This window comes from Dendrobates tinctorius, unplaced genomic scaffold (assembly GCF_039654945.1).
Source record: "Dendrobates tinctorius isolate UK_male_01 unplaced genomic scaffold, ASM3965494v1 ptg000119l, whole genome shotgun sequence".
NCBI classification, from domain to species: Eukaryota; Metazoa; Chordata; class Amphibia; order Anura; family Dendrobatidae; genus Dendrobates; species Dendrobates tinctorius.
In genome coordinates this window covers 3,296,857-3,368,945 of record NW_027361787.1, presented here as the reverse complement: position 1 = coordinate 3,368,945, position 72,089 = coordinate 3,296,857, and the positions used below count along the sequence as shown (strand labels likewise).

At 45.7% G+C, this 72,089-nt stretch overlaps 1 protein-coding gene across 1 annotated transcript; it reads right to left on the bottom strand.

Annotated features, from left to right (window-relative positions):
• Window positions 1-32,240: 32,240 nt before the first annotated feature.
• LOC141101557 (uncharacterized) lies at window positions 32,241-60,657 on the bottom strand. The gene is made up of 8 exons (XM_073590678.1): window positions 60,525-60,657; window positions 60,344-60,441; window positions 45,102-45,251; window positions 44,798-44,977; window positions 44,592-44,715; window positions 44,411-44,508; window positions 44,122-44,212; window positions 32,241-33,888 (listed from the first exon to the last, which is right to left on the bottom strand). Exons 1-8 carry the CDS (start codon window positions 60,655-60,657, stop codon window positions 32,363-32,365), a joined length of 2,400 nt encoding a protein of 799 aa, XP_073446779.1. The 3' UTR covers window positions 32,241-32,362.
• Window positions 60,658-72,089: the final 11,432 nt, after the last annotated feature.

Below are 72,089 nucleotides of genomic sequence, written 5' to 3'. Positions count from 1 at the left end.
TCAAAATATATGTCTATACATCAGGAGGCAGGCTCAAACGGTGTCAGGCACAGTATGGATTTGACGGCCCAGACTACACAGCGGAGGAGCAGGGAGAGGTAAAGATTGCAAATGCTGGGGCCCTGCCCAAGCAAGGGGGGCCCACTCGTGGGCGTCGGTACTGGCACTGGGCCCCTCATAGTACGGCGGTGTGTCTGACGGCGGGTGTGCACCACCACCGTCAGAGACACTTGATTGCACTATGAGGGACCCTGTGCCAGTGCCCGCGCCCAAGAGTCGGCCTACCCACCTGTCCAGGGCAACGGCACTCGCACGGTGTCGTGCGCTAGGTGGTGACCCCGGCCATGGGGGGGGGGGCAGCACAGTTAGGGAGTTTTAGAAAGTGGCATATGTTGATGTTGGACATTCAGCTGATGCAAAAGGTGAAATAGGTCAAGTCCCAGGAAGAGGTGGACCAAAGCAAGCCATTTTTCTGTCACCCTATGTGTCATCAGGGGAAGGTGGGACAAAATCCTTGGAAACCCATGCGTGGTTCATTTTAATGAAGGTTAGATCATCCACATTTTGGGTTGACAGACGGGTCCTTTTTTCTGTCAGGATTGATCCAGCTGCACTGAAGACTCTTTCCGATAGCACACTTACTGGGCAAGCGAGCTCCTGTAAGGCATATTGTGCCAATTCAGGCCAGGTGTCCAGTTTAGCGGCCCAATAGTCAAAGGGGAATGACCTGTGTGGGAGAACATCGATATGGGAGGAAAAGTAGTTTGTAACCATAGTTGACAACTGCTGTCTCCTGTCACTTTCCATCGATGCATTATTACCAGTTGTGTGAGCGGTACTTGAAAAATCAGTCCACAACATTGTCATGAAACCCGTCTCCAACGCCACTTCTGCTGTGTGCACCACGAACACCTCTGCCAAGCTGACCCCGGCCCGTACGGCTCGTGTGAGAACCATCACTGCTGCTGTGTGCTGGGAATGCCTCAAGCAACTGATTTACCAGAGTTGCTTGTTTATTAGCCAATATTAGGTCAAGGTTCTCCTGTGGCATGATGTTTTGTAATTTGCCTTTATAGCGTGGGTCCAGGATGCTGGCCAACCAGTAGTCGACATCGTTCATCATTTTGGCAATGCGGGGGTCCCTTTTTAGGATCTGCAAGGCATAATCTGACATGTGGGCCAATGTTCCCGGTGTCAATGATGCACTGCGAGTGCTGGGTGGAGGAGCACTTTCTGGCAAATCCACATCCCTCCAGTCACGCACAAACCCTGTACCAGACCTTGCCACGCCAACATTTTCACTTGCCCCACGAGATGCATCCTCCTCCCCTAAGTAATCATCCCCATCATCCTCCTCCACCTCGTCCAGGAGAGGTCCCTGAGCAGACAATGGCTGAATGTCATCAAGGATTCCCTCCTCCTCTTCCTCCTCATCAACATTGGCTGCAGAAGCCTGCTCCTTAAGGTGTGTCAAAGTTTGCATGAGCAGACGCATTAGTGGGATGCTCATGCTTAGGATGGCGTCGTCTGCACTTACCAGCCGTGTGCATTCCTCAAAACACTGAAGGACTTTACAGAGGTCTTTCAGCTTCGACCACTGCACACCTGTCAACTCCATGTCTGCTCTCAAAGTGCCTGGCCGTGTATCCTCCCACAAATGCATTATGGCCTGCCTCTGCTCGCACAGCCGCTCCACCATGTGCAGGGTGGAGTTCCACCTTGTTGCAATGTCAATAATGAGGCGGTGGTTGGGAAGGTGGAGCAATCGCTGCAGCTTCTGCATACGAACGGAGTGTACAGGCGACCGGCGGATGTGCGCGCACAGTCTTCGCACCTTCTGGAGCAGGGCTGTTAACTCCGGATAATTTTTGAGGAAGCACTGCACCACCAGGTTCAAGGTGTGAGCCAAGCAAGGTATGTGGCTGAGTTTTGAAAGGGCTATGGCTGCCACAAAATTACGGCCGTTATCACTAACTACCTTGCCTGCCTCAAGATGTACACTGCCCAGCCATGACTCAGTTTGTCGCTTCAAGTACTCGGCCAGCACCTCGGCGGTGTGTCTGTCGCCCAAACACATCATCTGCAACACAGCCTGCTTACGCTTTCCACTAGCTGCTCGATAGGGGGACACCTCGTGTGCAACAGTGGCAGCTGCAGATGGAGTGCTCATACGACTGCGCTCTGTGGACGAGCTTTCGCTTCTGGAGGAGGAGGAGGAGGGTCGAACGCCTACAGCCAACTGTTTCCTATACCGTGGGCTAGGCAGCACTGTCCCACCACCGCTGTCCCCTGTGGACCCTGCATCCACCACATTAACCCAGTGCGCAGTGATGGACACGTAACGGCCCTGGCCATGCCGACTGGACCATGCATCAGTTGTGAGGTGCACCTTTCCGCTCACTGACTGCTTGAGTGCATGGACAATGCGGTCTTTCACATGATGGTGGAGGGCTGGGATGGCTTTGCGAGAGAAGAAGTGGCGACTGGGTAGGTCATAGCGTGGTACTGCATAGGCCATGAGTTCGCGGAAAGCTGCGCTTTCCACCAAGCGAAAGGGCATCATCTCAAACGAGATTAGTTTGGCAATGTGGGCATTCAAACCCAGTGTACGCGGATGAGAGACTGAGTACTTTCTTGACCTACTCATAGTGTCTGGGAGGGTGAGCTGGACTTGAGAGCTGCATATGGTGGAAGTAGCGGTGGACAGGGCAGACTGAGAGAGGGTTGATGATGGTGATGGAGTTGGTGTTCTTTTTGATGGCCTAGAATCAGTCTTTCGTTGATATAACAGTGGGATTCCCTGACTGCTGTGGCCTTGCAACGACACCTCAACATTTGCTGCTGTGCTAACCGGTGGGCTTACAGTGGGGGAAACAATGTAGCGTTGCTGACTACCTTCGTTGTGATCAGTTGCACATGTGGCACTTGAGGTTTGGTGTTGTGTCCACGCTTGCAAGTGCATGCTGGTTAAATGTCTAAGCATGCAACTGGTATTCAAATTTTTCAGATTTTTCCCTCGGCTAAAGGTCTTTGCGCACTTCTTACAGATAACCTTGGCCTGATCATGAGGATTTTGTTCAAAAAAGTGCCACACTGCACTCTTCCTACTTTGGCAGACATTTTGCGGCCTAGCACGCTGTGATGTTTTGACCCTCTGGACAAGCTGTCCAGCAACTCTTTTGATTTTTGGAACCTGTCTTTGGAGTGCTCCGGGCCTGCCAGATAACAGCTGTTGCGATGTCGATGTCTGCTGTGGATGCTCCTCATCTGAGCTATTGGAAGCAGCACCCTCTTCCCCCAATGGATGCCAATCTGGGTCAACAACTGGGTCATCCATCACCTCCTCTTCAATGTCATGTGCACCTTCCTCTGTGTCACCGTGTATGGTGGTATAGTGTGCGGGAAGGGGCACCTGAGTCTCATCAGGGTCAGAATCTGGCTCTGCACACTGCGAGGACAATGTAGTGCTCTGAGTGAATGTACCAGCAGAATCATCCATCAGCGGCTGTGCATCAGTGCACTCCATGTCAGATTCATCTTGGCCTGGGTAATTCACCATTTGACTTGATAATCCAGGCATGGTATGTGAAAACAGCTCCATGGAGTAATCAGTAGTATGGCCTGCGTCATCCTTCAATCTTGGTTGGGGTGAAGGACACAAGGAAAGGTGTGGTTCATGAACATGAGCCTCCAATGACGACTCAGTGCTTTTACTTTTTACAACTGAAGAAGAGGAGGCGATAGAGCTGGAGGCTGAGTCAGCAATGTAAGACAAAACTTTTTCCTGATGCTCTGGCTTTAATAGCGGTTTGCCAACTCCTAGAAAACTAAGCCTTCGAAGCCTTATGGAGCCAGATGATGACGCAGGATCAACACCTCCTGCATTCGGTCCTATTTTGCTCTTGCCACTACCATCAGATCCACCACCAACACCATCATTACCAGCTGCCAACCCCCGCCCAATTCCACGGCCTCTTCCACCAGCCTTCCTCATTTTTGGTAGAAATGTAGACAAAATCCAACAAACTATATAGTAATGTAAAACAAGGTACAAGGTGTCTATAGGACAGGGGAGATTTTGAATTTCTGCTCACACTAGTGGACACAGGACACTTTTGGATTGTGTGAGGCCCACTGAATATCTGAGCGCTATGTCACAGGCTCGATGGCACAGCTGTGACCAAAGTGACTAGAGGATAAGTGAGATTTTGAATTTCTGCAGACACTGGACACTTTTGGATTGTGTGAGGCCCACTGAATATCTGAGCGCTATGTCACAGGCTCGATGGCACAGCTGTGACCAAAGTGACTAGAGGATAAGTGAGATTTTGAATTTCTGCAGACACTTGTGGACACTGGACACTTTTGGATTGTGTGAGGCCCACTGAATATCTGAGCGCTATGTCACAGGCTCGATGGCACAGCTGTGACCAAAGTGACTAGAGGATAAGTGAGATTTTGAATTTCTGCTCACACTAGTGGACACTGGACACTTTTGGATTGTGTGAGGCCCACTGAATATCTGAGCGCTATGTCACAGGCTCGATGGCACAGCTGTGACCAAAGTGACTAGAGGATAAGTGAGATTTTGAATTTCTGCAGACACTGGACACTTTTGGATTGTGTGAGGCCCACTGAATATCTGAGCGCTATGTCACAGGCTCGATGGCACAGCTGTGACCAAAGTGACTAGAGGATAAGTGAGATTTTGAATTTCTGCAGACACTGGACACTTTTGGATTGTGTGAGGCCCACTGAATATCTGAGCGCTATGTCACAGGCTCGATGGCACAGCTGTGACCAAAGTGACTAGAGGATAAGTGAGATTTTGAATTTCTGCAGACACTTGTGGACACTGGACACTTTTGGATTGTGTGAGGCCCACTGAATATCTGAGCGCTATGTCACAGGCTCGATGGCACAGCTGTGACCAAAGTGACTAGAGGATAAGTGAGATTTTGAATTTCTGCTCACACTAGTGGACACTGGACACTTTTGGATTGTGTGAGGCCCACTGAATATCTGAGCGCTATGTCACAGGCTCGATGGCACAGCTGTGACCAAAGTGACTAGAGGATAAGGGAGATTTTGAATTTCTGCAGACACCTGTGGACACTGGACACTTTTGGATTGTGTGAGGCCCACTGAATATCTGAGCGCTATGTCACAGGCTCGATGGCACAGCTGTGACCAAAGTGACTAGAGGATAAGTGAGATTTTGAATTTCTGCAGACACTGGACAATTTTGGATTGTGTGAGGCACACTGAATATCTGAGCGCTATGTCACAGGCTCGATGGCACAGCTGTGACCAAAGTGACTAGAGGATAAGTGAGATTTTGAATTTCTGCAGACACTGGACACTTTTGGATTGTGTGAGGCCCACTGAATATCTGAGCGCTATGTCACAGGCTCGATGGCACAGCTGTGACCAAAGTGACTAGAGGATAAGTGAGATTTTGAATTTCTGCAGACACTTGTGGACACTGGACACTTTTGGATTGTGTGAGGCCCACTGAATATCTGAGCGCTATGTCACAGGCTCGATGGCACAGCTGTGACCAAAGTGACTAGAGGATAAGGGAGATTTTGAATTTCTGCAGACACTTGTGGACACTGGAGACTTTTGGATTGTGTGAGGCCCACTGAATATCTGAGCGCTATGTCACAGGCTTGATGGCACAGCTGTGACCAAAGTGACTAGAGGATAAATGAGATTTTGAAATTCTGCAGACACTGGACACTTTTGGATTGTGTGAGGCCCACTGAATATCTGAGCGCTATGTCACAGGCTCGATGGCACAGCTGTGACCAAAGTGACTAGAGGATAAGTGAGATTTTGAATTTCTGCTCACACTAGTGGACACTGGACACTTTTGGATTGTGTGAGGCCCACTGAATATCTGAGCGCTATGTCACAGGCTCGAAGGCACAGCTGTGACCAAAGTGACTAGAGGATAAGTGAGATTTTGAATTTCTGCAGACACTTGTGGACACTGGACACTTTTGGATTGTGTGAGGCCCACTGAATATCTGAGCGCTATGTCACAGGCTCGATGGCACAGCTGTGACCAAAGTGACTAGAGGATAAGGGAGATTTTGAATTTCTGCAGACACTTGTGGACACTGGACACTTTTGGATTGTGTGAGGCCCACTGAATATCTGAGCGCTATGTCACAGGCTCGATGGCACAGCTGTGACCAAAGTGACTAGAGGATAAATGAGATTTTGAAATTCTGCAGACACTGGACACTTTTGGATTGTGTGAGGCCCACTGAATATCTGAGCGCTATGTCACAGGCTCGATGGCACAGCTGTGACCAAAGTGACTAGAGGATAAGGGAGATTTTGCATTTCTGCAGACACTTGTGGACACTGGACACTTTTGGATTGTGTGAGGCCCACTGAATATCACAGCACTATGTCACAGGCAGAAATTGGCTAGTGTATCACAAACTACAAGGTGTATGTAGAATTGGGCAGAGTAGGAATCTCCCTAGAGTGCAGGTCTGTAAGAACGGAACATGTCCTCGACTTATTCTCACAGAGTGACACAGATAGCTTCACTGTGGCTGTGATAACAGCCGTTACACGGTACTGTGTGAGGAGCGTACACCGCTGTATGAAAAAACCAGGGGAAGAGTCTTGAGGAGATCATTTGCATATTCCCAGTGCCTTCTGGGATAAGTGAAGAGTCTCCGCGAGCTCAACGATCACTGGGTTTTGGCCGTTGCAGCTGAAAAGAGGAAATCGGAAAACCAGGGGAAGAGTCTTGAGGAGATCATTTGCATATTCCCAGTGCCTTCTGGGATAAGTGAAGAGTCTCCGCGAGCTCAACGATCACTGGGTTTTGGCCGTTGCAGCTGAAAAGAGAAAATCGGAAAACCAGGGGAAGAGTCTTGAGGAGATCATTTGCATATTCCCAGTGCCTTCTGGGATAAGTGAAGAGTCTCCGCGAGCTTAACGATCACTGGGTTTTGGCCATTGCAGCTGAAAAGAGGAAATCGGAAAATTTTGGCTCATCTTTCATCGTTTTTAAGAAATCTCAAGATGGAAGAGGCCAGGAGCCATTTGGTGAGCTGCATTTCTTGCTACATGTTCACAGATTTACCAGTGGAAAAGCCAAACTTCACATGCCACAAATGCAAGCTTGTGTCCCTGTTGGAGGAAAAGTTGCAAAATCTCGAAGAGAGGTTAGCTACGTTGAAGATCATTAAGGAAGGTGAAGAGTTCTTGGACAGAGCAGAATTATCTCTTCATGTTACAGAAAGAGAAGAAATTTGAAGTGCACCTGAAGAAACAGAGGAATGGAGACATGTGACCCAGAGAAGCAGGAGGATCAGGAGGCAGTCAGCACCCATACTGCTCAGAAACCAGTACCAGGCTCTCACGCAGGAAAACGATGAAGAAATACATCAGGATAAGACTTTGCCAACAAACAGCAACCTTGTACGCCTTCAGAGTCCTCCTGGATGGAGAAAGAAAAATGTTGTGAAGAAGAAACGGAGAGTGGTGGTCATGGGGGATTCCCTGTTGAGAGGAACAGAGGCCGCTATCTGCAGACCGGATATAACTTCAAGAGAAATGTGCTGTCTTCCAGGTGCAAAAATTAAAGATGTGTCTGACAAGATATCAGGACTCTTCAGACCTACAGATGACTACCCATTCCTGCTACTACATGTGGGGACAAATGACACCGTAAGAAACGACCTGGAAACCATCTGCAGAGACTTTGAAGACATAGGCAAGAAAGTGAAAGAACTGGGAGCGCAGGTGGTCTTCTCTTCCATCCTCCCAGTGGATGGCCATGGAACAAGGAGGTGGAATAAGATTCTGCAGGTGAACAACTGGCTACGTCGATGGTGCCGTCAGCAACGATTTGGATTTCTGGATCACGGAGTGAACTACTTATACGATGGACTACTTGCTAGAGATGGGGTGCACCTTACGAAGACTGGAAAGCAGGTATTTGGAAGTCGCCTTGCTACACTTGTAAGGAGAGCTTTAAACTAGAACAACATGGGAAGGGAAGCAAAAGACCAGAAAAAGCCATACACCTGACAAATGCTATTGAGAACTCTGCTATTAGAAGTGGAAAGGAAGAACAAAGACGAAAGAATCTAATTAATAAAAATATTGGAGAAAGAGAAACCAATCACAAACTAAAATGTTTCTATACTAATGCACAAAGCATGGGCAACAAACAAGGAGAATTGGAACTACTAACACAGGAAAAGAAATATGATGTCATTGGAATCACTGAAACTTGGTGGGACAATACACATGATTGGAATACAAGACTAGAAGGATACAACTTATTTGCAAGAAACAGACTTGATAAACGAGGAGGGGGTGTCGCATTGTATGTTAGAAATGCGTATATCTGCACAGAGATTGAAGCTTCAGAGACCGGGAGTTCTGTGGAAACTGTTTGGGTAAGAATACAAGGACAGAACAATGGAAAGGACACCATTGTAGGCATTTACTACAGGCCGCCTGTGCAAGCTGAAGATATGGATGAACTCTTTATGCATCAAATGGCCAAGTTCTCCAAAAAATATAACATAGTTGTCATGGGAGATTTCAACTATCCAGACATTTGTTGGGAATCTCTCTCAGGCAAAACTAACAGGTCAAGGAAATTCTTATCCTCTCTTGCTGACAACTTTATCTTCCAAAAGGTAAAGGAGAAAACAAGGGGAACTGCTACCTTGGATCTAATCCTTATAAACAGGGAGGAAATGGTTGAGGAGGTAAAAGTGGCTGGGACCCTAGGAGGTAGCGACCATGCTATTTTAGAATTTTGGATAACTAGAGGCGGAAGACCTGTGAAGACTCAGACGTCAAGGTTAGATTTCAGAAAGGCAGATTTTAAGGGATTCAGAAAGAGAATTGGAGGGATCCAATGGCTGGATATCCTTAAAGACAAAAATGTCCAGGAAGGATGGGAAATCTTGAAAAATGAAATTCTCAAAGCACAGTTGTTAACAATTCCGAAAAGAGGGAAGAATAGGAAGCATTTAAGGAAACCAGGATGGATGAACACAGAACTTAAGCACATGCTAAAAAGGAAGAAAAAAATGTTTATAAAATGGAAAGAGGGAGGCATATCTAAAGAAGAATATAATGCTGTCTGCAGAACCTGCAGGGCACAAATCAGATTAGCTAAAGCTGAAAATGAATTGAGGCTTGCAAGAGATGTCAAAAGCAATAATAAAGGATTTTGGGGATATGTCAAAAGTAAAAGAAAAGTCAAAGATGCTATAGGATTTTTACAGGATGAAAATGATGAAATGGTAAGACAGGATGTTGAGAAGGCTGAACTTTTAAATTCCTATTTTGCATCTGTTTTCTCTCAGAAAGGAAATGTAACATCAACTGTTATTCACTGTTCTATTAAGGGAATAGAAGAATCCAGGATATCTATAAACAGAAAGATAGTGAGGAAACACTTAGCTAACCTAAATGAATTCAAGTCTCCAGGTCCAGATGCATTACACCCCAGAGTACTGAAGGAGATAGCAGAAGAAATTTTTGAACCCCTCTCCATAATCTTTGAAAATTCTTGGAGAACAGGAGATGTGCCAGAAGACTGGAGAAGAGCAAATGTTGTTCCTATCTTCAAAAAGGGGAAGAAGGTGGACCCAGGCAACTATAGGCCGGTGAGTCTGACTTCTATACCAGGAAAGATCTTTGAACAAATTATTAAACAACATGTATGTCAATACCTGGATAAGAATGAAGTGATTAAACAGAGTCAGCATGGGTTTGTAACTAATAAGTCATGTCAGACTAATTTAATTTCCTTCTATGATGGTATTACTGATTGGGTGGATCAAGGAAATGCTGTAGATATAGTATATCTTGACTTCAGCAAAGCATTTGACAAAGTCTCTCATACAATCCTTATTGAAAAAATGACTAAGTATGGAATGGACAAGGCAACTGTTAGGTGGATTCATAACTGGCTTAGTGATCGGACCCAAAGAGTGGTCGTAAATGGCTGCACATCCAGTTGGAAGAATGTCTCAAGTGGGGTACCACAGGGCTCTGTCCTGGGCCCTGTATTGTTCAACATCTTTATCAACGATTTAGATGAAGGAATTGAGGGTAAACTGATTAAATTTGCTGATGACACAAAGCTAGGAGGGATAGCTAATACTAGAGAAGAGAGAGAGAGGATTCAAAAAGATTTAAATAAACTGGAGAAGTGGGCAGCAACTAACAGAATGGTTTTTAACAGGGAGAAATGCAATGTACTACATCTGGGCAATAAAAATGAAAAAAGCATATATAGAATGGGAGGAATAGGGCTAAGTGACAGCACATGTGAAAAAGACTTGGGTATACTAATAGATCACAGACTGAATATGAGTCAACAGTGTGATGCAGCAGCAAAAAAGGCAAATGCAATTCTAGGATGTATTAACAGAAGCATACAGTCTAGATCACGTGAAGTCATTATTTCCCTCTACTCCTCTTTGGTCAGACCTCATCTGGAATATTGTGTCCAATTTTGGGCACCACATTTTAAAAAAGACATCAACAAACTGGAGCAAGTTCAGAAAAGAGCGACCAGAATGGTGACCGGTCTGCAAACCCTGTCTTATGAGGAAAGGTTGCAGGATTTGGGAATGTTTAGTTTGCAAAAGAGAAGACTGAGAGGAGACTTAATAGCTGTCTACAAATATCTAAAGGGCTGTCACATTGTAGAAGGATCAACTTTATTCTCATTTGCACAAGGAAAGACTAGAAGCAATGGGATGAAGCTGAATGGGAGGAGACACAGATTAGATATTAGAAAAAACTTTTTGACAGTTAGAGTGATCAATGAGTGGAACAGGCTGCCATGAGAAGTGGTGAGTTCTCCTTCAATGGAAGTCTTCAAACAGAGGCTGGACAGACATCTAACTGGGATGATTTAGCGAATCCTGCTTTGAGCAGGGGGTTGGACCAGATGGCCCAGGAGGTCCCTTCCAACTCTACGATTCTATGATTCTATGATTCTATGTATGGTGTGAAAAAATGCATGCTCAGTACCTCAGCAGGACAAAAAAAAAATTGGGATTGCTTTTAAAAAAGCAGTTTGCAGAGCAGTGGGTAAACAGCAATGCAGCTGTCAGGAAGCCTTAGAAGGCAGCCCAACAACCAACACCACTGATACACCACTATATAGCCTCCCCTTGCACTGCACACACAGTGACTGGTGTGTTGTACAGGCACAATCGCTAGCAGCAGAAGCAGTTTTTTTTTCTTCTTCCCTGCCTAACGCTCTCCCTACAGATTCAGCAGCAACCTCTCCCTATGCTAAGATCGGCAGAAGTAAGATGGCGGTCGGCGTGCATGCCCTTTTATACCCCCTGTGACGCCCACCAAAGCAAGCCAATCACTTGCATGCCCTTCTGAAAGATGGTGGTGACCCGTGCCTATGTCATCACGTTGCCCACAGTGTCCGTGGATCCTGATTGGCTGAAAAAGAGCGCAAAACAAACTTTTGAAACGCGACTTTGGCACGTAAGTTGCCGACCTCGTGGCCGACCTCATCCTAGGGTCGGGTTTCGTTTCATGAAACCCGACTTTGCCAAAAGTCGGCGACTTTTTAAATTTTTCGACCCGTTTCGCTCAACTCTACACATGTCACAAAGTACTGTACAGAGTGCTGCACTTTTGTGATATGTTAAATCAACTGTTTCCATCTGTAAACCTCACAACTGATTGCATTATAGTGTCAGAGCATTTTGCCTGCACTTTTAACAAGCCATTTTCCAAAACGTTTCATGTCATTCTCCGCAAGGAGAGACAGTACTTCTTGGACGCCTCTATCACAACCAAACCAGATCTCACACTTTGCACTGACGAGGGGCAGTACCCTGAAACACAGTGTCTGCAAACTGAGATTCTCATTTTGGCTTTTATCCTAAGTCATGTAACAAGGCTCGTTGTCTCTGAAGAGACAATTTACATATTTCCCAGAGGAGCATTGCGGCTTTAAGCCTCCTCATCTCGGCATGCTTAGCATGTCATTCTCTGCAAGGAGAAACAATACTTCTTGGATATAAAACATTTTTGTGTTGCAAAAACAGCACAAAAAAAATAAACGGATTCAAAAAATGTAGTGTGAATGAGGCCTGATTTAGGTGGGGAATGTAAACCACTCTAAACTTAAAACATTTTGTGACCTTTTACCTGACCCAGCACTGAGCTGCTTTTTTGCAAGTTTTGTTGCAGACGTAACAATTTTCATGTCAGGTGTCCTGCAAGTTACATTAGACTAGCTCTTATTCCATTATTACATCAGAATATAGCAGTGTCAATGATCTCTACAAAGAGAGAGGTGTACTAGCACAAACATCAGTCAGCTTCCACAGCAATTCACTGTCTACAAGTATGATTTCAGTTCTATCCAAAAGTGGGAAGAAGTTGGTCTACGAGAATCACATTTACGTATTTTCCAAAAGAACGGCTGACGATGTCCATTCCATCTGGGTGTGTGAAAAACGGTCGACTTGCAAGGGACGTGTTTGGACCAATGAATGAAGCATCTGGTGAAGTGGTGAAAGTAATCAGTCCCCACAACCACGCAGGGCAAGCAGCAGGACCTGAAGCAATCCGACTTGTCAATGAGGCGGTCACCAGGGCAAGGACAACACAGGAGACACCACAACAGATTCTCCTAGAAGTCATTTCAGGAGCCCATTCTAATGCTGTCACACTTCTCCCAAGGAAAGCAACACTGGAGAGAACAATACGATTATCAAGGCAACTTGGCAATATTCCAAGGTTGCCCCAAACCCTTGATCATATGTTGGGGTAAACCAGGGGCATATCTAGGGGGGGAGCCAGGGCAGTTGCCCCGGGTGCAGCTGGCAGGGGGGCGCAGTCGTGCCACCTAATGCAGCGGTCCGCAGTGTCCTCCCTGGCGGCTGCGTTCTGCCGCCCCCCTGGCCTGAGAATCGGCAGTTCTCTGTGTCAGCTGTCAAGCTGACAGCTGGTGCAGAGAAGGTGCACGTGCCAGCTCCCAGGGAACAATTGTACTGGCGTCTATACCCAGAGCGAACGATGTTGGTAAGTGCTCCACTGTGGAGCTGAAGACGCCGAAGATGGGGGGTTATTTAATGTGTGGGGGGGATTTGGAGTGGGGTTGGGGGGTTATTTAATGTGTGGGGGGATTTGGAGTGGGGATGGGGGTTATTTAATGTGTGGGGGGATTTGGAGTGGGGATGGGGGGTTATTTAATGTGTAGGGGGATTTGAAGAGGGGATGGGGGATTTAATGTGTGTGGGGAGATTTGAGGACAAAAAATGAAGAGTATGTATGAGGAGACAGTATGGGGGATGGGTGCAGACAGTATGGGGAGCGAACAGGTTAATGTATGTGGACACAGTATGGGGTGTGAGGGTGATGGGATGTGTGCAGACACCGTATGGGGAGTCGGGGGTATGTGTGAGCAGACAGTTTAGAGAGGGAGGGGGTAAATATATGAGGAGACAGTATGGTGAACAGAGGGGATATTAGAGGAGACAGTATGAGGAGGGAGGGGAATAGTGTGAGGCGACAGTATATTGCAGACATTTTTATTCAGGAGCATTATAATGACACTTCTATCTTTAAGGGGATCGTGTGGAGATTTGCTGCAGAAGACCGGAGAAGATGGACGTCTACAGAGACAGCTGTGGATGAGAAAACTCATCATGGGGTCTGGACAAGAAGAAGAAAAGGAGAACGACTGCAGAGATGACGTCATCTATAAGGTACCTAGATGTAAATATTATTTGTGATACTGACTAATTCTCATGTTTTTATTTTTTAGGAGCATTAAAGGGGTTGTTCAGGTTTGTGCTGAGTCTGCAGACATTCTATGTGACTGCAGACTTCTGAATTCTCACAGTGCTCACTGAACGCTGTTAGGATTCTCTCATGCCGATAATATACATACATGCGGTCACATGCTGACTAGACGTGTGTGGCCTCACTCAATGAAAATGAACAGAGCGAGGCCGGGCACGTCTAGTTGGAATGTGGCCAGAAGTATATAAATCACATGCTTGTGCTGACATGACTGTATATCGGCAAGGGAGAATCCTAAATGTGTGCATTGCATTAGTTGTGAGAATTCAGAAGCCTGCAACATCAGGATTCAACTCTGCAGGTTCCAGAAGTCATCACATGGACACTTCACTCATATGAGACTTTCATAGTTATGGTCCTGTGACAACGAGCTTCAATTCCTGCTTTCAGTTTTTTACTGAACATTGAGAGGATTAGGGAGAGCAGCTCGTGGGTACATGGCTAAGTGTGCAAGTCGCAGATGTACTTGGGGGGGCACCGAACCAAATTCTTGCCCCGGGTGCCAGAAAGCCTAGATACGCCTCTGGGGTAAATCACTGTTTGGGCACACGTTGTGGCTCGGAATGGAGGGAGCACTGATTGACTTTTTGAACGCAAAATTGGCTGGAATAAATGGTGGCGCCATGTCGCGTTTGGAGACCCCGTGATGTGCCTAAACAGTGGAACCCCTCAATTCTAACTCCAACTCTAACCCCAACACACCCCTAACCATAATCACAATCCTAATCATAACCCTAACCACAACCCTAACCCCAACACACCCCTAGCCCTAATCCCCACTCTAACCCTAACCGCAAGCCTAACCCTAATCCCAACCCCAACCCACCCCTAACCCTAATCTTAACCCTAATTCCAACCCTAACCATAATTCCAACCCTAACCCTAATTCCATCCCTAACCCTAATTCCAACACTAACCCTAAATCTAACCCTAATTCCAACCCTAACCCTATTTCTAACCTAACCCTAATTCCAACCCTAACCCTATTTCTAACCCTAATTCCAACCCTAATTCCAACCCTAACCCTAACCATATTTCTAACCCTAATTCCAACCCTAACCCTAATTCTAACCCTAATGGAAAAATAAAAACATTTTGTGCAGCGTTGCAGATTCGACAGGCACACTGCGCATGTGCCCGCCATTTTCTAAGATGGCGGCGCCCATGAGCCGAGACGGTGGGACACCGGGACAGCCAGAGGGACTTTGTAAGTACCGTGGGGGGTGATTGGAAGGTGAGGGGGAGCGGAGAGAATGGGAGGGGGTGCAGATGATGACAGCGGCGATCGGCCCTGCCTGTAGGTGTGGGGGAGTTGGGTCTCAGTCTCCAGCCATGGCAGATGCTATTGCATTGGTGAAATATTACAAATCGCTGATTCGCTGCTTCACTTTTAACAGCCAATCTGAGCGATCATAGGCATGTGGGGGCTAAGCCATACCCCCTGGGGTTAACTATAAAGTGTCCTCTGTGTGCGGGTCGGGTGACCTTTCAGTGACCCCGGTCACCCTACCCGCAGGGGGGCAATCAATTCATGACGCCACATAGGCGTGATGGGTCGTATTGGCTCGACTTTTCATGACGCCTATGTGGCGTCAAAGGTCGGAAGGGGTTCAAAGGGAAACTTTGAGGATAGTATAATGTAGGGTGAATCCTACTGATTCCAACTATGCCTCACTTGTTTAGTTGCAGTCTGATTCTCTGCTCAGCTTCAAAGTAGAAGTCCTGCCTTTAAGATACAGTGGTCTGCCATGTTCATAAGCAGAGTGGCAACCTTGTCCACCAACCATGATTTGCAGGTATCCAGCATTGTCAATCACAGCCAGAGGACAAGGTTGTCGCATCAGACCAGCACCAATAGATGTCAATTTTAGTGTAGAATTTTCTGGTATAAATTAGCTGCAGATCATCTGCTGCAACTACTTAGTGCATGTGAATGGACCTTAAGGATTCATTAACATGTCTCCTAACCTCTGTGGATTGTCCACGACTGTAGATCTACAGCTATTCTGGTGGAGATAATTCTACACCAAAATCTCTGTTTAGCTCTATGGATTTAGGTGCAGGTTTTAGTGCAGGATTTTAGCCCCTTGTCTGAATGGCTGAAATCTTCTTTGCATATTGGCAGCATACATTCACATGCAGGGACATAAGTAGCTTGGCCCTGGCCCCATAACAAAGTTTTGAAGGGGCCTGGGCCCCCCTTCCTCCACGATGCACTGCCCCTTTAGCCACACCCCCTGCCAACAGCCTGAAATTAAGTTCCAATGCTGAATTAGTGCTGGGAAGAAGGTACCCCGTGCTCCGGTAGGTGCCGGTCACCTACCGGAGCATGGCAGGTGGTTGATTAATATTCACCACCTGCTGCTACACGCTGCGTTCCTCTGCTTTGATACAGGACCTGGAATAATGTATGCAATCATGTGATCGCTCACATCTCAGGATCTGCATCTAACCCTAACCCTGCAGCAGCAGGCAGTAATAATTTATCCTTGCCATGCTCCAGTAGGTGACAGGCACCTACCAGAGCATGATAGATCCAGGGGGCCCGCTGTTCATGGGCATATTACACCCCTTCGCGGCAGGCCCCTGACGGCCCGAGGGCAGTGGCGTCCCCTGCCTACATGGTAGGTACGCCACTGCTGCACTGCATGTCATTTTTTTTTAACTGTGCATTTTTTCATCAGCATGTGGATGGGATTTAGACCTTTACGCTGCATATGACCCCGACCTAATGAACCGTTGAGTTAGTATGCTTATTTTTCACAAATACTTCTTACATGTTTGCTCGTTTTTCCTGATGCAAACCTTTTATTATCATGGAATTCTGCATTTTGTTAGTTTCTGCTGCCGTTATTCCTTTCACGACTTTGAAAATGTGACATTTTTGAAGCTTGGAAGCATTTTTGAACAGGAATATATCATTTTCCACTGGGACAATACATGTCGTAGAAAAAGCTATTGTTTAGCTCCTTCACACCAGATTTTACTTCAATTTAACGTTTGTTATAAAATCAGAAAATCTGAAGCAAAATGTGAGTTTTTACTGTGAGATATGAACGGATGCTTCTGATTAGGAAAATTTATTGTGAATTCATCCCGAAATTCTCTGCCTGCTACGTGTTACTTTTTGTTTTGTCTCTCATTATTTCCTGTACTAATACTTTCACTTTTAATTAGGAAGTGGACTCAGCCGTATCTTGATATTTGGAACAAGAGACAATCTCCATCTACTGGCCCAAAGTAAAGAGTGGTTTGCTGAGGGCATGTTTTCCACTACACCATCCCTGTTCAAGCAACTTTACACAATCCATGTGCCAAATAATAAAATTGCAATATTTTTTTGAATACATATGAAAGAATAACGCTATAAAACATGTACAAAATAGGGACAACAATGTGCAAAAAATGAGCGAACCGTATATTTGTGTGATTCACCGCGCTATGCTGAGCAGATGTATACAAAAAAAAAAAGGGGGGAATAAATACTTAACAGCAGTTATACGTACTTACTTAAAAATGAAGTTGATGTAGAATATTCTGTGTAAGTTGAGATGTCTACGTGGTAAGTAGTTTGCAGGTTATCTGATGGTACTACACACACTTTACAAATTTTAAATTCGCTAGAGTGGAATAGCAACTCCATTCTGGGAACATTAGATATTAAGTCTCTTTATACAGTCATAGACCCATTGAAAGGCTGCCAGGCAGCCCAATTTTTTCTTGACACTCTGGGAACATATCATAATTCCCAAATAGCGTTCATTGTTGAGTGTATTGAATTTATACTCAAGCACAACTATTTTTCATACGACAACCAATATTATTTACAGACACACGGCACTGCTATGGGCACGCGATTCGCGCCCAGTTTTGCAAATTTATACGTAGGCATGTGGGAAAATGATTTGATCTTTCAAAACAACAGCCTTCATAAAGGCCTGAGATTATGGAAGTGTTTTATCGATGACATACTTTTTGTCTGGGATGGCGCACTCTTAGGCTGGTTTCACATTAGCGCATTTTCAGCGCGCGCACGGCCGGGGGTAGCTCCGCCCCCGAGCCGGCTCTCTGCCCGGCGTGCCCGCCCCTTGCTTGTAGCGCCGCCTACTAGCGGACAGCGGCGCCTGCGATCGGCGCACCCTATCTTTAGCATAGGGTGCGCAGATCGTGCGCAGGCCGTGCGCTAGTTGCGCTTTGACCTGCGCTGCGCACTTTTGACGGTGCGCCGTGCGCGCCAAAATCCGAAAAGTTTGATTTTGGCGCGCACGGCGCACCGTCAAAAGTGCGCAGCGCAGGTCAAAGCGCAACTAGCGCACGGCCTGCGCACGATCTGCGCACCCTATGCTAAAGATAGGGTGCGCCGATCGCAGGCGCCGCTGTCCGCTAGTAGGCGGCGCTACAAGCAAGGGGCGGGCACGCCGGGCAGAGAGCCGGCTCGGGGGCGGAGCTACCCCCGGCCGTGCGCGCGCTGAAAATGCGCTAATGTGAAACCAGCCTTAGACTTACAAACATTCATTGCTAGTCTAAATACAAATTCATACGGCCTGGAATTTACACCTACATATAGCAAGACTAGTGTGAACTTCCTTGACTTAACGATCTGTGTAGAACACAATAAATTAATCACCAAGGGATACCACAAGGAAGTGGATTCAAACAGCTATATTCACATTAATAGCTGTCACCTACCGGTGTGGTTAACAAATATACCCAAAAGCCAATACGTGAGGGTAAAAATAAATTGTACAAATACCCAGGATTTCCATAAGGAAACAGAATGTCTGACAGACCAGTTCATGGAAAAAGGCTATGATCCTCAACAATTGAACCAAACCAAGAAAGAGGTGGAAAACATGTCTAGAACATCTCTAATATACAAATCTCGGAATAGTGACACTCCACTTAGTATTCAAGATCAAATTAAAAAATGACCTATTATTACACAATTTCATGTGGGCTATAAACGATTCAATAACATTATTCGGAAATATTGGCCAATATTACAGGGGGATAAACACATAGGGGAATTGCTACCGCAACGTCCTAGATTTGTTTACACTAGATCCCAGAATTTAGGGCTTCTAGTGGCACCCACCACAAAAATGATCAAACCCATAACAAGGCCATCCTTACGCCAAACTCTCCTTACTAATTCAAATACACAACCATCTGGGTTTTTGGCATGTGGGAGATGCTTTTGTTGCAATAGAACGCTGACACAAAGGAAGTTACAAACGACATTCACAGATATGACAAATAATAAATTTAGTATTAGAGATGAAATAACATGCCAAACTAAGGGGGTGATATATATACTCAGGTGCCCTTGCAATAAAATCTATGTAGGCAGAACCAAGAGACGTTTAATGGATAGGATTAAGGAGCACCTGGATAACATTAAAAAAGGATTCAAAGGTCACCCCTTATCGCGTCATTTTTTGGACAAACATAATCAGTCTTACAAGGGGGTATCCTATTGTGGAATCCAGGTGGTCCCCCAAAATCCAAGGAAGGGCAACTATCTGAAAGTTATGTCAAGAGTGGAGTCAAAGTGGATTTACACTCTTGACAGCCTGGCCCCAAAAGGCCTCAACCATGAGATTGAGCTATATGCTTTTTAGATAAAATTATTAAAACATTAATCTTATTTTTATAATTTTTTTATTTATTTATTTTTTATTCATTTTTAATACACTTATTGTTATTTCTATCTACATTTTATGAAACATGCAATTAAGGATGTACATACTACATCCGTGCGTCAGTTTTCATCTTTATCCATATTTTCTTTATATAGAGATTCACGATGAGTACCATATGGTCAAATTAGTCCTTCCCCCCCCCCTTCCGTTTCTATCCTTTTTTTCGGTATTATTTTTTTTTTTTTTTTTTGCTAAAGTGCTGGTAGCACACATATACTTTTTAGAAAATGTAGGTATCTATTTTATTACCGTGCGGAGGGTCAATCTGCTCGTGTAACCCTCCATACTCATGTTTTATTTATTTAGTTCCAGTAAAATTATTTGAAATTATCTTAAAATTGGTATAAATAAAAGTTATGTTTTAGTTTAGTATATTATGCACACAAGTTAGGTATACTTTTATTATTTAGGAGACAAAGCGGACTATCCATTTTCTTAAATCAACAATATAATATTGCAATTATAGCAGCAAGGCATATCTTGAGGCAACAATACACACAGAGAAAGGAAAAAAAAACCAAAAAAAAAAAAACCCATACATTTCTGCCCAAGACTAATGATTGGTATGGGTTGCAGCTGGGTGAGCTATTATATAAGGACGGGCTGACAGGCATTCAGCATAGCCCTGACGAAGAGGGAAGCCACCCTCGAAACGCGTAGGTTGGTTTGTGCCTCTCGTGCACCCGTCCTCCTCCCTGCCTGTGACGTCACAGTAGCTCCACCCCCCCACTCTCGCCGCGTCCTCGTCAATACTTCCGGCCGGAGTACACGAGGTGCTGGCGTCTACCCGCTCCCCTACTACACGCTGCATAGCTTATCGCTCCATCAGCAGCTGCTGCCTCAGCCAGAGCCGCTGCCTCAGCCGCTGCCTCAGCCAGATTGCGCCAGAGCAATCACCAGAAGTAAGTGCATAGAAGTCCTATTAGGACTAACTGATTACTGGAACGCTAGCATAATTAGGGTGTCTAGTGGATCCCTCCTTACACTGCATCGCTTATCACTCTATCAGCAGCCGCTGCCTCAGCCAGACTGTGACAGAGCAATCACCAGAAGTAAGTGCATAGAAGTCCTATTAGGACTAACTGGCTACTGGAACGCTAGCATAATTAGGGTGTCTAGTGGATCCCTCCTTACACTGCATCGCTTATCACTCTATCAGCAGCCGCTGCCTCAGCCAGACTGTGACAGAGCAATCACCAGAAGTAAGTGCATAGAAGTCCTACCAGGACTAACTGATTATTGGAACGCTAGCATAATTAGGGTGTCTAGTGGATCCCTCCTTACACTGCATCGCTTATCACTCTATCAGCAGCCGCTGCCTCAGCCAGACTGCGACAGAGCAATCACCAGAAGTAAGTGCATAGAAGTCCTATTAGGACTAACTGGCTACTGGAACGCTAGCATAATTAGGGTGTCTAGTGGATCCCTCCTTACACTGCATCGCTTATCACTCTATCAGCAGCCGCTGCCTCAGCCAGATTGCGCCAAAGCAATCACCAGAAGTAAGTGCATAGAAGTCCTATTAGGACTAACTGATTATTGGAACGCTAGCATAATTAGGGTGTCTAGTGGATCCCTCCTTACACTGCATCGCTTATCACTCTATCAGCAGCCGCTGCCTCAGCCAGACTGTGACAGAGCAATCACCAGAAGTAAGTGCATAGAAGTCCTATTAGGACTAACTGGCTACTGGAACGCTAGCATAATTAGGGTGTCTAGTGGATCCCTCCTTACACTGCATCGCTTATCACTCTATCAGCAGCCGCTGCCTCAGCCAGACTGCGACAGAGCAATCACCAGAATTAAGTGCATAGAAGTCCTATTAGGACTAACTGGCTACTGGAACGCTAGCATAATTAGGGTGTCTAGTGGATCCCTCCTTACACTGCATCGCTTATCACTCTATCAGCAGCCGCTGCCTCAGCCAGACTGTGACAGAGCAATCACCAGAAGTAAGTGCATAGAAGTCCTATTAGGACTAACTGGCTACTGGAACGCTAGCATAATTAGGGTGTCTAGTGGATCCCTCCTTACACTGCATCGCTTATCACTCTAACAGCAGCCGCTGTCTCAGCCAGACTGCGACAGAGCAATCACCAGAAGTAAGTGCATAGAAGTCCTATTAGGACTAACTGGCTACTGGAACGCTAGCATAATTAGGGTGTCTAGTGGATCCCTCCTTACACTGCATCGCTTATCACTCTATCAGCAGCTGCTGCCTCAGCCAGACAGTGACAGAGCAATCACCAGAAGTAAGTGCATAGAAGTCCTATTAGGACTAACTGATTATTGGAACGCTAGCATAATTAGGGTGTCTAGTGGATCCCTCCTTACACTGCATCGCTTATCACTCTATCAGCAGCCGCTGCCTCAGCCAGACTGCGACAGAGCAATCACCAGAAGTAAGTGCATAGAAGTCCTATTAGGACTAACTGGCTACTGGAACGCTAGCATAATTAGGGTGTCTAGTGGATCCCTCCTTACACTGCATCGCTTATCACTCTATCAGCAGCAGCTGCCTCAGCCAGACTGTGACAGAGCAATCACCAGAAGTAAGTGCATAGAAGTCCTATTAGGACTAACTGATTATTGGAACGCTAGCATAATTAGGGTGTCTAGTGGATCCCTCCTTACACTGCATCGCTTATCACTCTATCAGCAGCCGCTGCCTCAGCCAGATTGCGCCAGAGCAATCACCAGAAGTAAGTGCATAGAAGTCCTATTAGGACTAACTGATTATTGGAACGCTAGCATAATTAGGGTGTCTAGTGGATCCCTCCTTACACTGCATCACTTATCACTCTATCAGCAGCCGCTGCCTCAGCCAGACTGTGACAGAGCAATCACCAGAAGTAAGTGCATAGAAGTCCTATTAGGACTAACTGATTATTGGAACGCTAGCATAATTAGGGTGTCTAGTGGATCCCTCCTTACACTGCATCGCTTATCACTCTATCAGCAGCCGCTGCCTCAGCCAGATTGCGCCAGAGCAATCACCAGAAGTAAGTGCATAGAAGTCCTATTAGGACTAACTGATTATTGGAACGCTAGCATAATTAGGGTGTCTAGTGGATCCCTCCTTACACTGCATCGCTTATCACTCTATCAGCAGCCGCTGCCTCAGCCAGATTGCGCCAGAGCAATCACCAGAAGTAAGTGCATAGAAGTCCTATTAGGACTAACTGATTATTGGAACGCTAGCATAATTAGGGTGTCTAGTGGATCCCTCCTTACACTGCATCGCTTATCACTCTATCAGCAGCCGCTGCCTCAGCCAGACTGTGACAGAGCAATCACCAGAAGTAAGTGCATAGAAGTCCTACCAGGACTAACTGGCTACTGGAATGCTAGCATAATTAGGGTGTCTAGTGGATCCCTCCTTACACTGCATCGCTTATCACTCTATCAGCAGCCGCTGCCTCAGCCAGACTGTGACAGAGCAATCACCAGAAGTAAGTGCATAGAAGTCCTATTAGGACTAACTGATTATTGGAACGCTAGCATAATTAGGGTGTCTAGTGGATCCCTCCTTACACTGCATCGCTTATCACTCTATCAGCAGCCGCTGCCTCAGCCAGATTGCGCCAGAGCAATCACCAGAAGTAAGTGCATAGAAGTCCTATTAGGACTAACTGATTATTGGAACGCTAGCATAATTAGGGTGTCTAGTGGATCCCTCCTTACACTGCATCGCTTATCACTCTATCAGCAGCCGCTGCCTCAGCCAGACTGTGACAGAGCAATCACCAGAAGTAAGTGCATAGAAGTCCTACCAGGACTAACTGGCTACTGGAATGCTAGCATAATTAGGGTGTCTAGTGGATCCCTCCTTACACTGCATCGCTTATCACTCTATCAGCAGCCGCTGCCTCAGCCAGACTGTGACAGAGCAATCACCAGAAGTAAGTGCATAGAAGTCCTATTAGGACTAACTGATTATTGGAACGCTAGCATAATTAGGGTGTCTAGTGGATCCCTCCTTACACTGCATCGCTTATCACTCTATCAGCAGCCGCTGCCTCAGCCAGACTGCGACAGAGCAATCACCAGAAGTAAGTGCATAGAAGTCCTATTAGGACTAACTGGCTACTGGAACGCTAGCATAATTAGGGTGTCTAGTGGATCCCTCCTTACACTGCATCGCTTATCACTCTATCAGCAGCAGCTGCCTCAGCCAGACTGTGACAGAGCAATCACCAGAAGTAAGTGCATAGAAGTCCTATTAGGACTAACTGATTATTGGAACGCTAGCATAATTAGGGTGTCTAGTGGATCCCTCCTTACACTGCATCGCTTATCACTCTATCAGCAGCCGCTGCCTCAGCCAGATTGCGCCAGAGCAATCACCAGAAGTAAGTGCATAGAAGTCCTATTAGGACTAACTGATTACTGGAACGCTAGCATAATTAGGGTGTCTAGTGGATCCCTCCTTACACTGCATCGCTTATCACTCTATCAGCAGCCGCTGCCTCAGCCAGACTGTGACAGAGCAATCACCAGAAGTAAGTGCATAGAAGTCCTATTAGGACTAACTGGCTACTGGAACGCTAGCATAATTAGGGTGTCTAGTGGATCCCTCCTTACACTGCATCGCTTATCACTCTATCAGCAGCCGCTGCCTCAGCCAGACTGTGACAGAGCAATCACCAGAAGTAAGTGCATAGAAGTCCTATTAGGACTAACTGATTATTGGAACGCTAGCATAATTAGGGTGTCTAGTGGATCCCTCCTTACACTGCATCGCTTATCACTCTATCAGCAGCCGCTGCCTCAGCCAGACTGTGACAGAGCAATCACCAGAAGTAAGTGCATAGAAGTCCTATTAGGACTAACTGATTATTGGAACGCTAGCATAATTAGGGTGTCTAGTGGATCCCTCCTTACACTGCATCGCTTATCACTCTATCAGCAGCCGCTGCCTCAGCCAGACTGTGACAGAGCAATCACCAGAAGTAAGTGCATAGAAGTCCTATTAGGACTAACTGGCTACTGGAACGCTAGCATAATTAGGGTGTCTAGTGGATCCCTCCTTACACTGCATCGCTTATCACTCTATCAGCAGCCGCTGCCTCAGCCAGACTGTGACAGAGCAATCACCAGAAGTAAGTGCATAGAAGTCCTATTAGGACTAACTGATTATTGGAACGCTAGCATAATTAGGGTGTCTAGTGGATCCCTCCTTACACTGCATCGCTTATCACTCTATCAGCAGCCGCTGCCTCAGCCAGACTGTGACAGAGCAATCACCAGAAGTAAGTGCATAGAAGTCCTATTAGGACTAACTGATTATTGGAACGCTAGCATAATTAGGGTGTCTAGTGGATCCCTCCTTACACTGCATCGCTTATCACTCTATCAGCAGCCGCTGCCTCAGCCAGATTGCGCCAGAGCAATCACCAGAAGTAAGTGCATAGAAGTCCTATTAGGACTAACTGGCTACTGGAACGCTAGCATAATTAGGGTGTCTAGTGGATCCCTCCTTACACTGCATCGCTTATCACTCTATCAGCAGCCGCTGCCTCAGCCAGACTGTGACAGAGCAATCACCAGAAGTAAGTGCATAGAAGTCCTATTAGGACTAACTGATTATTGGAACGCTAGCATAATTAGGGTGTCTAGTGGATCCCTCCTTACACTGCATCGCTTATCACTCTATCAGCAGCCGCTGCCTCAGCCAGACTGTGACAGAGCAATCACCAGAAGTAAGTGCATAGAAGTCCTATTAGGACTAACTGATTATTGGAACGCTAGCATAATTAGGGTGTCTAGTGGATCCCTCCTTACACTGCATCGCTTATCACTCTATCAGCAGCCGCTGCCTCAGCCAGACTGCGACAGAGCAATCACCAGAAGTAAGTGCATAGAAGTCCTACCAGGACTAACTGATTATTGGAACGCTAGCATAATTAGGGTGTCTAGTGGATCCCTCCTTACACTGCATCGCTTATCACTCCATCAGCAGCCGCTGCCTCAGCCAGACTGTGACAGAGCAATCACCAGAAGTAAGTGCATAGAAGTCCTATTAGGACTAACTGATTATTGGAACGCTAGCATAATTAGGGTGTCTAGTGGATCCCTCCTTACACTGCATCGCTTATCACTCTATCAGCAGCCGCTGCCTCAGCCAGACTGTGACAGAGCAATCACCAGAATTAAGTGCATAGAAGTCCTATTAGGACTAACTGGCTACTGGAACGCTAGCATAATTAGGGTGTCTAGTGGATCCCTCCTTACACTGCATCGCTTATCACTCTATCAGCAGCCGCTGCCTCAGCCAGATTGCGCCAAAGCAATCACCAGAAGTAAGTGCATAGAAGTCCTATTAGGACTAACTGATTATTGGAACGCTAGCATAATTAGGGTGTCTAGTGGATCCCTCCTTACACTGCATCGCTTATCACTCTATCAGCAGCCGCTGCCTCAGCCAGACTGTGACAGAGCAATCACCAGAAGTAAGTGCATAGAAGTCCTATTAGGACTAACTGATTATTGGAACGCTAGCATAATTAGGGTGTCTAGTGGATCCCTCCTTACACTGCATCGCTTATCACTCTATCAGCAGCCGCTGCCTCAGCCAGATTGCGCCAGAGCAATCACCAGAAGTAAGTGCATAGAAGTCCTATTAGGACTAACTGGCTACTGGAACGCTAGCATAATTAGGGTGTCTAGTGGATCCCTCCTTACACTGCATCGCTTATCACTCTATCAGCAGCCGCTGCCTCAGCCAGACTGTGACAGAGCAATCACCAGAAGTAAGTGCATAGAAGTCCTATTAGGACTAACTGATTATTGGAACGCTAGCATAATTAGGGTGTCTAGTGGATCCCTCCTTACACTGCAACGCTTATCACTCTATCAGCAGCCGCTGCCTCAGCCAGACTGTGACAGAGCAATCACCAGAAGTAAGTGCATAGAAGTCCTATTAGGACTAACTGATTATTGGAACGCTAGCATAATTAGGGTGTCTAGTGGATCCCTCCTTACACTGCATCGCTTATCACTCTATCAGCAGCCGCTGCCTCAGCCAGACTGCGACAGAGCAATCACCAGAAGTAAGTGCATAGAAGTCCTACCAGGACTAACTGATTATTGGAACGCTAGCATAATTAGGGTGTCTAGTGGATCCCTCCTTACACTGCATCGCTTATCACTCCATCAGCAGCCGCTGCCTCAGCCAGACTGTGACAGAGCAATCACCAGAAGTAAGTGCATAGAAGTCCTATTAGGACTAACTGATTATTGGAACGCTAGCATAATTAGGGTGTCTAGTGGATCCCTCCTTACACTGCATCGCTTATCACTCTATCAGCAGCCGCTGCCTCAGCCAGACTGTGACAGAGCAATCACCAGAATTAAGTGCATAGAAGTCCTATTAGGACTAACTGGCTACTGGAACGCTAGCATAATTAGGGTGTCTAGTGGATCCCTCCTTACACTGCATCGCTTATCACTCTATCAGCAGCCGCTGCCTCAGCCAGATTGCGCCAAAGCAATCACCAGAAGTAAGTGCATAGAAGTCCTATTAGGACTAACTGATTATTGGAACGCTAGCATAATTAGGGTGTCTAGTGGATCCCTCCTTACACTGCATCGCTTATCACTCTATCAGCAGCCGCTGCCTCAGCCAGACTGTGACAGAGCAATCACCAGAAGTAAGTGCATAGAAGTCCTATTAGGACTAACTGGCTACTGGAACGCTAGCATAATTAGGGTGTCTAGTGGATCCCTCCTTACACTGCATCGCTTATCACTCTATCAGCAGCCGCTGCCTCAGCCAGACTGCGACAGAGCAATCACCAGAATTAAGTGCATAGAAGTCCTATTAGGACTAACTGGCTACTGGAACGCTAGCATAATTAGGGTGTCTAGTGGATCCCTCCTTACACTGCATCGCTTATCACTCTATCAGCAGCCGCTGCCTCAGCCAGACTGTGACAGAGCAATCACCAGAAGTAAGTGCATAGAAGTCCTATTAGGACTAACTGGCTACTGGAACGCTAGCATAATTAGGGTGTCTAGTGGATCCCTCCTTACACTGCATCGCTTATCACTCTAACAGCAGCCGCTGTCTCAGCCAGACTGCGACAGAGCAATCACCAGAAGTAAGTGCATAGAAGTCCTATTAGGACTAACTGGCTACTGGAACGCTAGCATAATTAGGGTGTCTAGTGGATCCCTCCTTACACTGCATCGCTTATCACTCTATCAGCAGCTGCTGCCTCAGCCAGACAGTGACAGAGCAATCACCAGAAGTAAGTGCATAGAAGTCCTATTAGGACTAACTGATTATTGGAACGCTAGCATAATTAGGGTGTCTAGTGGATCCCTCCTTACACTGCATCGCTTATCACTCTATCAGCAGCCGCTGCCTCAGCCAGACTGTGACAGAGCAATCACCAGAAGTAAGTGCATAGAAGTCCTATTAGGACTAACTGATTATTGGAACGCTAGCATAATTAGGGTGTCTAGTGGATCCCTCCTTACACTGCATCGCTTATCACTCTATCAGCAGCCGCTGCCTCAGCCAGATTGCGCCAGAGCAATCACCAGAAGTAAGTGCATAGAAGTCCTATTAGGACTAACTGATTATTGGAACGCTAGCATAATTAGGGTGTCTAGTGGATCCCTCCTTACACTGCATCGCTTATCACTCTATCAGCAGCCGCTGCCTCAGCCAGATTGCGCCAGAGCAATCACCAGAAGTAAGTGCATAGAAGTCCTATTAGGACTAACTGATTATTGGAACGCTAGCATAATTAGGGTGTCTAGTGGATCCCTCCTTACACTGCATCGCTTATCACTCTATCAGCAGCCGCTGCCTCAGCCAGACTGTGACAGAGCAATCACCAGAAGTAAGTGCATAGAAGTCCTACCAGGACTAACTGGCTACTGGAATGCTAGCATAATTAGGGTGTCTAGTGGATCCCTCCTTACACTGCATCGCTTATCACTCTATCAGCAGCCGCTGCCTCAGCCAGACTGTGACAGAGCAATCACCAGAAGTAAGTGCATAGAAGTCCTATTAGGACTAACTGATTATTGGAACGCTAGCATAATTAGGGTGTCTAGTGGATCCCTCCTTACACTGCATCGCTTATCACTCTATCAGCAGCCGCTGCCTCAGCCAGACTGCGACAGAGCAATCACCAGAAGTAAGTGCATAGAAGTCCTATTAGGACTAACTGGCTACTGGAACGCTAGCATAATTAGGGTGTCTAGTGGATCCCTCCTTACACTGCATCGCTTATCACTCTATCAGCAGCAGCTGCCTCAGCCAGACTGTGACAGAGCAATCACCAGAAGTAAGTGCATAGAAGTCCTATTAGGACTAACTGATTATTGGAACGCTAGCATAATTAGGGTGTCTAGTGGATCCCTCCTTACACTGCATCGCTTATCACTCTATCAGCAGCCGCTGCCTCAGCCAGACTGTGACAGAGCAATCACCAGAAGTAAGTGCATAGAAGTCCTATTAGGACTAACTGATTATTGGAACGCTAGCATAATTAGGGTGTCTAGTGGATCCCTCCTTACACTGCATCGCTTATCACTCTATCAGCAGCCGCTGCCTCAGCCAGATTGCGCCAGAGCAATCACCAGAAGTAAGTGCATAGAAGTCCTATTAGGACTAACTGATTATTGGAACGCTAGCATAATTAGGGTGTCTAGTGGATCCCTCCTTACACTGCATCGCTTATCACTCTATCAGCAGCCGCTGCCTCAGCCAGATTGCGCCAGAGCAATCACCAGAAGTAAGTGCATAGAAGTCCTATTAGGACTAACTGATTATTGGAACGCTAGCATAATTAGGGTGTCTAGTGGATCCCTCCTTACACTGCATCGCTTATCACTCTATCAGCAGCCGCTGCCTCAGCCAGACTGTGACAGAGCAATCACCAGAAGTAAGTGCATAGAAGTCCTACCAGGACTAACTGGCTACTGGAATGCTAGCATAATTAGGGTGTCTAGTGGATCCCTCCTTACACTGCATCGCTTATCACTCTATCAGCAGCCGCTGCCTCAGCCAGACTGTGACAGAGCAATCACCAGAAGTAAGTGCATAGAAGTCCTATTAGGACTAACTGATTATTGGAACGCTAGCATAATTAGGGTGTCTAGTGGATCCCTCCTTACACTGCATCGCTTATCACTCTATCAGCAGCCGCTGCCTCAGCCAGACTGCGACAGAGCAATCACCAGAAGTAAGTGCATAGAAGTCCTATTAGGACTAACTGGCTACTGGAACGCTAGCATAATTAGGGTGTCTAGTGGATCCCTCCTTACACTGCATCGCTTATCACTCTATCAGCAGCAGCTGCCTCAGCCAGACTGTGACAGAGCAATCACCAGAAGTAAGTGCATAGAAGTCCTATTAGGACTAACTGATTATTGGAACGCTAGCATAATTAGGGTGTCTAGTGGATCCCTCCTTACACTGCATCGCTTATCACTCTATCAGCAGCCGCTGCCTCAGCCAGATTGCGCCAGAGCAATCACCAGAAGTAAGTGCATAGAAGTCCTATTAGGACTAACTGATTATTGGAACGCTAGCATAATTAGGGTGTCTAGTGGATCCCTCCTTACACTGCATCACTTATCACTCTATCAGCAGCCGCTGCCTCAGCCAGACTGTGACAGAGCAATCACCAGAAGTAAGTGCATAGAAGTCCTACCAGGACTAACTGGCTACTGGAACACTAGCACTATTTGTGGGTTTAGTGGATCCCTCCTTACCCAGCACTTTGTCATTTTTTAACAGTGGATATCGTCCCTGCACCGGCTGTAAATAAAGCCAACAAAGACCATTATAGAGAGTCTATCAGGATTTACACCTGGGTAGCATAACAAATCTAGCACAAGTAAGTGCATATGTAACCCAGGAACTGGGACTGAATATCAAGGTTGTGGTCACTGTTAGTAATTGAAATTCTCTTCATATTTAGTATTGTATCAATTGATCCACCATAAAGGGAACACCCCGAAGAGAATATAAACGTTAAGATACAACCAGTGAGTATGGTGGACATGCAGGGAGTGGTGTGACCTTTTGTATGTTTTATTGGTACCTTAATATATCATTGTTCCAATAGCATCAGCAGCTATAAAAACGAGATCTCTACCATCAGATAACCTGCAAACTACTTACCACGTAGACATCTCAACTTACACAGAATATTCTACATCAACCTCATTTTTAAGTAAGTATGTATAACTGCTGTTAAGTACTATTTCCCTTTTTTTTTTTTTAATACACATCTGCTCAGCATAGCGCGGTGAATCACACAAATATACGTTTCGCTCAGACTTTATAACAGGAGCCGACACAGTCCTGTCTCTTCACCAGCTGCATCTGACTTTTCTGGATAGGTAGCGTCCGTGTTACTTTACCGTAATTATTTTAGACTTAACAAGTGTCCCTCATTCAGTATTTACATAAAGGGTAAGAATGGAGATGAGATTATTATAGCATTACTTGATTATTTAAACTATTTGCATAGTTTTTCCCTCTCTGCTTTAGAAGTCAACAAACTGGCTCCATAACACAATGCATAATTAGCATATCAGCAATCATCACTAGTGATAAAGGATAAGCGCACAATAAAAGTCAATATTACCGGCTTACACAAACAAAAGTCTGTTTTCTTGACCAACCAGAAATCAACACTTACATTTAAAGCCAACATACAGATAACTTTCTATTATTCTTCGTTTGCTAAAAATAGTCATCTGGTTCATTAAGATACAATGCTGTATGTCTTCACAATGACAAAAGTAAAAACAAAAAGTTTTTAAAAATATAAAAAAATATAAAAGTTCAAATCACCCCCCTTTCGCCCCTTTCAAAATAAAACAATAAAAAATCAAACATACACATATTTGTTATAGCCGCGTTCAGAATCGCCCGATCTATCAATATAAAAAAGAATTAACCCGATCGCTAAATGGCGTAACGAGAAAAAAGGTCAAAACGCCAGAATTACTTTTTTTGGCCGCAACATTGCATTGAAATACAATAAAGGAAAGACCAAAAGATCGTATCTGCACCAAAATGGTCTCCATTAATAACGTCAGCTCGGCACACAAAAAATAAGCCTTCACCCAACCCGAGATCATGAAAAATGGAGACACAACGGGTATCGGAAAATGGCGCAATTCTTTTATACTTTACCTAATAAAGAGGAGTTATTTTTACTGATACAGTGAGTATGGAAAGTATTCAGACCCCTTTAAATTTTTCACTCTTTGTTTCATTGCAGCCATTTGGTAAATTCAAATTCATACTATCTATTCCTGACACTGGAGGGGCTTATAAACTTCCGAAGTATATAGATTGAGGTCTGGGATCTGACAATATGGGGCTAGTTTTCTGACTGTTCTGAATAACATGATACATGATTTTAGTTGTTTTTTTTTTGTTTAGTCTCGCTTGAATAAAGGTCAATATTAAATAGTCTCCTGATGAGTCGCCTTTGGTGAGGACGATGAAACCCGTAGAAATGAAAGGCTTGGAGAGTGTGTAAATGTCACCTCACCCTATATACTGAGATGTGGGGTACATGTTTTTTCTATTAGTCACCTACTGACTAACCTTCAGGGGGTGAATTATGGGTATAGTTTTATATTTGCAATTAATAAGGTTTAGTTTTTTCCTTTCGTCAGCAAACATGAGGAATGACAAGAGACAACCAATTTAAGAAAATTCCATTTTGGTTAAAACTATTCCAACATTATGAACATATAAAAGTCTTCTCCCCTATGTGACATCTCTGATGTTTATTAACAGTTGATTTCCAAGTAAAATATTTCCCACATTAAGAAAATGAAAAAGGCTTCTCCTCTATGTGACTGCTCTGATGTCTAACAAGAAGTGCTTTCTGGTTAAAATATTTCCCACATTCTGAACTGGAAGAAGACTTCTCCCCTGTGTGAGTTCTCTGGTGGGTAAGAAAACGTGATTTCTGTGCAAAATATTTCCCACATTTTAAACATGAAAAAGGCTTCTCTCCTGTGTGGATTCTGTGGTGCTTAACACAATCTGATTTCTGTATAAAACATTTCCCACATTCTGAACAGGGAAAAGGCTTCTCCCCTGTGTGAATTCTCTGGTGATTAACACAAGCTGATTTATTGTTAAAACATTTCCCACATTCTGAACAGGAAAAAGGCTTCTCCCCTGTGTGAATTCTCTGGTGGGCAACAAAATGTGCTTTCTGTGCAAAATATTTCCCACATTCTGTACAAGAAAAGGGTTTCTCCCCTGTGTGAGTTCTCTGGTGCTTAACACAATTTGATTTCATGTTAAAACATTTCCCACATTCTGAACATGAAAAAAGTTTCTCCCCTGTGTGAGTTCTCTGGTGCTTAACACAATTTGATTTATTGTTAAAACATTTTCCACATTCTGAACAGGAAAAAGGCTTCTCCCCTGTGTGAGTTCTATGGTGATTAACCAAATCTGATTTCTTGTTAAAACATTTCCCACATTCTGAACATGAAAAAGGCTTCTCCCCTTTGTGAGTTCTCTGGTGCTTAACACAATTTGATTTCTTGTTAAAACATTTCCCACATTCGGAACATGAAAAAGGCTTCTCCCCTGTGTGATCTCTCTGGTGCGTAACACAATCTGATTTTTTGTTAAAACATTTCCCACATTCTGAACAGGGAAAAGGCTTCTCCCCTGTGTGAGTTCTCTTGTGGGTAAGAAAATGTGATTTCTGTCCAAAACATTTCCCACATTCTGAACATGAAAAAGGTTTCTCCCCTGTGTGAGTTCTCTGGTGAATAACACATTGTGATTTCTGGTTAAAACATTTCCCACATTCTGAACATGAAAAAGGCTTCTCCCCTGTGTGAGTTCTCTGGTGGTTAACAAAATGTGATTTCCGTGCAAAATATTTCCCACATTCTGAACAGGAAAAAGGCTTCTCTCCTGTGTGAATTCTCTGATGTGTAACAAAATGTGATTTATGTGCAAAACATTTCCCACATTCTGAACAGGAAAAAGGCTTCTCTCCTGTGTGGATTCTCTGGTGGGCAACAAAATGAGATTTCTTGTTAAAACATTTCCCACATTCTGAACATGAAAATGACTTCTTTGCTTTAGGAGCAGTTTGTTTTTTATTGCCTCTTTTGTGACTTTGATTTTCCTTAGTAGTCAGTAATGAATCAGAAGATGGGACCTGTTTCATAGGATCAGATGGCAGATCTTTGCTGTGAATGGATGATGATATATCTGGAGTAATAGCAATCACTTCAGTTGTATCTTGTAGGATCTCAAGATCATCAGATTTCAAAATTAAAGATGTCAGCTGTCCCTCTGATCTCCTGGTATAGTCATCTGCTAAGATAAAAACAATTATTTTTTAATAAAATATCCTTGAGTTTTATATTTTTGAACATTTCTACTTAAACTGTCCATAAAAATGGCAAGCTATGTATAAAACTTTAATTATTTACCAAGACAATGACAGTTCACAGTCTAATAGAAAACCTTGTTGGATGAACCAGTAGTGTGCGGTGTTCAACTGTTTGTTCATTCTGCCTCCCAAATATCGAATAGAAAGAAACCAATCAATGTTATGTAGGCGAAAATAATACCAATTCTCATCTCACAAAAAACAAGTCCCCACTCAGGTCCATCATCTGTCAATGGAAAAACAGAGGTTCCCGCACTATTAGTGGCTCAAAGGCTGCTGAAAAGCAACAAGGTTTCTATAAACCAATCCAGCAAAATCCGCTCTCACTTCGGTGTCTTGCAGTGTGCGCAAACAACATTTAGGATCCCTGTATTGAGCAATATTATAGTGAGAAGAATCCACTTAATTTTTGGTGTGTGTCTCCTGGAGCACAATCTGGGCACTATGTGCTGGGTAATAAAATGGCAGATGTGTAATTTTCACTCTCCAACATCCACTGCGTGTTAATTTCTGGAACGTGACTGTGGAGTCAAAATATTCACTCCTCCTAAGGATTATAACCCTCAGTGAATTAATTTATAAAATGGAATCACTTTATGGGGATTTCGACTATTCTGGATTTCTGTCATTTAGTTATATTAGGGCTTCTGCATATGGTGTGTCCAATCTCATCTGGGATCTGTTCCTGCTGTCCAGCTGGAGTAATCTGCTCCCTACTTCAGCCAATTGGAAAGTACCACACCCTACTAAAGCGCAAAGCACATGGCCGGAATCTGCCAGATACAGCGCTGTTCTCCTCTGGTTCAGTCCTCTGTGCTCAGCTTGTGACTTGTGTATTTGTTTCCTGTTGTGACCGTGGCCCGTTTACTGACTACTCTTGTGTCTTCTGATTCTGTCCTTCTGGTTCTGACCCAGCTACCTGACTATTCTTCTTGCCATCTAACACCACAGAATAGCAGGTAACACCATGGTCCAAGCCTAGAGGTCCCAGTGTAAGTCCAGATCCATGTAAAGGTGTAAAAGGGCAATGAGCAAGGCAATCCTTGGGATATAGAAAGCAGAGAAGATAGAGCCAAGCATGTTCATGGAGGACATCTTTTGAGCTGCCAGGTGACCATGAACAGTGCTCCCAATACATTATGTCTGCAAACTATTCCAGCTAGATCTGCATTCAAATAGCTAAATGGCGCTCCTTCCCTTCTGAACACTGCCATGTGACCAGACAGTAGTGTACAACCGTATATAGGGTATAGTGCGAAGCTGGAAAATAATTTGTAAGATCCATTTGTTTTCTATTATCCTTTGTGAAGAATTCCAAACTTACCACCACATAAAGTGACACACGTCAGATATTAATAATGGAGCCTGATTAGGAACTACTGAAATGATCAAACTCCACAGTCTCCATCAGTAATAAATGAGTAACTAGTGGTGAAACCTCTCTGGGGTAATTAGAGTATGGGTCTCAGAGACTTCACAATCTATACTATCCTAAGCTCCAATATTTTCTGTCAGATGAGTTTCAAGAAGAAATATTAGGCATTTAAAGAGAACTGTGTATAAGGCCGGTTTCACACGTCCTGATATTTCCGGTACCGGAGACGTCCATGTGTGCAATACTTGTGGTACCCGTGTGACAACCATGTGCAGCATCAGTACCACATGGACGGCCGGCAGGGAAGAAGCGCTATAGTAAGCCCTGTTCCCCGGTGGCCGGTGCTGAAGACGCTCTCATCATTCCCCCCTGCTCTGCCGGCAGGGAGAATGATGAGAGTTATATTAAAGTGAGAATGATGATAGCAGGTGGGGGCTTTTGGGTCTATTACCCCCTTCAACCTACACCTGCTGCTACTAAGAACAGTGGCAGCAGGAGCGGATGATGGGAGTATTCCTCACCCGCCGCCTGCACTATAAGTAAATGAATGAAAAAAACGGCATGGGTTCCCCTGTATTTTCTATAACTAGTCTGGCAAAACTCACAACTGGGGGCTGCAACCCTCATCTGTCAGCTTCAGCAAGGCTGGTTATCAAGAAAAGAGGGGTCCCCACAGTTTTTTTTATTTAATAATTTAAGAAAACGGCCTGGGGTCCCCTCCATTTTTGACAACCAGCCTTGCTAAAGCTGACATCTGGGGGCTGGTATTCTCAAGCTTGTAAGGGGCCATGGATATTAACCCCCCCAGCCTAAAAATAGCAGCACGCAGCTGCCCAGAATAGCCACATCTATTAGATGCTCCAATTCTGGTGCTTTGCCCGGCTCTTCCCACTTGCCCTATAGTGGTGGCAAGTGGGGTTCATATTTGTGGGGTTGATGTCACCCTTGTATTGTCATGTGACATCAAGCCCACGGCTTAGTAATGGAGAGATGTCTATAAGACACCTATCCATTTCTAATACTATAGTTATATGGTAAATACACAGCCATAATAAACTCTTTTATTAGAAATAAAGCAAAACGCAGTTTTCGTTTTTTTATTTAAAAATAACCCACAGAATTCTCACGGTGATCTGCTGTGAAGTCACTAAGCTTAAACTGTGGTGACCTCATCACTGACTTTTTCCCACGGTCCTGAGGTCACTGCAGTTCAGCCTGGTTGGAAACCTCGATGATGTCACTGCTGGTCAATGATACTGCGCTTACAGCAGCTCATTCACCAGTGGTTCTCAACCTGGACGGTCGCATCTTGGCACCAAAAGGTTGAAAACTAATTATCCCCCAGATAAAGATTACGGCGTGGGACAGAGCGACAGACAGGTATGGTATATTGTTGTTTTTTATTTTTATTACAGGAGAACGAGCTCTTTGGTGGAAATAGGCGTTAGGTGAGTATAACTGTGTTTGTTATTTTTAAATAAAAAAGGAAAACTGTTTTGTTTTATTTCTAATAAAAGGCTTTATTCTGGCTGTGTCTTTATTTACCATGTAACTATGGGGTTAGTAATGGATAGACACCTTTCCATTACTAAGCCGTGGGCTTGATGTCACCTGACAATACAAAGGTGACATCAACCACACAAATATGAACCCCACTTGCCACCACTACAGGGCAAGTGGGAAGAGCCGGGCAAAGTGTCGGAATTGGCGCATCTAATAGATTTGTCTTTTTCGGGCAGCTGCGGGCTGGTTATTGTTTGATCTGTATTTGTAGTTTTCAGTTAATGAGATTCTCGTGCTTTGGGGTGGGTTTGTGGGAGTGGCTGTGGGCGGGTCTTATGTGGTGCTCTACGTACATATTCATCTATATTGGCTTATGACCCTGATCCTTCAGTGACCTGCCCCCTATTTTACATAAAAAACTACATCCAGAAAAATGTCACCGGCAATGGCATCTATAAGTAAGAGATATTACTGAACAGGCGCTGCAAGTGTCATTTGCACATTTTTTGTCTAAGCCTCACAATAGCCACAATATTATAGGCATTATCACCAATAATATCAATGCTATTATATGTATTATGTAATAATGGGGGGCAGGTCAGTGAGGGATCAGTGATCTGTCATAAGCCAATACAGATGAATATGTAATCAGCGCACCACATAAAGCCCCGCCCACAGCCCCACCCCAGTGCCCCACCCACAGCCCCGCCCCAGAGCACGAGAATTTCATGAACTGAAAACTACAAATACAGATTAAACAACAACCACAAGACGGATTTCATCACCAGGTATCATTGTAATCAGTATAACGGCGCTGACCTGACAGTGTCTGTAGGTTACTGAGCACAATCCTGCTGACAGGTTCCCTTTAAATTTAGATCTTAGACATTTGGAAGAGGCGATGGAGAGATTTTTTTCAAGACTATCACGGAGTTACAGACTCACATTAGGCAGGAAGGCCGATCCCACCACAATCAAACTATCATACAGAAGGAACAGGTTAAAAAAAAAAGACATAGAATAAAAAATGTTACATCCCCAACATCAACGTATGTACAAGGGGAGAACACTAAACTGGAGCTGCACTCATTTATGGTGGACCATTGGAGCCACTATGAGTCCTGACCAGAAGAGTAGAGAAAGACACTATTATTAACCCCTTCATGACCAAGCCTATTTTGACCTTAATGACCAGGACATTTTTTGCAATTCTGACCAATGTCCCTTTATGAGGTAATAACTCTGGAACGCTTCAATGGATCCTAGCGATTCTGAGAATATTTTTTCATGACATATTGGGCTTCATGTTAGTGGTAAATTTAGGTTGATAATTTTTGCGTTTATTTGTGAAAAAATCAGAAATTTGGGGGAAATTTTAAAAATTTCACAATTTTCAAAATTTGAATTTTTATTCTGTAAAACCAGAAAGTTATGTGACACAAAATAGTTACTAAATAACATTTACCACATGTCTGCTTTACATCAGCACTATTTTGGAAACAAAATTTTTTTTTGTTAGGAAGTTATAAGGGTTAAAAGTTGAGCAGTGATTTCTTATTTTTACAACAAAATTTACAAAACCATTTTTTTAGGGACCACCTCACATTTGAAGTCACTTTGAGGGGTCTATATGGCAGAAAATACCCAAAAGTGACACCATTCTAAAAACTGCACCCCTCAAGCTACTCAATACTACATTCAAGAAGATTATTAACCCTTCAGGTGTGTCACAGTGACTGAAGCAACATGGAAGGAAAAAATGGACATTTTAATTTTCCAACAAAAATTTTCTTTTAGCATCAATTTTTTCATTTTCACATGGGCAAAAGGATAAAATGGATCTTAAATTTTGTTGGGAAATTTCTCCTGAGTACACCGATACCTCATATGTGGTCATAAACCACAGTTTGGGTGCACAACAGGGCTCAGAAGGGAAGGAGCGCCATTTGACTTTTTGAATGGAAAATATGCTGGAATATTTAGCGGTTGCCATGTCGCGTTTGGAGAGCCCCTGTGTGCCTAAGCATTGGAGCTCCCCCACAAGTGACCCCATTTTGGAAACTAGACCCCCGAAGGAACTTATCTAGATGTGTGGTGAGCACCTTGAACCCCCAAGTGCTTCACAGAAGTTTATAATGCAGAGCCGTGAAAATAAAAAATATTTTTTTTTCCTCCAAAAATTATTTTTTAGTCAGCAATTTTTTATTTTCACAAGGGTAATAGGATAAATTGGACCCCAAAAGTTTTCCAGTTTGTCCTGAGTACGCTGGTACCCCTTATGTGGGGGGACCACTGTTTGGGTAAACGTCAAGGCTTGGAAGGGAAGTAGTGACGTTTTGAAATGCAGACTTGATGGAATGGTCTGTGGGCATCATGTTACATTTGCAGAGCCCCTGATGTACCTAAACTGTGGAAACCCCCCACAAGTGACACCATTTTGGAAACTAGACCCCCAAGGAACTTATCTAGTTGTGTGGTGAGCACCTTGATCCCCCAAGTGCTTCACAGAAGTTTATAACGCAGAGCCGTGAAAATAAAAAATAATTTTTTTCCTAAAACAAATGATTATTAGCCCGCAATTTTTTTTTCACAAGGGTAACAAGAGAAATTGGACCCCAAGAGTTGTTGTCCAGTTTGTCCTGAGTATGCTGGTATCCCATATGTGGGGGGGACCACTGTTTGGGCACACGTTGGGGCTTGGAAGGGAAGTAGTGACATTTTGAAATGCCGACTTGATGGATTGGTCTGCGGGCGTCATGTTACGTTTTCAGAACCCCTGATGTGAAGAAACTGTGGAAACCCCCCACATGTGACCGCATTTTGGAAACTAGACCCCCCAAGGAACTTATCTAGATGTGTGGTGAGTACCTTGAACCCCCAAGTGCTTCACAGAAGTTTATAACGCAAAGCTGTGAAAATAAAAAATCATTTTTTTCCCTCAAAAAATGATTTTTTAGCTTGCAATTTTTTATTTTCACAAGGGTAACAGGAGAAATTGGACCCCAAAATTTGTTGTCCAGTTTGTCCTGAGTACGCTGGTACCCCATATGTGGGGGGAACCATTGTTTGGGCACACATCAGGGCTCGGAATGGAAGTAGTGATGTTTTGAAATGCAGACTTTCAAGGAATGGTCTGCAGTCGTCGTTACATATGCCCCTGATGTGCTTAAACAGTAGAAACCCCCCACAAGTAACCCCATTTTGGAAACTAGACCTTCCAAGGAACTTATCTAGATGTCTGGTGAGCACTTTGAACCCCCAAGTGCTTCACAAAAGTTTATAACGCAGAGACGTGAAAATAAAAAAAACAATTTTTTCCACAAAAATAATTTTTTAGCCCCCAATTTTTTATTTTCCCAAGGGTAACAGGAGAAATTAGACCCCCAAAGTTGTTCTGCAATTTTTCCGGAGTACGCTGTTACCTCATATGTTGGGGTAAACCACTGTTTGGGCACACGTCAGGGCTTGGAAGGGAGGGAGCACCGTTTGACTTTTTGAACGCAAAATTGGCTGGAATCAATGTTAGCACCATGTCGCGTTTGGAGACCCCCTGATGTGCCAAAACAGTGGAAACCCCTCAATTCTAACTCCAACCCTAACCCCAACACACCCCTAACCCCAACACATCCCTAACCCTAATCCCAACCCTAACCATAACCCTAACCTCAACACACCCCTAACCCTAATCCCAAAACTGACGATAACCCTAACCACAAGTCTAACCCTAATCCCATCCCTAGCCCCAACAAACCCCTAACTCTAATCTTAACCCTAATTCCAACCCTAACCCTAATTCCAACCCAAACCTTAACCCTAATTCCACCCTAACCCTAATTCCATCCTAACCCTAACCCTAATTCCAACCCTAACCCTAACCCTAATTCCACAATAATCTTAATTCCATCCCTAACCAGAATTCTAACCCTAATTCCAACCTTAACTGTTGTGAGCTCATCTGTTCATTCACCTTTTGTGTCCGAGGATCTCCCTCTTCTGGTGAAGGAAGGTAGTGAGGCTGATTTGGATGAAAGAAACCAAACACCTGATCAGGTGGATTGTGACTGGGTAACAGGAACTTCAGACTGGATATAAGGCAGCCGACGCCCTTCTGAGTGGCTGGTGATTTTCTCTGCTGGATTCTTGGAGACCAGTCTGATTCCTGCTTCCCAAAGATAAGTTTTTGCTCTGCTATTGAACTTATTAGTTTTGGTTCTGTTTACCTTGTTTTTTGAGTTCAGCCATCCCTGGCCGGGGGTGTGCTGGATTCTTAATCCTTGATCAGTGTTCTCTTTTGCTCTGCTTTCAGAATATTCTGAGTGCTGATATAGGGTTTGAAGTCTAGTGACTTCAGGGTCCTTTTTGCTTATCAGTTGTGTTGGTAATATTTTTAGCAGGGTTTTGTCGGATTGCAGACAGCAGCTTTTCTGTCCTGTCCTTTTTAGTTAGCTTGGGCCCAATCGTTTGCTCAACCTATCTTTCTATCTGTGTTAGTGTTTTCATCTTGTTTCACCGTCATTATATGTTGGGGGCTGCCTATTGCTTTGGGGTCTGCTCTGGGGCAGTCAGTTTTTCCCTTTTCTCTCTTTAGGCTTATTTAGATCTCCGGCTGTGACGAGGTGTCTAGGATCACCGTAGGAACACTCCACGGCTACTGCTAGTTGTGTGATAGGATTAGGGGTCTGCAATCCGCTAGTTTCCAACCTCTCTGATTTTCTGGGCTGAGCTTGTGTTTTGTTTTTTCCTCCTCGGCGACTCAATCATAACACCTAACCCTAATTCCAACCCTAACCCTAATTCCACTCTAACCCTAACAATAATTCCAACCCTAGCCCTAACTCCACCCTAACCCTAATTCCACCCAAACCCTAATGGAAAAATGAAAATAAAAATGTTTTCTTTATTTTATTATTTGTTTCTACCTATGGGCGTATAGAGGGGGGGGTTTATTTACGTTTTATTTTATTTTGATCACTGTGAGAGTTTATCACAGTGATCAAAATGAATGAATCGAATCTGCAGCCGGCAGATTTGAGCGGGTGCACTGCGCATGCGCCCACCATTTTCCAAGATGGCGGCACCCATGATCCGGGACCGCGGGACATTGGGAGCAACAGCGGCACTCGGAAGGTACCGGGGGTTGGGAGGGGATGTGATCGGACTGCGGGGGGAACGGAGGGAAGGCGGGGGGAGCAGATGATGACAGCGGAGGCAGATCTGTCATTCAGTGGCGTGGGGGCAGATCGCCGGTGTGGGGGGGTCGGATCGGTGTCTCCAAGCATGCCCGATGCTACTGCAGCATCAGCCATGGCTGGATTTGTAATATTTCATCAAATTTCATTGATGAAATATTATTATCGCTCTGATTGGCTGTTTCACTTTTAACATCCAATCAGAGCGATCATAGCCACATGGGGGCGAAGCCACCCCCCCTGTGGTGAAGTACAAAGCTCCCTGTGTGTGCGGGTGTGACGACTCCTGGAGTGGACCCTCTGGGTCATGGCACCAACCCTCCCAGGGCGAGCTGGCCTAGTGAGAACCACCCCCTATACAGGGAGTGTCAGGAGCAAGCCCCAGGGGATAAGATACCACGACTGCTGGCACCAGGCGGCCGGTTCACAGGAGACACGAGTGAGTGTGTCTGAAGGAAGGTGCAGGATACTAGGGAATACCAGCTGGATACATGGGTGTGCGCTAAATACAGGATAGTGCAAGACGGGTACAAGTGGGCACAAATGACGTGCAGCGACCAGTACGTCCGGATGTGAGCAAAACAGGACGCGTGCCAGAAACACGACAGAGTACTGAATTGAGCAACAGACGTGCCAGGAGGCGTAACAGAGCACAGGGACAGAGTGAGTGCCCAGAGGCACGGCTGAGCATGAAACAGAGCACAGGATCAGAGTGTGTGCCAAGAGGCACGACTGAGCATGAGACAAAGCAAAGTGAAAGTTCAGAACGTGTGCCAGGAGGCACAATAGAGTACAAAGCAGAGCAGAGGACCTGAATACAGCGCACAGCCAGGCAGGGACACAACCGACTAGGCCAGGAAGCACAACAATAATCAGGGACCTCCCATAGGGAGAGGTAGCCTGATATAGCACATGACCAGTACAGCTTCCGGGTCAGGTCCTAATGCCTGATAGCACATGACCACTACAGCTTCAGGGTCAGATCCTCCTTTACCATAGAGAGGACCGACCTGGAGACAGACCTGACAGGAGCGCGCACGCACAAGCGCGACATGGAGGGAGTGGAAACCTGGGTATGAGAAGTGCGCGTGCTCAGCCGACGGGGCCCCCTGAGCGGCCGCAGTGAGCGCGGCATGACAGCGGATTGGGTGACCTTTAAGTGACCCCGGTCACTCGACCCGCAGGAGGGCAATTATTTCATGACGCCACATAGGCGTCACTGGTCATATTGGCACGGCTTTTCATGATGCCTATGTGGCATCATTGGTCGGGAAGGGATTAAAGAGAAATGAATATTCAAGGCCCTCCAAGCCCATGGGCGTGGAATGCAGTGAATATTCATTTCTCTTTAGCAGTGGGAACAGGAGTTAGCCGCAGCCACCGGCTCCAGCCTCCTGTGACCCGCTGCTCCGCCAGAGCCGGTACATCCGAACTATAAGATGCACCCCCCATTTCCCTCCAGATTTTTGAAGGAAAAAAGTGTGTCTTTAGTCCAAAAAATATGGTAGTTTTAATACAAATTGAAAAGTCAGGATAAAGGGAAACTCTGCTGTTATTGTACAGAAATTCACACTTGGCCTCACTGCACATTTACTATTGTCGATTTTAAAAGGGAAGTTTGGCCAGAAAGACTGGACCTGGTCTTGTAGGGACCATGAGACATTCAGCAGCACAGAAGGGAGAGAAGAGTCATCCGATAAGATCTCAGGGACCTAGGAAGCCAACAGCATCACTACCCTCCGCTTTCTCTTACAGGCCCAGCATAATATTTTTCTTCAAGTGATTTTCTAACCTGTCAGCACATTCTACGTACGCTGTCATTTGGCTTTATAGTTTACAGATCTGGGCAGGTAACGGTCAGCGTCTCCTCAACCCAGGGAGTAGGTGGCTCCTCCAGGTTGTAAGGTCTATAGAAAAGGACTTTCAATGCCCAAAGTCATTTGCAGTTTTGGTGGAGGAGAATGTTGTGGTCTAGAGGCAAAATGGTGATCATGGTAATACGGCCGGACTACACCACCGATAAAGCAGCCACAGCCGGTGACTGAGAGGAATCTGTGACGTCTCTGCATTCAGTGGTTACTACTCACCTGGGTAGTCATATGTGGCACTCTCCTCTTTACACCACTCATCATCTCTCACATATGTCTCTGTAGTATTAATATGGGTCAGATCTTCACCCTGAAACAAATATTGTAAAAGTCACCGACAGATGGAGAAGTCCCATCTATGATCAGCTCTAATCCTGCCATCTCCACTGTTCTCATCACACAAGTATAAAACATATAATACTGGTGGTTAAAACAAGACTGAGCACAAGACCTTCACAGCCGTCTACACATCAAAGGGGAGATCTCCTGACACCTTCTCTCCATCTACCTGATGATCCTGAGGAGCACTGGGATCTTCTTGTTTACAGTCCTGTGGAAGAAGAGGATGGGGACATCTCTCTGGTGTTGTCCTCTTACTGGATAGATCTGGAGGAAACACATACAGGGACTAAATTCATTCTCTACATACAGATAATTATAGGCCGTGTGTATTTAGTCCTGTCTATTACCTGGTGATGTGAGGGGCTGGGGAACCTCCATTATGACGTTCTTGTACAGATCTCTGTGTCCTTCTAAATACTCCCACTCCTCCATGGAGAAATAGACGGCGACATCCTGGCACCTTATAGGAACCTGACACATACAATGATACCGTCATCCCCCGATCCCTTCATAGCGTTACTGTATAATGTCCCAGCATTCCCAGCAGTGTCACCTCTCCAGTCAGCAGCTCAATCATCTTGTAGGTGAGGTCTAGGATCTTCTGGTCATTGATGTCCACATGGATCTGGGGGTGAGGTAGAGGCCCTGTGATTGGACTCAGGGGTCTTCTCCATCCCTCAGACATAGGGTCCTGACAGCGATCACTAGAGGTCTTCATCACCACTGTGTAATCCTGGTAATGGAGAGACACATTAATAAATCTCACTACAGACATTTCCAGAGTCTTCTCCAGTTCTGTCCATCTGTTATTCCCATAGATAAGAATGATGTAATGTGACATAATCAGAATCTCTCACCTCTCCAGTGAGACGGAAGAGGATCTCTAGGGTGATATGTAACATCCTCTCCACCATCTTGTCTCTGTCCATATCCATCCTTGATGGGTAAATCAGGAAAATTCTCTTTTGTAGAAGATCTTCACTGAGAGGATCCGATATTGTAGAGACCTGAATGAGAAGATGATGAGCCAATGTAACATCATAAGAATCCTGTGTAATAATACAATTACTGGCGATAATAAGGGAAACATATGAGATTTATTATTTTACAGTGTTTAGTTTTGTTCCCTGACATCCCCCCAGTTCCATCACTCTCATTCCCTTCTTTTGAGGTCCATACCATCAGACTCTTCCGTCCCTTCTCCCTCACAGTAGCGGTCATATACCGGCCTCCAGGCTCACCCACGTCTGTTGTGAGTACATTTGCCCCTTCACCTGTGATGTCTGATGAACTCCCTCTGCTGGTGAAGGGAAGTAGTGAAATTGATTTGGATGGGAAGAACCTGTCATCTGAACAGGTGCAGTGTGATTGGACATCCGGAATCTCTGAGTGGATATAAGGCAGCCGACGCCCTGCAGGGTTGCTGGTGATCCTTTCTGCTCTGAGCTCTGGCATCCAGTTTAGTTCCTGTCTACTAAAAGCTAAGTTTTTGCCCTGATATTATTCCATGAGATTTTGTCTGGTTTACTTAGTGTTTGCGTTCAGCCAGCCCTTGCTGGGACTGGCTGAATTCCATTTTTGTCTCTGATCAGTTGATCTCTTTGCTCTGGTTTTCAGAATATACCTGAGTGCTGATAAAGAGTTTTTGAAGTCTAGCGACTTCAGGGCCTTTTTTCCTATCAGACTGTTGGGACATTTTTGGTAGGGTTTTTGCGGATTGCAGCCAGCATCTTTTCTGTCCTTTCCCATCTAGTTAGTTGGGCCCCATCGTTTGCTCAGCCTGTCTTTCTGTCTGCGTTTGTATTTTCATCTGTTTTTCACCGACAATACATGTTGGGGGCTGTCTATTGTTTTGGGGTCTGCTCTGGGGCAGTTTAGATTTCCTCTTTCTTTCTTTAGGCTTATTTAGCTCTCCGGCTGTGACGAGGGGTCTAGGACCACCGTAGGAACCCCCCACGGCTACTGTTAGTTGTGGTGAATAGGATCAGGGGTCTGCAATCCGCTAGTTACCAACTTCTCAGGTTTTCTGGACTTAGCTTGTATTTTTGTTTTCTCCTCCTCCGGTGACTCATTCATAACAGAATCACCAGCCATACCGCAGATTCTAGGGTACTCAATAGCAGGAAAAAATTGTTTAAAAAAAAAAAAAAAGTGTCAGAATTTTTTTTTTGTGTAGATTTTTTCCTCTATTTCTCTGAGGCCGTAGAGGGATTTTTTTCTTAATGGTGATTAAGCAATTGTCTGATTGTGTGGAGCAGCTCGCTGCTGAAGTGCGGGGAATTTCCGCCTATCTTGCTCATTCACATGCTGATGAACCAAAGATCCCTACTCCTGATGTGTTTTTTGGGGATCGGTCTAAATTTTTGAATTTTAAGAATAATTGTAAATTATTTCTTGCCTTGAAGCCTAACTCATCGGGGAGCTCTGCGCAGCAGGTTAAAATTGTCATCTCTTTGCTGCGCGGCGATCCCCAGGATTGGGCGTTTTCTTTGACACCTGATGATCCTATTCTGGCTAATGTTGACGCATTTTTGTTGTATGATGAACCTAATGCTATTGATCAAGCTGAAAAGGCCCTGTTGGCATTGTGCCAGGGTCAGGATTCTGCAGAGTTGTACTGTCAAAAATTCCGAAAGTGGGCGGTCCTTACTACCTGGAATGATGGTGCCTTGGCGGCTCTCTTTCGGAAGGGTTTGTCAGAAACCGTAAAAGATACTATGGTGGGATTTCCTGTTCCCTCTGGTCTTGATGATTCTATGTCATTAGCCATATAGGTTGATCGGCGTTTACGTGAACGCAAAACTACACGAGAGGTGTTGCCACCTGCTGAACAAATGTCTGAACCTATGCAATGTGATGGAGTTTTGTCTCGGGCGCAACGTCAGGAGTTCAGAAGGCGTAATAAGCTGTGTTTTTTCTGTGGAGATGCCTCTCATATTATTTCTGTCTGCCCTAAACGAGAGAAACGTTTTGCACACACATTTGCTGTGGGTGGTGTTCAACCTAAGTTTCTTCTGGCAGTTACTTTGATCTGCTCCCTGTCCACATTTTCCGCTAAGGCTTTTGTGGATTCGGGAGCGGCTCTGAACCTGATGGACTAGGATTTTGCTAAACGTTGTGGGTTTCCTATGACACCTCTGCGGACGCCTATCCCTTTGAGGGGTATTGATGCTACTCCTTTGGCGAAGAATAAACCTCAGTATTGGACCCAGGGGGTAATGCGGGTCGCCCAAGACCATCAAGAAAATTGCAGCTTATTGGTGTTGCATAATTTGCATGATACCATTGTTCTGGGTTTTCCCTGGTTGCAAATCCATAATCCAGTTTTGGATTGGAAATCTGTGTCTGTGGTGAGTTGGGGTTGTCGGTGTGCCCTTAGTGACGCTCCTGTTTTCTCCACCTCTCCCCAGTCGCATGATGTTCCTGACTATTTGGCTGATTTTTATGATGTATTTAGTGAGAATGAGTCTGCGTCTTTGCCTCCTCATAGGAGTTATGACTGTGCAATTGAGCTGAGCCCTGGGTGTAAATTTCCCAAGGGTCGTCTTTTCAATTTATCTGTACCAGAGCACGAGTCTATGCGATCCTATATTAAGGAGTCATTGGAGAAGGGTCATATTAGGCCATCCTCTTCACCCTTAGGTGCTGGGTTTTTTTCGTGGCCAAGAAAGATGGTTCATTAAGGCCTTGTATTGACTATCGTTCCCTCAACAAGATTACTGTTAAATATCAGTTTCCGTTACCCCTGATTTCTGATCTATTCTCCAGAGTTAAAGGTGCAGCTGGTTTACCAAGCTTGACCTCAAGGGGGCGTATAATCTTATTCGCATTAAGCATGGGGATGAATGGAAGATGGCGTTTAATACTCCGGAGGGACATTTTGAGTACCTGGTGATGCCTTTTGGGCTCACTAATGCCCCTTCTGTCTTCCAGTGCTTCATGAATGATATTTTCTCCCCATCCGAACGTAACTATGATGTGGGGAATCGGGAACTGTTGGCCATGAAATGGGCATTTGAGGAGTGGAGACATTGGTTGGAGGGAGCTAGACATCAAGTCGTGGTCCTTACTGACCACAAGAATTTGATTTACCTTGAATCGGCCAAACACTTGAATCCTAGACAGGCTAGGTGGGCCTTGTTTTTCACACGTTTTGATTTTGTGGTCTCTTTTCTTCCGGGCACTAAGAATGTCAAGGCAGACGCCCTCTCTAGGAGTTTCCTTGCTGATTCTCCTGTTGTGACTAAGCCTGCTACCATCTTAGGTGAGGGGGTAGTTCTTTCTGCCATCTCGCCCGATTTGAGACGTGCTCTGGAAGAGTTTCAGGAGGACAAACCTGAGCGTTGTCCCATTGGAAAATTGTATGTTCCAGACCAGTGGAGGAAGAGAGTAATGTCTGAAATTCATTGCTCTGCATTGGCTGGTCATCCAGGTATTTTTGGTACTAGAGATTTGGTGAGTCAGTCTTTTTGGTGGCCCGCCTTGTCTCGTGATGTCAGGAATTTTGTGCAGTCCTGTGGGACTTGCTCCCGGTCTAAACTTTGTTCTCACTCTAGTGGGTTGTTGATGCCTTTGCCGGTGCCCAGGAGGCCATGGACCCATATTTAAGTGGATTTTTCCTCTGATATGCCTGTCTCTCAGAGAATGACTTATTTGGGTGATTTTTGATAGATTCTCTAAGATGGTCCATCTTGTACCACTCCCTAAGTTGCCATCTTCCTCAGAGTTGGTGCCCTTGTTTTTGCAACAGGTGGTTCGCTTGCATGGGATTCCTGAGAACATTGTGTCTGACAGAGGAGTTCAGTTTGTTTCTAGATTTTGGAGGACTTTCTGTTCCAAGCTGGGTATTCAGTTGTCCTTCTCCTCTGCGTTTCATCCTCATACCAATGGGCAGACGGAGAGAACAAACCAGACTTTGGAGCCTTATTTGAGATGTTTTATTTCTGCTGATCAGGATGATTGGGTTTCATTTTTGCCCTTGGCCAAATTTGCTTTAAATAATAGAGCTAGTTCTGCCACTTTGATGTCACCTTTTTTTTGTAACTTTGGGTTTCATCCTCGATTCTCTTCAGGGCAGGTGGAGTCTTCTGCCTGCCCAGGTGTTGACACTGTGGTGGAGAGAATGCACCAGATCTGGGACCAAGTGGTGGATAAGTTGTCTCTCTCCCAGGAAAAGGCCCAGCGGTTTTCCAACCGGCATAGGACCATTGGTCCCCGGTTTAAGGTGGGTGATATGGTTTGGTTGTCATCAAAGAATATCTCTATGAAGGTGGCTTCTCCAAAGTTTAAACCTAGATTTATTGGACCTTACAAGATCTTGGAGATTCTTAATCCGGTCTCTTTTCGTTTGGCTCTTCCTGTTACATTCAAGATCCATAACGTGTTTCATAAGTCTCTGTTGAAGAGGTTTGTTGAGCCATTAGTTCCTGTGGTGGCACCTCCTGACCCTGTATTGGTTGAAGGTAATGTGGAATATGAGGTTGAGAAGATACTGGATTCTCGTCTGGCTAGACGGAGACTCCAGTATTTGGTTAAGTGGAAGGGTTATGGCCAGGAGGATAATTCTTGGGTCCCTGCATCCGATATTCATGCCGAAAGATTGGTTCGTGCTTTTCATCGGGCCCATCCTGATCGCCCTGGTGGCGTGGATGAGGGTTCGGTGATCCCTCCTCAAGGGGGAGGTACTGTTGTGAGTTCATTTTCCCCTTCACCTGTGATGTCTGATGAACTCCCTCTGCTGGTGAAGGGAAGTAGTGAAATTGAGTTGGATGGGAAGAACCTGTCATCTGAACAGGTGGAGTGTGATTGGACATCCAGAATCTCTGAGTGAATATAAGGCAGCCAACGCCCTGCAGGGTTGCTGGTGATCCTTTCTGCTCTGAGTTCTGGCATCCAGTTTAGTTCCTGTCTACTAAAAGCTAAGTTTTTGCCCTGCTATTATTCCATGAAATTTTGTCTGGTTTACTTAGTGTTTGCGTTCAGCCAGCCCTTGCTGGGACTGGCTGAATTCCATTTTTGTCTCTGATCAGTTGATCTATTTGCTCTGTTTTCAGAATATACCTGAGTGCTGATATAGAGTTTTTGAAGTCTAGTGACTTCAGGGCCTTTTTTCCTATCAGACTGTTGGGACATTTTTGGTAGGTTTTTTGCAGATTGCAGCCAGCATCTTTTCTGTCCTTTCCTATCTAGTTAGTTGGGCCCCATCATTTGCTCAGCCTGTCTTTCTGTCTGCGTTTGTATTTTCATCTGTTTTTCACTGACAATACATGTTGGGGGCTGTCTATTGCTTTGGGGTCTGCTCTGGGGCAGTTTAGATTTCCCCTTTCTTTCTTTAGGCTTATTTTGCTCTCCGGCTGTGACGAGGGGTCTAGGACCACCGTAGGAACCCCCCACGGCTACTGTTAGTTGTGGTGAATAGGATCAGGGGTCTGCAATCCGCTAGTTACCAAATTCTCCGGTTTTCTGGACTTAGCTTGTATTTTTGTTTTCTCCTCCTCCGGTGACTCATTCATAACACACGTCCTTGACCACTTTTCAGCCTGTCTGCCGCACTTCATGTCCTCAGAACTACCAACTCTTATCCTGGGAGACTTCAACATCCCCATTAACAGCCCTACTTCCACATCTGCATCCCAGCTTCTATCACTAACCACCTCTCTCGGCCTCTCACAGCGCTCAACCTCTGAGACACACAAAGACGGTAACACCCTTGACCTGGTCTTTGTCCGGCTTTGCTCAATCTCCTACCTAAATAACTCACCACTTCCCCTCTCTGACCACAATATTCTCTCCTTCACGCTCACAAATCCTCGCCCACCCCAGCACACTCCTACCTATCAAACATTCAGAAATCTACAAGCCATTAACCCTCAGACACTTTCAGACTCCCTACAATCTTCCCTATCCCAATCTCCTCTTTTTCCTGTCCTAATCTGGCTGTTCATCACTACAACACACTCTTACAACCACCCTTGACCAGGTAGCGCCCCTCACCCTCAAAACCTCCAAACACAGAGTAAAACAGCCCTGGCTCACATCGCAAACTCAATTTCTCCAGCGATGCTCTAGGAGTGCTGAACGCTGACGGAGAAAAACCCGCACACCAGAAGACTTCATCCACTTCAAATTTATGTTAAGAACCTATAACGCTGCCCTTCACCTCGCCAAACAGACCTACTTCACCACCCTGATCTCCTCACTAGCCAACAACCCCAAGAAACTTTTTGACACTTTTCACTCCCTCCTCTGGCCAAAAGCACAAGCCCCTATCACAGACATTTGTGCTGATGACCTGGCCTCCCATTTTATAGAGAAAATAGATAATATCCGTCAGGACATCCGCTCCCAACCACCAAGTGCTGTGACTCCCATCCCTAATTGCATTTCCCCTGGCTCACTTTCCACATTTGATCCCATCACAGAAGAAGAAGTCTCCAGACTCCTCTCTTCTTCTAGCCCAACTACATGCACTACCGACCCCATTCCCTCACAACTCCTCCAGTCTCTCTCTCCAGTCATCACAACTCACCTAACTACAATCTTTAATCTCTCCCTCTCCTCAGGCATTTTCCCATCCTCCTTCAAACACTCTATCATTCTTCCATTATTAAAGAAACCTGCTCTCGACCCATGATGCACAAACAACTACAGACCAGTCTCCAATCTCCCCTTCATCTCTAAACTCTTGGAGCGCCTAGTCTACTGCTGCCTTACCCGTTACCTCTCCCCTCACTCCCTCCTAGACCCTTCACAGTCTGGCTTCCGACCCCTACATTCGACTGAAACTGCACTCATCAAAGTGACCAATGACTTTCTGACAGCAAAATGTAACGGTGAACACTCTCTGCTCATTCTTCTTGACCTTTCTGCAGCTTTCGACACTGTTGACCACCGTTTCCTACTCCATAGGCTCCAGTCACTAGGCATTAAGGAAATCTCTCTCTCCTGGTTCTCTTCCTATCTCTCTGACCGCTCCTTCAGTGTTTTGTTTGCTGGCTCCACGTTATCTCCTCTTCCTCTCGCTGTCGGGGTACCTCAGGGCTCAGTCCTTGGCCCCCTTCTCTTCTCTCTCTACACGGCCCCAATTGGACAGACCATCAGCAGATTTGGCTTTCAGTACCATCTTTATGCTGATGATACACAACTATATACGTCATCCCCTGACCTTACCCCCGCTGTACAACAGAATGCCAGTGACAGACTGTCCGCAGTCTCCAACATCATGTCCGCTCTCTATCTGAAACTTAACCTCTCAAAACCTGAACTTCTTCTGCTCCCGCCATCTACTAACCTCCCTAAATCTGTCATTTCCCTCTCCGTGGGTGGCACCATAATAACACCCCGGCAGCAGGCGCACTGTCTGGGTGTTATGTTTGACACCAACCTCTCCTTCACATCCCATATACAATCTCTTGCCCGCTCTTGCCACTTACACCTAAAGAACATCTCTAGAATCCGCCCTTTTCTCACCAGGGAAACAAAAAAAACCCTCATTGTCACTCTGATCCATTCCCGCCTGGACTACTGCAATGCCCTATTAATTGGCCTCCCCGCTACTCGACTTTCCCCTCTCCAGTCCATACTTAATGCAGCAGCCAGGGTCATCTATCTGGCTAATCGGTACTCGGATGCGTCCGCTCTTCGCCAGTCCTTACATTGGCTGCCCATTCATTATAGGGTCCAATTCAAAGTACTTGTTCTCACCCACAAAGCTCTCCACAGTGCGGCACCCCCCTACATCTCCTCCCTCATTTCCGTCTATCGGGCTAGCCGACCGCTGCGCTCTGCAAAAGACTTTCGACTAACCTCTGCACTAATCCGCGCCTCCCACTCCCGACTCCAAGAATTCTCCAGCGCTGCGCCAATACTCTGGAATGCTCTACCCCAAGAAATTAGGACTATCCACAATTTGCACAGTTTTAGGCCCTCTCTCAAAACACATCTATTCAGAGCAGCCTATCACGTTCACTAATCAAAGTCATTTTATGTGCAAGTGTGAATATGTAGCCCATTCACTATCTCTGTCCCCCACCTTCTCAAGATGGCTGGACCATCATTGTAAATACATCATTGTAAATACACACCTGTACTTTGTATCTCCCCCACCTCATTGTAGATTGTAAGCTCTCACCAGCAGGGGCGGCTGATTTTACTTTAATTATTGTATTGTTAACGTTGTTACTTATGACTTGTGTTTTGAAACTGTTAAACTGTAAAGCGCTGCAGAATATTTTGGCGCTATATAAAGATTATTATTATTATTTTATCTACTAATAAAACCTATATATTTAGGCCACAGACAACAAGCAGTTTCCTCCTCGGAGTCGGCAGCTGAACACGTTCCTCATAGACTCATCTTCCATAACGCTAATTCTCGTCTCATTACCGACACTGGAATCGGCATTAGCAATACTGCAGGAGATATTCATTACACGCGACATGAGAAATAACTCCTTCATGATGAGGACGACATCTTCATCTTCTACTACGGCTCTAGAGACAGATTTGGCCAGAGTCGGTCACTGCCTCCATCCCCACCGGCCGTCTATATGAAGGTTTCCCGTCTTCCCCGCACTGGAATCTTCCATCACGTTAGATCTCAGCTCTGAGTCACACACAGAAGTTTGAGGCTTTTAGAAAAGATTTTTTGTTTCCACAAACACAACGGACAGAAATGATCTGATCCCAAAGTCTCCATGTACAGTGATTTATGGGGTTTATTTCTGGCCTTAGGCTTTCCTATATTACAAGAAAAACTACAGAAAAAGCCGATATTAAAATGTTTCTAAAGAAAATTGGCTCCAACAATTCTTGTAAGAAGAAAAAAATAACAAAAAAGCAGGAGACACATTTTATAATTTTTGACATGTTAAACATTTATTAAAAAGAAATTAACTCTTTTTTGCCCCAGAACATAGATGTACACCGCAGGGACGGCACAGGAGGGGCTGCAACAAAAACCCTGAAAAGCAAACAGGACATCTAAGAAGGTTTGACAGAGTTTGGCTGAATGCCCCCCGCCTCCAAGTACTCGATAGTATGGGGCGGCCTAGTTACTGCGATACTTACATGCCTAATAATGGGGTCTGGGCTGCAATGTATGAAGGTCTATTAGGCCGGGCCAGAGGCAGCGTCCAATAAGTTACCTTATAACACCCCCATACACATTAGGCTAAAGTTCCATGAAAGCACTGATTTCGGGGGGATTGGTCGACCATATAATGTATCTGGGGGCCTCCCGACAGATGATGTCAGGGCAGAGAAGGATCTGACATCCTGAATTTCAGAGGATAATCCGTCTGTTCTTCCTGTAGATAATCCTCCTCTAGAGGAGTCTGGAGGCGACTCTCTCATACAGACCACAGGAAAGCTGGAATATTTGTGTGTATGGGGGAGTCGGGGAGATCGCTGTCTGCCAAATGACTGTTCAGCCAACTCTGATCTCATGTGTATGGGGCCGTTAGTATTATGTGGCGACCCTGAGGGTTCAGTCGCCACAGAGGTACTGCACCTTCTCCTGAGGTGTGGTACCCCACTATCCAGGTAAGGTGGAGACACCTGACCACACTCCAACACCGGCACCCCCACACCACAAAGTAGTGTAGCAAAGCACCCTTTGGTGGCTCCCTGCTTGGAACACGAAACGTGCTGGGAGGCGGGTGGAGTTTAGTTTGCACTCAAAAGAGCGGGAAGAGTTTAGGATTTGGTCAGTCTGACAGAGTCAGAGGAGGAGAGAAGATCCCCGGAGTGGGATGGATGGAAGGAAGTGCTGCAGCCGACCTCAGTGACCTGGGTCCGCTGGCACAGGAAGGAGACATTATAGAAAGCCTGACTCTCCATGAGAAGGAAAGGATTGTACGGAACGTAAGGAGAGGAGGACTAAGGATTAGGGTTAGAGGAGAAGCCTTCCCAAGTTCACAGCGCAAGGCCGGGGTCCGGTCCCCGAGGTTGTATGGATACTAATGGTCCTGCAGCAGACACCGGCGGAATAGTAGTTGTCACCACTTTATTCCTACCCAAGACTTGCATCGTGAGTGAGCCGGGACTAGGTAGTAAGGAGTCCCCGAAGCAGGCTACAGCTGTCTGCCGTACAAGTAGAGTTCATAGGAACATCTGACAGGAGGAACTCCAGTGTAACTCAGTACTGTGAGTACTTCACTATAGGCGCAACAAGGGAGACGTTCAGAAAAGGCATATGTTGGCGGAGTGTTGGAAAGGAGTACTTCATCTTGTCTGGAAGTTGGCTGAGCTCCTGACCCAGAGGACAGCACGGATGCAGGCCCTTGTACCACAACAGACTGTGAGTAAAGCTTTGGAACTACATTCCCTGGTGTCCTCCACTTATTCCTGCGTCCACCTGCTCAGCATTGCTACATCCCTCGCGCCTGACACTGCACCATCTACGTGTCACTTCACCTACACTGCCCTTGGACTACAGCCCTGCCTGTGGAGGGCTATTACATCATTGCTGCACCACACCATCTGTCCCAGAGGATCTGTCTGCAGCGTCGGCTTAACATCTTCATTGCCGAACACCACAGGTGGCGTCACGAATAGTGTTGAGCGATACCATCCGATATACAGAAATATTGGATCGGATTGGATCGGCCCGATACCCAAAAAAGTATCGGTATCGCCGATTCCGATACCGGAAGTCCCATTCAAGTCAATGGGACAGAAATATCGGAATTAAAAAAGCCCCTTTCTTTCCTTGTTCCTTGTACATCCAGTTCGGGAGGGGGGAAGAGTGTGGGCGGTGCGTGGGCGGACACTGTGCGTGTCTGTGTGTGCGGGCGGGGTCTGTATGGGCCTCTTAGGGGTCTGTACGGGCCTGATGGGGGTCTGTGCGGGCCTCTCGGGGGTCTGTACGGGTCTGATGGGGGTCTGTGTGGGCCTTCCGGCGGTCTGTGCGGGCCTCTCGGGGGTCTGTACGGGTCTGATGGGGGTCTGTGCGGGCCTTCCGGCGGTCTGTGCGGGCCTCTCGGGGGTCTGTACGGGCCTGCCGGGGGTCTGTACGAGCCTGCAGGGGGTCTGTACGAGCCTGCCGGGGGTCTGTACGGGCCTGCCGGGGGTCTGTGCGGGCCTGCCGGGGGTTGTGAGTATGTGCAGGCATCGTCCGATGGGACTACAAGTCCCATCGGGCTATGACTGCTACAATGACAGTGATTGACACATTAGCCAATGATGGGACAGTAGTAGTCCCATCATCCGGCTAATGTGTTGAAGGTAAAAAATAAAAAACATACATACTACAGACATACTACAGACATACTACAGACATACTACAGACATACTACAGACATACAACATACATACATACTTCATATATACTACATTAATACAACATACATACATACTACATACTACATGCATACTTCACATATACTACATTAATACAACATACAGACATACTACATGCATACTACATATATACAACATTCATACAACATACATACTACATACATACAACATACATACATACATACTTCATATATACTACATTAATACAACATACATACATACTACATGCATACTTCATATATACTACATTAATACACCATACAGACATACTACATGCATACTACATATATACAACATTCATACAACATACATACTACATACATACTTCATATATACTACATTCATACAACATACATACTACATATATACAACATTTATACATACTACATACATACTACATGCATACTTCATATACCGTATACTGCATTCATACAACATACATACATACTACATACATACTTCATATATACTACATTCACACAACATATACAGTATACTACATACATACTTCATATATACTACATTCATACAACATACATACATATATACAACATTCATACAACATACATACATACTACATACTTCATATATACTACATTCATACAACATAGATACATACTACATACATACTTCATATATACAACATTCATACAACATACATACATACTACATACATACATACTACATACATACAACATACATACTACATATATACTACATTCATACAACATACATACATAGTACATACTACATACATACAACATACATACTACATACAATACATTCATACATTCATACAATACATACATACTACATTCATACAACATACATACAACATGCTACAGACATACATACAACATACATACATACATACTACATTCATACAACATACATACATACATACTACATTCATACAACATACATACATACAACATGCTACAGACATACATACTACATACAATACATTCATACAATACATACATATAGACATACAGTACATATAACATAGAGTACATACTCACCATCACTTGTCACTTTGTTCCCCGAAGCCAGTGTCATCTATGGAAAAAATTAGAAAATAACAAACAAGCGATATACTCCCTGATCCGCAGAAATCCACGAGGGTCCCACGCCGATTTCCTGTGGAGAACAGCAGCATCAGCTGATGCGACCGCTCTCCAGGGGGCTCCAGGAATCCAATGACGGGAGGTAGGTACCGTCCGCACTGTATTCCTCCGCCACTGCAAAAAAAAATAGTCCCTAGTCTCACTTTATGGCAAAAGCTGCGTGGGAACTTTCTCACACAGCAATGCCAAAAGTGAGACTAGGGACTATTTTTTTTACAGTGGCGGAGGAATACAGTGCGGAAGGATACCTACCTCCCGTCATTGGATTATTGAAGCCCCTAGAGAGCGGTCACATCAGCTGATGCTGCTGTTCTCCACGGGAAATCGGCGTGGGACACTCACTCGTGGATTTCTGCGGATCAGGGAGTATATCGCTTGTTTGTTCTTTTCTAATTTTTTCCATAGATGACACTGGCTTTGGGGAACAATGTGACAAGTAATGGTAAGTAAGTACTCTATGTTATATGTACTGTATGTCTATATGTATGTATTGTATGAATGTATTGTATGAAGTATGTATGTTGTATGTCTGTAGCATGTTGTATGTATGTAGTATGTATGTATGTTGTATGAATGTAGTATATATGTAGTATGTATGAATGTATTGTATGTAGTATGTATGTAGTATGTTGTATGTCTGTATCATGTTGTATGTATGTAGTATGTATGTATGTTGTATGAATGTAGTATACATGTAGTATGCATGTATTGTATGAATGTATTGTATGTAGTATGTATGCAGTATTTATGTTGTATGTCTGTAGCATGTATGTAGTATGTATGTATGTTGTATGAATGTAGTATATATGTAGTATGTATGTATTGTATGAATGTATTGTATGTATGTAGTAAGTATGTAGTATGTATGTATGTTGTACGAATGTAGTATATATGTATGCAGTATGTATGTTGTATGAATGTAGTATATATGTAGTATGTATGTTGTATATATGTAGTATGTATGTATTGTATGAATGTATGACTGTATTGTATGTATGTATGTTGTATGTAGTATGTATGCTGTAAGTATGTAGTATGTATGTATGTTGTATGAATGTAGTATATATGTATGTAGTATGTATGTTGTATGAATGTAGTATATATGTAGTATGTATGTTGTATAAATGTAGCATGTATGTATTGTATGAATGTATTGTATGTAGTAAGTATGTAGTATGTATGTATGTATGTTGTATGAATGTAGTATATATGTAGTATGTATGTATGTTGTATGAATGAATGTTGTATGAATGTAGTATATATGTATGTAGTATATATGTATGTTGTATGAATGTAGTATATATGTATGTTGTATGAATGTAGTATGTATGTTGTATGAATGTAGTATATATGTATGTAGTATATATGTATGTTGTATGAATGCAGTATATATGTAGTATGTATGTTGTATGAATGTAGTATATATGTATGTATGTAGTATGTATGTTGTATGAATGTAGTATGTATGTAGCATGTATGTAGTATATATGTATGTTGTATGAATGTAGCATGTATGTAGCATGTATGTAGTATATATGTATGTTGTATGAATGTAGTATATATGTAGCATGTATGTAGTATGTATGTATGTCGTATGAATGTAGTATATATGTAGTATATATGTATATTGTATGAATGTAGTATATATGTAGTATGTTTTTTTTTTTTTTTTACATTCAACACATTAGCCGGATGATGGGACTACTACTGTCCCATCATTGGCTAATGTGTCAATCACTGTCATTGTTGACTTGTAGTCCCATCGGACAATGCCTGCACACACACACACACACAACCCCTGGGAGGCCCGCACAGACCACCGGCAGTCTACACAGACCCCCGGCAGCCGGTACAGATCCCCGGCAGCCGGTACAGACCCCCGGCAGCCCCGTACAGTCCCCAGGCAGGCCCGTACAGTCCCCAGGCAGGCCCGTACAGTCCCCAGGCAGGCCCGTACAGTCCCCAGGCAGGCCCGTACAGTCCCCAGGCAGGCCCGTACAGTCCCCAGGCAGGCCCGTACAGTCCCCCGAGAGGCACGTACAGACCCCCGGCAGGCGCGCACGGACCCCATCAGGCCCGTACAGACCCCCGAGAGGCCCGTACAGACCCCCGAGAGGCCCGCACAGACCGCGCATCATGATGCGCACAGACCGCGCATCATGATGACATCATTTCAGCAGCCAATCACAGCCACAACAGTGGCTCATTGCATTATGGGGACTTCCAATTCCGGTATCCGATATTGAAAAAATATCGGTACTCGGTATCGGAATTCCGATACAGCAAATATCGGCCGATACCCGATATTTGCAGTATCGGAATGCTCAATACTAGTCACGAATCATTCATTCATAAACTGTAACTATCAGAAGCACACTGAACACATTCCCTCTTTACAATGCGCGCCCAGGGCTACGGGCCAGGTCCCAGCTGCCGTGACATCTCCCATTGAAGCTCATCGGGCCCGGTACTGAGTACCCCGCCAGCCCTGGGAGGGCGACCCAACTACACTGACAGGCAGTGATGATACACGGCACTACAGTAGTACAGGGCATCACCGGAGCCATCAGAGGCTTGTATGTTGTATGATCGCACTGATCAGAGGGGTTTAAAAAAGGTTTAAAGTGGAAAAAATATCACAGTTTCAGCAACAAGAAATATCTGTCATCTACCTGATGATGCTGAGGAACACTGGGATCTTCTTGGTTACAGTCCTGTGGAAGAAGAGGACGGGGACATCTCTCTGGTGTTGTCCTCTTACTGGATAGATCTGGAGGAAACACATACAGGGACTGAATTCATTCTCTACATACAGATAATTATAGGCCGTGTGTATTTAGTCCTGTCTATTACCTGGTGATGTGAGGGGCTGGGGAACCTCCATTATGACGTTCTTGTACAGATCTCTGTGTCCTTCTAAATACTCCCACTCCTCCATGGAGAAATAGACAGCGACATCCTGACACCTTATAGGAACCTGACACATACAATGATACCGTCATCCCCCCGATCCCTTCATAGTGTTACTGTATAATGTCCCAGCATTCCCAGCAGTGTCACCTCTCCAGTCAGCAGCTCAGTCATCTTGTAGATGAGTTCTAGGATCTTCTGGTCATTGATGTCCTCATGGATCAGGGGGTGAGGTGGAGGCCCCGTGATCGGGCTCAGGGGTCTTCCCCATCCCTCAGACACAGGGTCCTGACAGCGATCACTAGAGGTCTTCTTCACCACTGTGTAATCCTGGTTATGGAGAGACACATTAATAAATCTCACTACAGACATTTCCAGAGTCCTCACCTCTCCAGTTCTGTCCATCTGTTATTCCCATAGATAAGAATGATGTAATGTGACGTCATCAGAATCTCTCACCTCTCCAGTGAGACGGAAGAGGATCTCTAGGGTGAGGTGTAACATCCTCTCCGCCATCTTGTCTCTGTCCATATCCATCCTTGATGGGGAAATCAGGAAAATTCTCTTCTGTAGAAGATCTTCACTGAGAGGATCCGATATTGTAGAGACCTGAATGAGAAGAAGATGATCCGATGTAACATCATAAGAATCCTGTGTAATAATACAATTACTGGAGATAATAAGGGAAACATAGGAGGAGATTTATTATCTTACAGGGTTTAGTTTTCTCCCCTGACATCTACTAATAAAACCTATATATTTAGGCCACAGACAACAAGCAGTTTCCTCCTCGGAGTCGGCAGCTGAACACGTTCCTCATAGACTCATCTTCCATAACGCTAATTCTCGTCTCATTACCAACACTGGAATCGGCATTAGCAATACTGCAGGAGATATTCATTACACGCGACATGAGAAATAACTCCTTCATGATGAGGACGACATCTTCATCTTCTACTGCGGCTCTAGAGACAGATTTGGCCAGAGTCGGTCACTGCCTCCATCCCCACCGGCCGTCTATATGAAGGTTTCCCGTCTTCCCCGCACTGGAATCTTCTCTCACGTTAGATCTCAGCTCTGAGTCACACACAGAAGTCTGAGACTTTTAGAAAAGATTTTTTGCTTCCACAAACACAACGGACAGAAATGATCTGACCCCAAAGTCTCCATGTACAGTGATTTATGGGGTTTATTTCTGGCCTTAGTCTTTCCTATATTACAAGAAAAACTCCAGAAAAAGCCGATATTAAAATGTTTAAAATTAATTTGCAAAGGATCATTCAGTTGAGTGCCAAGTTATTTTATTATTCACTCTGGTCTGGGTAACCTACTTGTGCACCTTGTGGTTGTGCCACGCTATATTTGACACAGGGCCAGAGGCAGCATCCAATAAGTTACCTTATAATGCCCCCATACACATTAGACTAAAGTTCCATGAAAGCACTGATTTCGGGGGGTTTGGCCGACCATATAATGTATTTGGGGGCCTCCCGACAGATGTCAGGCAGAGAAGGATCTGACATCCTGAATTTCAGAGGATAATCCGTCTGTTCTTCCTGTAGATAATCCTCCTCTAGAGGAGTCTGGAGGCGACTCTCTCATACAGACCACAGGAAAGCTGGAATATTTGTGTGTATGGGGGAGTCGGGAGAGATCGCCGTCTGCCAAATGACCGCTCAGCCAACTCTGATCTCATGTGTATGGGGCCGTTAGTATTACACTGACAGGCAGTGATGATACACGGCACTACAGTAGTACAGGGCATCACCGGAGCCATCAGAGGCTTGTATGTTGTGTGATCGCACTGATCAGAGGGGTTTAAAAAAGGGTTAAAGTGAAAAAAAATTACAGTTTCAGCAACAAGAAATATCCATCACTATATGGAAAGCGGAGTCACTGCACAATGTTAGTTACGTCACGTCCATAACTACTTTATTATACTCTATTATCCTGTACACAGTGGAGTAGATAGAAATCACAGATCACACAGCAATAGCTGGAATTGGACCCTCCAACGTAAAGAAAAAAAAATCTATCTATATACACGGTTCAAAAAAATAAAGGGAACACTTAAACAACAGAATATAACTCCAAGTAAATCAAACTTCTGTGAAATCAAACTGTCCACTTAGGAAGCAACACTGATCGACAATCAATTTCACATGCTGTTGTGCAAATGGAATAGACAACAGATGGAAATTATTGGCAATTATCAAGACACCCTCAATAAAGGAGTGGTTCTGCAGGTGGGGAACACAGACCACATCTCTGTACCAATGCTTTCTGGCTGATGTTTTGGTCACTTTTGAATGTTGGTTGTGCTTTCATACTCGTGGTAGCATGAGACGGACTCTATAACCCACACAAGTGGCTCAGGTAGTGCAGCTCATCCAGTATGGCACATCAATGCGAGCTGTGACAAGAAAGTTTGCTGTGTCTGTCAGCATAGTTTTCAGAGGCTGGAGGCACTACCAGGAGACAGGCCAGTACACCAGGAGATGTGGAGGGGGCCGTATGAGGGCAACAACCCAGCAGCAGGACCTCTACCTCTGCCTTTGTGCAAGGAGGAACAGGAGGAGCACTGCCAGAGCCCTGCAAAATGATCTTCAGCAGGCCACAAATGTGCATGTGTCTGCACAAACGGTTAGAAACCGACTCCATGAGGATGGTCTGAGGGACCGACGTCCACAGATGGGGGTTGTACTCACAGCCCAACACCGTACAGGACGCTTGGCATTTGGCACAGAACACCAAGATTGGGAAATTCACCACTGGCGCCCTGTGCTCTTCACAGATGGAAGCAGGTTCATACTGAGCACATGTGACAGCCGTGACAGAGTCTGGAGACGTCGTGGAGAGCGATCTGCTGCCTGCAACATCCTTCAGCATGACCGGTTTGGCAGTGGTCAGTAATGGTGCGGGGTGGCATTTCTTTGGAGGCCACACGATGTTGGGCTGTGAGCACAACCCCCATGGAGACACAATTGTGCCTTTACCTGGAGATAAATTCCCAGTGGGGGCAATTTCCAAAATGCAATAACTTAAGTGGGGAATTCAGCTCTTTTCGCACTTAAGGGATCTGTATATGGAGTCTACAAACTACAGTGGGGAAAATAAGGATTTGTTACGCTGCCAATTTTGGGGCTAAAGTCACATTTTTGTTAGGAAAAAAGTAGAATTGTCATTTTTTCCTTCCACATTGCTTATATTCCTGTCACACTGTCCGAATTCAGATATTGTCCTGTCAGAAAGGAGAATACAGGGAGCGAAAGGGTTAATAAGACTCACAGGAGGAACCGGCCCAGAAAGCAGAAGATCCAGGAGTGTCCGCCACATATATGACTGCTCTGTGCACAGGACCTGTGATGAGGTCCCAGGAGGGGAGGAGTCAGGGGTCACATGATCAGGGGCCTCAGTGTGTGCAGGACTCAGTGTGCTGGAGCGCTCCCGATAATCAGCTGCGTGTGTCGCGCTGTGTGATAGTCACAGCACCTGCATGGAGGGCGACACATGCAGCTGATTATCGGGAACGCTCCAGGGATCCGGGGTCCCGATGCAGCTATTCGGTAACTGATATTAGCCAATAACAACTTCTCCGACGATATTCGCTCATCTCTAGTAATAACAGCTCAAAGAAATTCACCGAACTTTTCATTAAGTTTAATAGTAAGACCCTATTAAATATTGAGCACCAGCGGGATGAAGCATTGACAGTGGCATGTAAAAGTGTGGGTGCCCCGGGTCAAAATGACTGTTATTGTGAGCAGTAGTAAGATGAAGATGAAATGATCTGTAAAAGGCCGAACCTCTAAGATGACACATGGCCTTTGTATTTTAGGCAAAAATAATAATTATAAAATATATATATATAGAGAGACATATTTTACAATTTCATAATTGCAAAAAAGAAAAAGGGGCGATGCAAAAGTATGCGCACCCTTGGAGATTTGTGCACTGAGATAATTTTGACCAAGATTTCACAACTCAATTAGCTTGTTAGGGTTATGGTGAGATCACATGGTGACCAGGAGATACAGTCTGAGGAAAGGACTATAAAGCCTTCACTAGATCCCTGTACAGCTGTATAATGAGGCCCAGGCTTTATAGTGAAGGGACAGGAGTGAGGGCCTGATCCCAGGAGCTACAGTCTGAGGAAAGGGCTAAAAAGCCTTCACTAGACCCCTGTACAGCTGTATAATGAGGCCCAGGCTTTATAGTGAAGGGACAGGAGTGAGGGCCTGTGCCCAGGAGCTACAGTCTGAGGAAAGGGCTAAAAAGCCTTCACTAGACCCCTGTGCAGCTGTATAATGAGGCCCAGGCTTTATAGTGAAGGGACAGGAGTGAGGGCCTGATCCCAGGAGCTACAGTCTGAGGAAAGGGATAAAAAGCCTTCACTAGACCCCTGTGCAGCTGTATAATGAGGCCCAGGCTTTATAGTGTAGGGACAGGAGTGAGGGCCTGATCCCAGGAGCTACAGTCTGAGGAAAGGGCTAAAAAGCCTTCACTAGACCCCTGTGCAGCTGTATAATGAGGCCCAGGCTTTATAGTGAAGGGACAGGAGTGAGGGCCTGATCCCAGGAGCTACAGTCTGAGGAAAGGGCTAAAAAGCCTTCACTAGACCCCTGTGCAGCTGTATAATGAGGCCCAGGCTTTATAGTGAAGGGACAGGAGTGAGGGCCTGTGCCCAGGAGCTACAGTCTGAGGAAAGGGCTAAAAAGCCTTCACTAGACCCCTGTGCAGCTGTATAATGAGGCCCAGGCTTTATAGTGTAGGGACAGGAGTGAGGGCCTGATCCCAGGAGCTACAGTCTGAGGAAAGGGCTAAAAAGCCTTCACTAGACCCCTGTGCAGCTGTATAATGAGGCCCAGGCTTTATAGTGAAGGGACAGGAGTGAGGGCCTGTGCCCAGGAGCTACAGTCTGAGGAAAGGGCTAAAAAGCCTTCACTAGACCCCTGTACAGCTGTATAATGAGACTCAGGCTTTATAGTGAAGGGACAGGAGTGAGGGCCTGTTCCCAGGAGCTACAGTCTGAGGAAAGGGCTAAAAAGCCTTCACTAGACCCCTGTACAGCTGTATAATGAGGCCCAGGCTTTATAGTGAAGGGACAGGAGTGAGGGCCTGTTCCCAGGAGCTACAGTCTGAGGAAAGGGCTAAAAAGCCTTCACTAGACCCCGGTACAGCTGTAAAATGAGACCCAGGCTTTATAGTGAAGGGACAGGAGTCAGGGCCTGATCCCAGGAGCTACAGACTGAGGAAAGGGCTAAAAAGCCTTCATTAGACCCCTGTACAGCTGTATAATGAGTCCCAGGCTTTATAGTGAAGGGACAGGAGTGAGGGCCTGTTCCCAGGAGCTACAGTCTAAGGAAAGGGCTAAAAAGCCTTCACTAGACCCCTGTACAGCTGTATAATGAGACCCAGGCTTTATAGTGAAGGGACAGGAGTGAGGGTCTGTGCCGAGGAGCTACAGTCTGAGGAAAGGGCTAAAAAGCCTTCACTAGACCCCTGTACAGCTGTATAATGAGGCCCAGGCTTTATAGTGAATGGACAGGAGTGAGGGTCTGTTCCCAGGAGCTACAGTCTGAGGAAAGGGCTAAAAAGCCTTCACTAGACCCCTGCACAGCTGCATAATGAGACCCAGGCTTTATAGTGAAGGGACAGGATTGAGGGCCTGTTCTCAGGAGCTACAGTCTGAGGAAAGGGCTAAAAAGCCTTCACTAGACCCCTGTACAGCTGTATAATGAGGCCCAGGCTTTATAGTGAATGGACAGGAGTGAGGGTCTGTTCCCAGGAGCTACAGTCTGAGGAAAGGGCTAAAAAGCCTTCACTAGACCCCTGCACAGCTGCATAATGAGGCCCAGGCTTTATAGTGAAGGGACAGGATTGAGGGCCTGTTCTCAGGAGCTACAGTCTGAGGAAAGGGCTAAAAAGCCTTCACTAGACCCCTGTACAGCTGTATAATGAGGCCCAGGCTTTATAGTGAAGGGACTGGAGTGAGGGCCTGTTCTCAGGAGGTACAGTCTGAGGAAAGAGCTAAAAAGCCTTCACTAGACCCCTGTACAGCTGTATAATGAGGCCCAGGCTTTATAGTGAAGGGACAGGTGTGAGGGCCTGTTCCCAGGAGCTACAGTCTGAGGAAAGGGCTAAAAAGCCTTGACTAGACCCCTGTACAGCTGTATAATGAGGCCCAGGCTTTATAGTGAAGGGACAGGAGTGAGGGCCTGTGCCCAGGAGCTACAGTCTGAGGAAAGGGCTAAAAAGCCTTCACTAGACCCCTGTACAGCTGTATAATGAGGCCCAGGCTTTATAGTGAAAGGACAGGAGTGAGGGCCTGTTACCAGGAGCTACTGTCTGAGGAAAGGGCTAAAAAGCCTTCATTAGACCCCTGTACAGCTGTATAATGAGGCCCAGGCTTTATAGTGAAGGGACAGGAGTGAGGGCCTGATCCCAGGAGCTACAGTCTGAGGAAAGGGCTAAAAAGCCTTCATTAGACCCCTGTACAGCTGTATAATGAGACTCAGGCTTTATAGTGAAGGGACAGGAGTGAGGGCCTGTTCCCAGGAGCTACAGTCAGAGGAAAGGGCTAAAAAGCCTTCACTAGACCCCTGTACAGCTGAATAATGAGACTCAGGCTTTATAGTGAAGGGACAGGAGTGAGGGCCTGTTCCCAGGAGCTACAGACTGAGGAAAGGGCTAAAAAGCCTTCACTAGACCACTGTACAGCTGTATAATGAGGCCCAGACTTTATAATGAAGGGACAGGAGTGAGGGCCTGATCCCAGGAGCTACAGTCTGAGGAAAGGGCAAACAAGCCTTCACTAGACCCCTGTGCCGTTGTATAATGAGGCCCAGGCTTTATAGTGAAGGGACAGGAGTGAGGGCCTGTGCCCAGGAGCTACAGTCTGAGGAAAGGGCAAAAAAGCCTTCACTAGACCCCTGTACAGCTGTATAATGAGACTCAGGCTTTATAGTGAAGGGACAGGAGTGAGGGCCTGTTCCCAGGAGCTACAGTCTGAGGAATGGGCTAAAAAGCCTTCACTAGACCCCTGTACAGCTGTATAATGAGACTCAGGCTTTATAGTGAAGGGACAGGAGTGAGGGCCTGTTCCCAGGAGCTACAGGCTGAGGAAAGGGCTAAAAAGCCTTCACTAGACCCCTGTACAGCTGTATTAAGAGGCCCAGGCTTTATAGTGAAGGGACAGGAGTGAGGGCCTGTGCCCAGGAGCTACAGTCTGAGGAAAGGGCTAAAAAGCCTTCACTAGACCCCTGTACAGCTGTATAATGAGGCCAGGCTTTATAGTGAAGGGACAGGAGTGAGGCCCTGTGCCCAGGAGCTACAGTCTGACGAAAGAGCTAAAAAGCCTTCACTAGACCCCTGTACAGCTGTATAATGAGGCCCAGGCTTTATAGTGAAGGGACAGGAGTGAGGGCCTGTTCCCAGGAGCTAAAGTATGAGGAAAGAGCTAAAAAGCCTTCACCAGACCCCTGTACAGCTGTATAATAAGGCCCAGGCTTTATAGTGAAGGGACAGGAGTGAGGGCCTGTGCCGAGGAGCTACAGTCTGAGGAAAGGGCTAAAAAGCCTTCACTAGACCATGTACAGCTGTATAATGAGGCCCAGGCTTTATAGTGAAGGGACAGGAGTGAGGGCCTGTTCCCAGGAGCTACAGTCTGAGGAAAGGGCTAAAAAGCCTTCACTAGACCCCTGTACAGCTGTATAATGAGACTCAGGCTTTATAGTGAAGGGACAGGAGTGAGGGCCTGTTCCCAGGAGCTACAGTCTGAGGAAAGGGCTAAAAAGCCTTCACTAGACCCCTGTACAGCTGTATAATGAGGCCCAGGCTTTATAGTGAAAGGACAGGAGTGAGGGCCTGTGCCCAGGAGCTACAGTCTGAGGAAAGGGCAAAAAAGCCTTCACTAGACCCCTGTACAGCTGTATAATGAGACTCAGGCTTTATAGTGAAGGGACAGGAGTGAGGGCCTGTTGCCAGGAGCTACAGTATGAGGAATGGGCTAAAAAGCCTTCACTAGACCCCTGTACAGCTGTATAATGAGACTCAGGCTTTATAGTGAAGGGACAGGAGTGAGGGCCTGTTCCCAGGAGCTACAGTCTGAGGAAAGGGCTAAAAAGCCTTCACTAGACCCCTGTACAGCTGTATTAAGAGGCCCAGGCTTTATAGTGAAGGGACAGGAGTGACGGCCTGTGCCCAGGAGCTACAGTCTGAGGAAAGGGCTAAAAAGCCTTCACTAGACCCCTGTACAGCTGTATAATGAGGCCAGGCTTTATAGTGAAGGGACAGGAGTGAGGGCCTGTGCCCAGGAGCTACAGTCTGAGGAAAGGGCTAAAAAGCCTTCACTAGACCCCTGTACAGCTGTATAATGAGGCCCAGGCTTTATAGTGAAGGGACAGGAGTGAGGGCCTGTTCCCAGGAGCTAAAGTATGAGGAAAGAGCTAAAAAGCCTTCACCAGACCCCTGTACAGCTGCATAATAAGGCCCAGGCTTTATAGTGAAGGGACAGGAGTGAGGGCCTGTGCCGAGGAGCTACAGTCTGAGGAAAGGGCTAAAAAGCCTTCACTAGACCATGTACAGCTGTATAATGAGGCCCAGGCTTTATAGTGAAGGGACAGGAGTGAGGGCCTGTTCCCAGGAGCTACAGTCTGAGGAAAGGGCTAAAAAGCCTTCACTAGACCCCTGTACAGCTGTATAATGAGACTCAGGCTTTATAGTGAAGGGACAGGAGTGAGGGCCTGTTCCCAGGAGCTACAGTCTGAGGAAAGGGCTAAAAAGCCTTCACTAGACCCCTGTACAGCTGTATAAAGAGGCCCAGGCTTTATAGTGAAGGGACAGGAGTGAGGGACTGTGCCCAGGAGCTACAGTCTGAGGAAAGGGCTAAAAAGCCATCACTAGACCCCTGTACAGCTGTATAATGGGGCCCAGGCTTTATAGTGAAGGGCCAGGAGTGAGGGCCTGTGCCCAGGAGCTACAGTCTGAGGAAAGGGCTAAAAAGCCTTCACTAGATTCCGGTACAGCTGTATAATGAGGCCCAGGCTTTATAGTGAAGGGACAGGAGTGAGGGCCTGATCCCAGGAGCTACAGTCTGAGGAAAAAGCTAAAAAGCCTTCATTAGACCCCTGTACAGCTGTATAATGAGGCAGAGGCTTTATAGTGAAAGGACAGGAGTGAGGGCCTGTTCCCAGGAGCTACAGACTGAGGAAAGGGCTAAAAAGCCTTCATTAGACCCCTGTACAGCTGTATAATGAGACTCAGGCTTTATAGTGAAGGGACAGGAGTGAGGGCCTGTTCCCAGGAGCTACAGTCAGAGGAAAGGGCTAAAAAGCCTTTACTAGACCCCTGTACAGCTGAATAATGAGACTCAGGCTTTATAGTGAAGGGACAGGAGTGAGGGCCTGTGCCCAGGAGCTACAGACTGAGGAAAGGGCTAAAAAGCCTTCACTAGACCACTGTACAGCTGTATAATGAGGCCCAGGCTTTATAATGAAGGGACAGGAGTGAGGACCTGATCCCAGGAGCTACAGTCTGAGGAAAGGGCTAAAAAGCCTTCACTAGACCCCTGTGCAGCTGTATAATGAGGCCCAGGCTTTATAGTGAAGGGACAGGAGTGAGGGTCTGTGCCCAGGAGCTACAGTCTGAGGAAAGGGCTAAAAAGCCTTCTCTAGACCCCTGTACAGCCGCATAGTGAGGCCCAGGCTTTATAGTGAAAGGACAGGAGTGAGGGCCTGTTCCCAGGAGCTACAGTCTGAGGAAAGGGCTAAAAAGCCTTCAATAGACCCCTGTACAGCTGTATAATGAGGCCCAGGCTTTATAGTGAAAGGACAGGAGTGAGGGCCTGTGCCCAGGAGCTACAGTCTGAGGAAAGGGCTAAAAAGCCTTCACTAGACCCCTGTACAGCTGTATAATGAGACTCAGGCTTTATAGTGAAGAGACAGAAGTGAGAGCCTGTGCCCAGGAGCTACAGTCTGAGGAAAGGGCTAAAAAGCCTTGACTAGACCCCTGTACAGCTGTATAATGAGGCCCAGGCTTTATAGTGAAAGGATAGGAGTGAGGGCCTGTGCCCAGGAGCTACAGTCTGAGGAAAGGGCAAAAAAGCCTTCACTAGACCCCTGTACAGCTGTATAATGAGACTCAGGCTTTATAGTGAAGGGACAGGAGTGAGGGCCTGTTCCCAGGAGCTACAGTCTGAGGAATGGGCTAAAAAGCCTTCACTAGACCCCTGTACAGCTGTATAATGAGACTCAGGCTTTATAGTGAAGGGACAGGAGTGAGGGCCTGTTCCCAGGAGCTACAGTCTGAGGAAAGGGCTAAAAAGCCTTCACTAGACCCCTGTACAGCTGTATTAAGAGGCCCAGGCTTTATAGTGAAGGGACAGGAGTGAGGGCCTGTGCCCAGGAGCTACAGTCTGAGGAAAGGGCTAAAAAGCCTTCACTAGACCCCTGTACAGCTGTATAATGAGGCCAGGCTTTATAATGAAGGGACAGGAGTGAGGGCCTGTGCCCAGGAGCTACAGTCTGAGGAAAGGGCTAAAAAGCCTTCACTAGACCCCTGTACAGCTGTATAATGAGGCCCAGGCTTCATAGTGAAGGGACAGGAGTGAGGGCCTGTTCCCAGGAGCTAAAGTATGAGGAAAGAGCTAAAAAGACTTCACCAGACCCCTGTACAGCTGTATAATAAGGCCCAGGCTTTATAGTGAAGGGACAGGAGTGAGGGCCTGTGCCGAGGCGCTACAGTCTGAGGAAAGGGCTAAAAAGCCTTCACTAGACCCCTGTACAGCTGTATAATGAGGCCCAGGCTTTATAGTGAAGGGACAGGAGTGAGGGCCTGTTCCCAGGAGATACAGTCTGAGGAAAGGGCTAAAAAGCCTTCACTAGACCACTGTACAGCTGTATAATGAGGCCCAGGCTTTATAGTGAAAGGACAGGAGTGAGGGCCTGTGCCCAGGAGCTACAGTCTGAGGAAAGGGCAAAAAGCCTTCACTAGACCCCTGTACAGCTGTATAATGAGACTCAGGCTTTATAGTGAAGGGACAGGAGTGAGGGCCTGTTCCCAGGAGCTACAGTCTGAGGAATGGGATAAAAAGCATTCACTAGACCCCTGTACAGCTGTATAATGAGACTCAGGCTTTATAGTGAAGGGACAGGACTGAGGGCCTGTTCCCAGGAGCTACAGACTGAGGAAAGGGCTAAAAAGCCTTCACTAGACCACTGTACAGCTGTATAATGAGGCCCAGACTTTATAATGAAGGGACAGGAGTGAGGGCCTGATCCCAGGAGCTACAGTCTGAGGAAAGGGCAAACAAGCCTTCACTAGACCCCTGTGCTGTTGTATAATGAGGCCCAGGCTTTATAGTGAAGGGACAGGAGTGAGGGCCTGTGCCCAGGAGCTACAGTCTGAGGAAAGGGCTAAAAAGCCTTCACTAGACCCCTGTACAGCTGTATAATGAGACTCAGGCTTTATAGTGAAGGGACAGGAGTGAGGGCCTGATCCCAGGAGCTA

Bases quoted from the DNA above. Each gene is read 5' to 3' on its own strand.
- LOC141101557 (XM_073590678.1), bottom strand. From the start codon at position 60,657: ATGTGTCAGGTTCCTATAAGGTGTCAGGATGTCGCTGTCTATTTCTCC. The intron at 60,442-60,524 runs GTAATAGACAGG...TGTTTCCTCCAG, and splicing joins CCAGCCCCTCACATCACCAG to ATCTATCCAGTAAGAGGACA. The intron at 44,213-44,410 runs GTAGATGGAGAG...TATTTGTTTCAG, and splicing joins GTGCTCCTCAGGATCATCAG to GGTGAAGATCTGACCCATAT.